This window comes from Caloenas nicobarica, chromosome 2 (genome assembly GCF_036013445.1).
Source record: "Caloenas nicobarica isolate bCalNic1 chromosome 2, bCalNic1.hap1, whole genome shotgun sequence".
NCBI lineage: Eukaryota > Metazoa > Chordata > Aves > Columbiformes > Columbidae > Caloenas > Caloenas nicobarica.
In genome coordinates this window covers 121,775,728-121,847,816 of record NC_088246.1, presented here as the reverse complement: position 1 = coordinate 121,847,816, position 72,089 = coordinate 121,775,728, and the positions used below count along the sequence as shown (strand labels likewise).

General features: G+C 38.3%; 1 protein-coding gene and 1 non-coding gene across 2 annotated transcripts; both read right to left on the bottom strand.

Moving 5' to 3' along the window:
- Positions 1-16,586: 16,586 nt before the first annotated feature.
- On the bottom strand, positions 16,587-19,868 carry PPDPFL (pancreatic progenitor cell differentiation and proliferation factor like). Its single transcript, XM_065629526.1, has 5 exons — positions 19,794-19,868; positions 19,585-19,677; positions 18,564-18,653; positions 18,373-18,472; positions 16,587-17,955 (listed from the first exon to the last, which is right to left on the bottom strand). The coding sequence occupies exons 2-5, from the start codon at positions 19,637-19,639 to the stop codon at positions 17,943-17,945; spliced, it is 258 nt and encodes an 85-aa protein (XP_065485598.1). The 5' UTR covers positions 19,640-19,677; positions 19,794-19,868; the 3' UTR covers positions 16,587-17,942.
- An 8,129-nt stretch (positions 19,869-27,997) lies between these two features.
- On the bottom strand, positions 27,998-28,088 carry TRNAI-UAU (transfer RNA isoleucine (anticodon UAU)). The gene is given in 2 exon segments: positions 27,998-28,033; positions 28,051-28,088. It is a non-coding gene; the product is annotated as a tRNA-Ile (tRNA).
- Between the last annotated feature and the right edge of the window lie 44,001 nt (positions 28,089-72,089).

The following is a 72,089-nucleotide window of genomic DNA, read 5'->3' as shown; positions in this document are numbered from 1 at the left end:
CAACCCAGTTTATAATATGTACCAAATGCCTCTGCCTACTCTTAAAGATTCAGTTTTAAACCACCCAGGACTCACTAGCAGCACAAGAAGTTTCTGAATAAACTTAATTTCCTTGACATTACACAGGCTGAGCACAGCTTTGCCTGTGGGGTATGAAACTGCTATTGAGGTCAGCCAAAATTCCGTACTCTTACTACAGATCAAGACTGAATGTCAAAGTGTCTAGTGCTAAATTATATCTTTTTCTACATGGGTACAAAAGGAGCAAAGCATAGGAACACTTCATGTAGCATCTATCGAGAACAGGTGTGTGGACTCTCTAAAATAAAAAGCCAAAAAAAGTTCAAATTTCTGACCATGTGAAAATGTCCATACTTCAAATATATTCCTTCAAAGTGTAAACAGTAGCCGTAATTCCCACTGATAGTTTAGTTGGCAATGCCTGTCATCTATCAGATAAATTAAAGATGACTTCTTCTGCTCTGTGCCCTGGCCCTCACGAGTCTCACAACAATTCTGTCTGCCTGTGAACAGAGAGACACAGGCAGATTATGAGAGAGGTAAGTTTCCTGTGGATTGGATGGATCCATTTTCTACCTTAAGCTCTAGAGTTCTGAGCTTTCATGATACGAATCTACATGGATGGGTGAAGACAAGTTAAGGTAAACTCAGTTCCTAATAGCTAATACTCCAGAGCTCCCAAAGCTCATTTAAAGAGCTAAGCATTTCTTCCCTACAGTTCATTATAGCATGTGAACACTCTGCAGAAACGATTTCTCACTCCTTTATAGAAGGAGATGTTATTGACACTACTTTTATTTAACCTTCAATAGCACCTTAATTGTGCCTTTCAGTTGCAAACAGAGACCACAAGAGAGATGTCTTTGAAGGAACTGATATAGAATTTTTAGGCAGACCTCCAATTTGTCAAATCAATGACCAGCATGTATTTTAAGATGTGTGGTTTTAAGTATTCAGAGCTGAAAATGTGGACCTATGATTTATAGCTATCTCACAATGGCTATATTTGAAATTAGGGTAAATAATATCCTGGAAAAAAAGTGAAATACTTTGTGACAGGACCTAAATTTGGCCAAAGCCTTGAGAGGAATCTGTCTGCTATTTTTCTTAAGGAGAACATGTCAAAAGGAACACAAGATAGAATAGCTTTCTAAGCACCGCAAGTTACTGATCTTTGTGCAGATCAAAATAAAATGCTTTGGGAACACATGCATCCTTCATAACCAGTGGGGCCTGGCGAGTCGCTTCAAACTTAGTCTCAGTCCAGCAGGTTCCAGTGGCATTAGAGGCTGTGGGAAATAACATCCCCAGAGGCTCCGTAATGTGCTCCTGGTTGTAGCTTCCTTTCCACGTCCCCTCCCTTTCTTCCCACCCAACAGCCTCGAAGTTCACACGTATACCCTCTGGCACACACACTGAGGTGTCTTTCCCATAGCTAATTCATCCACCTGTAGAGGTACTGCGATATATATATAAAATCAATAATAGTGATTACTTCTTCTGGAGAGAAGACTCCTAATAAAGTGACATGCATAAACATCATAGTGTATTTAAATTTCCTTTAATTCAGTAAATTTCCCGTCTCAGTAATGATCTCACCAAGTTAAATTAAGTCAACAGTCCTATTTTATTTAATCCTCACAAGCTCTTTCTGTGTGTGTCAATGAGATGTTTCTTTTCAGAAAGATTAATGAATATTGCACAGTGATTGTGTATACACAAAGTATGGTAGAGCAAAACTGTTCTAATTAAGTGATGATTATTGTTTCAGAAGTTTCCGAAGGCGATAAATGGTGTCAAGCATGCACAGCTGATCACAATTAGTTTAAAATCTTGTTTGTTGCCTTAATTTGTGAGTTCACTCGGAGACAAGGGACTTTAAAGCCAATATTATGGAACAGCTTCGAAACATTATAAATTGATGGATTTTAATGTTTCAGAGGAGATGGCCTTCAAGACTTATAAAGAGTCAGTTAACTCCTTTTACATATTTCTAATATGCGTGTAGGTAATTTTAGGTGCTGCATGAATAACAAAGCCTTGGCAGGATCTGAGAATGTGATTTTCTGTTCAATTTTTTAAATTCTTGTACAATGCTCTATAAGCAATGTTTTTTGATACTTCTAATAAATGTCACTATATTAAAGCCTGTGGAAAATCAACTTGTTTCAGTTCGTTTGTGTATAATAATTACTTTTAGCTTGAGCTGGTGCTAGTAGTCTCTGACAAAAAAACAGATGGTGAAGACCTTCAGATTTAGAGATTTCATTCAGGGCTGTATACAATACTGAAGCGTGGACTCTGGACAAGGAGTCTGATGCAAAATTTAAATGATGGTCAGAATTGTCTTAAAAATATACTTCGTCAGCTCTTATCTGAGTACACACAGCTTCTCACCTGAGATAGCAAGTCAAGGTGAGAAAAAAGCAAAATCATTTAATTAAAAACCTAATTTGAAGCTAGATTGAAATATATTAAAGGAGTTTTTTCTTTTGCTATCAGTAATGACTCTAATTCCAATTAACATTAGAGGAAAAAAAAACACAATAGCAACTTATAAATGAATCATAAGGTCTGATCCTTCATGTCTTTTTCTGGTAAAGTTGTCAGGATTAGTTGTGTGAGTGCTAATAAATGGTAGGTATGAGCTTCCTTACATATGGGGGAAAAAAAAAAATCAAAACTTATTTCTAGGAGCAGAAGTGCATTAGATTCCCATAAAATGATGAGCTATTTCTGGCTCCACATCCTGAACACAAGAAAGTCACCAATCAAAGACAGACCCGTTTGCTTTCTTCTTAAACTGGTTTTTTTTTTTTCCAAGGAGCTGAGAGGAAGAGACATTTTAGAAATGTATCTGTTTCTCTTTAGGAACAACAGAAAACTTTTTGAAAAGCTTTCAAAAATAGAAAATCAAAGAAAGAGAGAAGGGAGACTAAAACAAAGTTAATTTCTCTTACTGAAGTGATCATAATTTTGTTGAAATATTTGAGTTGTCTTTTGAAAGGGAACTGGGAGAAGAGATGAAAGAAAAGGCAAGTTGTGTTTGTCTGGTCTAAAGTATTTTTTTTAGTCTGAACGAGGGAGCCTAATTAAAGATAAGAAGTGTTAATATTAGACCTGAGAATCCTAACCATTGAAAATTTGATGAGAATGGGTTTTCACAAACAGAAAAAAATGTTTAATCTCAGATTTTTCTAAAGTAAAAAAAGTTTTCTCGCTATTTGGACATATAAAAATAGCTTCCACTCCATGTTACTTCATGTAGTTTTTCAAATGAGAGCTCTCATACACTTTTCAAGGAGTCCTAAAAAGTCTAGCTTAAAAAAAAAATAAGTTATTATCAATATTAGAAAAGTTCAGTTTTACAGCAGGTATCATACCCAGTGCTTAACCAGAAGGATTGTTCTTTGCATCTATAGACAGTTCAAAAATCCTCTGATTCCAAGTATTTGACAGCAGATCTAAAGTATGTCTAATACTCTTCAGTCATGCATGAGAGCAAGGGCTGGTAATGTTACTTTTCACAGGCAGAGCAAAGGTCTACACTTCTTCAAGCTTTTGGGGTCTAGCTTCACTCTCTTTTTCAGAAGTAGCTTCAGATCTAAGACAAGCTACCATGGACTAGTATTAGTCAGATTCATAGTTACTGGAAGTTTAGTGAGGCAAAATCAGAATTTTTGAAGTAAGCTCTAATTTTGAGATAATCAGTCAAGAATTTAATCTCAGGAGGCATAATAGAACTACAAGTTCTGAAATTTACAGTATTCTGATAAAACACTACTATATTCAAAACCACTACAACTATTTCTAATAAAACAGTACAGCTTTTTACTGTTTATGGAAATGGAGATGGGGGCAATGACAGTAGATTAGCCTACATAAAAAAATTAATGTGATTTCTGCTTTGGATCTGGGTCAGACATGGCCCATGTCTACACTAACATCAAGCCACATCCTTGAAGACAGCTGTTCTACATCTGCCACATTTGTAACTCTAATTCTTGATTAAGTGCTGATGTAGCCCTGAGAAGCTGCTTTGCAGTTTAAGAGCAGTTGATATGCTCTCATATTCACCGGGTTCGAGCAATTTAAGCCTTCTCAGCTTAAAAAGAAAACTATACACATAATAATCACTGTTCCTGTCCACAGTTAATTCCTTTTTACTGGAGACAGCTGGGTTGCATAAACTAGTTATGTGGAAGTTGGTTGCCTCCTTGGTTGTCTCCCTGCCAGGGCTGTTTTCCCCACCTTACTAATGTTGTCATCTTTAATTGTTTCATATGCAAGCAAGCTATTAACTTCCAGCAGCAATCTCTGAATTAGTATAAATGTTTGTATTTATTATGTCAGTTGTTGCACATTTTTAATTGAGCTGGCTTATCTCTTTCTATTCCTGCTCTTGATATCGTCTAAATTTTTAAAAATTTTTAATTTTTTAAATTTTTTTTTCCAAATTAATTTTTTTTTTTTCATAGGTCAGATCTGGCCAAAGTCACCAGCTGAAATAGATACTTAAATGCGGGTGGTATAGGTGATTCTGTATACAAAGTCTCATGCTCTGATTGAGAAGACAGAGATGAACCACCTGGCGAACAACCAACCACAAGAAGAAATCATGAACCAACAGCTACTCCTGATGGACAAAACAACTCATTTCTGGTCAGTACTGGGAACTTTCCCCTAGTTTGATGACCCCAGACCCATTTCCAGAAAAGTCTTCTTAATTAGCATGAAGAGCAAGCAGAGCGAGGAGACAAACCACCCTCTCCTATCTCACATGTAAATGAACTGGGTTATAAAATGACCTCAGGCGTGACATGAGCTGGTGGCATGTGTATGCTGCGCAACATGACCAAAGCCTTCAATGCATCCACCCCTCTCCAGAGGACATCACGGTACCAATTAACCTGTGAGGTGGTGATAACTTACTCTCTCTCTCTAATATCTAAGTCTACCATATCTACCTCATTTTTCTTCTCTCTCTCTTTTTCCTGAATGTATAAAAGTAGGTTCTGCTGCCAAAGTCTTGTTAAGTTTTGCATTATAGTTACCAACTGTTGCCAAGCCATTGTTTTTAGTCAGTTTTTGTTGTCAAAGTATTGCTAAGTTTTATGATAATAGTTACAGATTTTTGCCAAGTCACTAATCACTGTAATTTGTAATTCCACTGAGTGCTTTTAGCAAATTCATGATTGAATTGGACCTCTCAAGTGATGGTCTGTCGTCACTTTGTGTTACAGCACAGAGTACCCAGAGTTAACTCATACCTGATCTCACCTGGTGGGACAGGATGCACAACGCATTCAGAGTTAACTCATTCCTAATCTCACCAGGTGGGATGGGACAGGGTAGGGGAAGAAGTAACTCTTTATTCCAGTTTTTCTGACTAAAAGAGTCTTGCTTTAACATCGCAGCTCTTTTTAGTTGAACAAAATTGAGACTAGTCTGGCATACACCAGTTTGAATCTCAGCATAGGGATACTGTTCTCCTCTTTTTAAATTTTTTTTCCCCACTAACATCAAGGAACATGGACTTATGTTATGGACCATGGGTTCAATGCTCTATCAGGCTGGTATTCAAAATTTTGGTCTGAAAATTGCACTCTTGTACAGGCATGAGCACATAAATTATTGGGAAATATGGACTAAATTAGGTATCTGTGTATAGATTTTGAACAGTGAAAGAGCAATAAAAACTATGATTTATAAACTGTATGCTGCATAAACTTGAATAAATTGGACAGATATCGTCTAATCTGGACAAATTCAAATGGCTGTCTGAAAATCATGTTATTCAGTTCATCAAGACAAGTGAGGGCATGACATGGTGTATTAGAAGGGGGGTGGTTAGTAGGTCGAGAGAGGTTCTCCTTCCCCTCTACTCTGCCCTGGTGAGACCTCATCTGGAATATTGTGTCCAGTTCTGGGCCCCTCAGTTCAAGAAGGACAGGGAACTGCTGGAAAGAGTCCAGCACAGGGCCACAAAGATGATGAAGGGAGTGGAGCATCTCCCTTATGAGGAAAGGCTGAGGGAGCTGGGTCTCTTTAGCTTGGAGAAGAGGAGACTGAGGGGTGACCTCATCAATGTTTATAAATATATAAAGGGTGGGTGTCACGAGGATGGAGCCAGGCTCTTCTCGGTGACAACCAACAGTAAGACAAGGGGTAATGGGTTCAAGCTGGAACACAAGAGGTTCCACTTAAATTTGAGAAGAAACTTCTTCTCAGTGAGGGTGACAGAACACTGGAACGGGCTGCCCAGGGAGGTTGTGGAGTCTCCTTCTCTGGAGACATTCAAACCCCGCCTGGACGCCTTCCTGTGTAACCTCATCTGGGTGTTCCTGCTCCGGCGGGGGGATTGGACTAGATGATCTTTCGAGGTCCCTTCCAATCCCTAACATACTGTGATTCTGTGATTCTGTGATTATCAGAAGTGTCATCTTCTGAAAAGGTGGTAAAACACTTTCAGTCATTAAAAGGTCATGTGGCTTTTTTCAACTGAAGCTATACAGAAATCACTTATTAAAACAAAATAATTCCAATTATATTTTTTTTTCCCCTATGCATTTCACAAACGTCCTTCTTATGCTAGGTTGGTACCTGGCATTAAGAGTATAAATGAGTGACCACAATCAACAAATGACAGGCTGTTTTGTTTGGTTTTCTGTTTGTTTAACAAAATCATATTTGGATAGCAATATCTCACATCTCTACTTTTCTCCCCTCTGGTCTATGCTGAAGAAGTGATTTTTTCAATTTAATGCCATAAAAAAGCCCCATACATCATTTATTCTAGGGTAAAATGTGCTTTAGAATTATTTTAGGGTAGGAGATGCCTGAACAATGGGAAATTATTTAAATTAGCTGCTGTCCTCACTTCCATTTATAAGACCTGCAGTATTTGAAATTGGCATGTTGGCTCCTCAGTGATGTGTTTTCACAAAATCTAGTCTTTCCTGCAGCATTTGTAAGCACACACACTCAGAAATCCTTGTAAGGAATGGCAAGGGCTCAGTAATACCCACTTCCACATTGTGTTAATTCTAATAAGAAAAGGGTGAGGTATTTATATGAAAAGATAAGAGTAATGACACATTATGCCACTAAAAAAAATACTTACATAAATACATGCCAACATACTATACCAAATAGTGTATCCTGGTCACAGCTGTTGCACTTAGTCATTTTGTAAGTTGATTCTCTTCCTCCTATGGAACAGCAATTGGACCCTGCAGGTGAAACTTTTGAGTCCTAGATCCACCAATTAAAGAAAATCCCATTATAAGAGACTTTTAGCAATGTTGAGCACCTTTACAACTTCATTGATTTTCAGTTTTGGTGAATTGTCCAAAATAAGATCACTGTATGTGAAGTAAGGCCATACTTGTCTATGGCAAATTATATGTTTAAGAATAAATGTATCTTTAAGCTACAGAAAATTTAATATCTGCTTTAATGTGTAAGGATACCAAGACAATTTGTCTGTCCCGAAATATACTTCATTACAGGGCCAACCTCTCGCAGTAGGCTAGAGATGAGGGCTTTGTTATTGTTATTACTATGACAATTATCATTATTTTAGTAGAAATAAGATTCAATATTGAGCAAAGAACAAGATAGCCACAAGAGAAAACTTTGATAACTGAGTCTTATTGTGTTGTAAGACACAGACTATTACCATCAGATAAAAGAACTAGACATCTTGAGCCAGCGAAGTTGATGAAAAGTGACTTTGACATAGACACCAGTTTTTATAAATGATGATCCAATGACTTAAGATCATTACTACTCCTGTGGGTAGCACTGCAGATTTTAATGCAGTGTTCAGTGCAAGTTTTATCAGATGGTCATGCAGAATATTGGGAACATCTCTGGACATGCTGTTTCTATCTGATTTACTGAGGGATCATTTAAATTATCTGCGGTTCCCACAGCCACAGGGCAGTCCAAGATAAACACAAAAGGGTGATGATATAATACATGCACAGCCCTGTTTGATCGACCATTGAAAAATAAAGCAACATGCCTTTCGTAGAAAAACAGCCTGCTTGAGTTCATGTCAATGATTCTGAATCCAGAGGGTCTGTGAGTTCATCTTCCATAACACAGGCCAGGAAACTTCACCTACTAAATAAGAAGAATAATTTTAATATACCACCTGATCAATAAAACAGAAGATATATTTTGTATATTTTCAACTGGCTTTGTAGCCTCTGTTAGCTAAACTGTGTCATCAGCTACCGTACGTAAAAGATAAACCACATGGAAAAATGTACAATGTAAAGTTTTATTTCAGATTGAAGCTCAGATCTAGTTAAACAATATTTAAAAGTTTGCAAAAGCATTATAATTAATATTAAAAAGTACTATTTTTAATATTATTACTGTTAGATTTTAACAATAAAAGAAATTTTAAAATATACAATGTATGACCATTCCTAAATGTAATTTTATATGCACACACAAAAACATGCATGAAATTGCATCTCTTTATAAAAATGAAGCAATCTGCTAGGAAAAAGAAAAATGCTTTGTAAGAATTCAGTAGATTCAGAGACAATTTTCCCTGCAGAAGTGCAAGCACCATTAAACATCATCCCTGATTATAAACTTTTTCTACTACGGGCCCCACTAATTAGGCAAAGTCATCATTAGTGGTGCTTTGGTCATTTGACATGAGACTGAAGACAGGGAACTAGGAAATGAAACAGATTGCTTTACGAAATACATGCAGCATTACCCATTTTATATGAAAGAAAAGTAAAGAAAAGATGCTAATACAGTTTTAAGTTTAGACAGCAAAGAATGTTAGGGTATGCAAGTAAGAGTTTCTACAGAAATGCTAAACTCTCTTGCATACAAATAATATAGTAATACTAATTTTGAAGGAAGGGTCTATAGTCCAATAAATATATACTATGCTGTTTAATGAGCATTATAAAATATATACGTGAATAAAATTTCTAAATCAGCTCCAGAGATATTATTTTTTGCATCTGGTAAGATATAACATTGTTGCTTTACCCTATATTATTATAGGTTTATCAATAATGTTTTACCTGTTATTGAAAGAAAAAGCTTGTACGTATTGATGTTTGTTAGGTTTTAATTCCAACTTCCAGACTCCATATGTCACAAATCACTGAAGTTAAGTATTCCCACTCCTTTCCAGCCAGAGTCTTGACTGGCAAAAGTAGAATAGTTCTAAAATGGAAAAAAAAAAAAATTTGATAACAAATGGTCACTTCGGAATTTTCAGAAAACTGCAGAACGAAGAAGCAAGCTAAAGTCAGAGGGTTTATATTCCACCTTCTCTGCTCCTGTCTTGCCCCTCTCAAACATTCCTGGCTTTCCATATCTTTAAATACTAACTGTAGATGTTGCAATCTGTTGATTTTTTTCATGTACAACTCACGAAACAACTCTGTACTGCCCCACAATTTGAGAATTGTTTACGTCCTAATCTAATGCTGTGTCAGAATACAAGACTAATTAGACAATGTTGAAGGAAATCTTGATAAGTCTCAAAAGAACATTCTCAAAAGAGAGATTTTGCTTATGCTTTTAGTGCTCAAATTGTGCCTACTCTTTGCAATGACCTAAAAACTCTGCTGTTCAATAAACACTGAAAGTGCAAAGAATTCTTTCCTTCCCTCCCGTGTGTCTTCACACACATTGCTGTAGGAGGCTCATAAAAGTGAAGCATCAGGGATGGGGGCCTTTATTTAGCTGAGGTATAATAATTTAATACAAGTGTAATGCACATAATATGTTGACTTGCAAATGGAATAACCTATGATCTTCAAATGCACACTTTCAATAAAACGGTATTTTAAGAATGCTTTTTAAAACTAATGCATTCAGACAATGTGTGCCATCTCTATTATCTATTCATGAATCTCCTTCTCTTTCATACACTTGAAATAAATGTTCAATTGACTTATCAACTAATTATAGCACAGTGCTAAGCAAGCCTCAGCACAGAAACTTCAGCTCCAGTGTCCTGGGTGACTTATATAATACTAGAGACACTTGGATTTCTTGGAAATAAGGAGCTACATGAGATGAGCTCCTCATTCTATATTTGTAGTATAGTATTTAATCAGCCAAATACAAGCAATGCTCTTTCTAGGTCACTCCTCCACACGAGAGAAATGGGAGTGAGGTTTATTAACTGAAATCTACGTTCAGCTGCACAGTCTTTTCAATACCAAAATGACACCATAAAAATATCTTTTATTTGTTCATGCTGAAAGTGCATCCTTTTCATCAGCTAAATGGATACCAAAGTAGCTGAAATCCTACTAAAAATATGTCCTTACATAAATTCTGCCACAAACCGCAAAGTCATTTTTCACATTGTAAATTATGTAAATAAAAATTAACTTCAGTTAATGAATTTGCATTATTTTAAACTAAATGTGTAAGAAAATCATAATAATATATGTAGCTAGGTTTCAGAGAGAAATTCTCAGGACCTAAAAACTAATATCACTCTCTCAGCATCCATTTGCCCAAGAATTTTCAGCTCATTAGATATTTCAGTTCCTATAGCTAAAGTGTTTGTCAGGTTAAAACCAAACCAAAACAAACCCCTAACACTTTTGCTGCAAAATGGTGGACAATCTCACTAGTTCTGCAATGAGAAATTTGACATGTTAGGTCCAGACCCTAAATGAGCCTACAGATTTTTCTCTCTGATAATCTGCAGTAGCCAGTGAGAGTTTGGCTTATTCACCCTCCCTACATTCTCTCAGCCTGCCTACTTGATGATTCTGGTCTGAGACATCACTGCTAGTGCTGTTTATTGAAAGGAAGGGAGAATTAAGCCCCCATATGCAACTTACTACAATGGTAAATGTTGCTTTCTCAGAGATTAGTAAAATCCTTCCTGTCTCTGATATTGGAGGTTAATGTTGAATCCAGCTTAATCCTCACACTACATCTCCTTGTAACAGTCATTATTATGGCCAGTCAAAATGTTTTGACATGTATGTTTTCTGTTCTTTCACTGAAATAGTACAGATTTTTAAAAAATTATGTTTGCCCCCAAATTCATAACTTTTGAATTAAATACACACTTGAGATATGTGCCAAAGAGTTTTTGCTTTCCTGCAGCCCATCACCATGTTCCACATAAAGACTTAATCCACTTTAATGTAACACGTGCATTATACCAGGGTGGATGGGGGGAGGAAAAAGAGATCAATTTCTGAGAAGACTAGTCCATAAAAGAGGTGTCAAACAAAATGCCCACTAGCCATCACAGGAACATATCTTGTCAATGTATTCCAGGAATGTTATTTTTCAGCCAAAAGGCCAAGGTTTTATTGAGGTGAAAGACTCCTCACTGTTTTACTGTTTTACTGTTTGGTCTTCCTGAGCTTCCAATATGGTCTAGATTATTTCCTGACCACAGCAAAACACTTTGATTGTGGTGTTTGTTTGTTTTTAACCAGAGACAGAAAGATGTATGTCCTGAAGACAGGCCGATCCATTCTAAGATTAAAGGGACTGCTGTTTGCTCTGGCTGCCCTCTACATCTCGTTTCTGTATTATTCCTGTGTTTGTTTGGTTTGGTTTGGTGTTATTTTTGTCAAGGATTTTTGCCTTTTTTTTTTTTTTTAATTAGTGCTTAGAGCAACAGGTGTAGAGGAAAGTGAATGAGTATTGACATAAACTTAACCTCTGTTATTCTTTGAGCCATAGCAACATATACCATACATACAAATACATACATATACATACATATAATTAAGATTTTAAGTAGGTGTGAATGACTGTCACAACTGTTTACTTCATGACCTTTTGGTTTTTTCACTTCAAATGTAGCATCAGTTAATTTACATTTATTTATTATGAGAAGCACTTTTGATCTCAGTGGATTTCAGCATTAGGTGACATTGAAGAAGAATTACCTTTGGTTTAAGTAAATCTCAAATGACTTTCCTGTTTGAGGGCTGAACAATATGCTATGAGCATAAGCAAGTTACATATATGAAGGATATAGTATTTGACTGATATTGTACAGAAAAAGGCCTGTTCTCAGTTGAGGAATGTTTTGACCAATAAATCGTAGTCTTACTCTTCACAAGTCTTCCCATAAAATAAATGCTGTGGATGTTTTAATGTACAAAAAGAAGTGAAAAGAAACTCATTTTCAGAATTAGTCATAAAGCCCTCATATGATATTATAATGCCTAGCAGTTGATGCCTTTCAAGATTAATGTCCAATACTATGTTGTAAAAATGCAGAACAAAAATCAGTCCTTACATGAGAAAGTTACAGTCTACACACATTTATCTCAGAAAATCTGAGCTGACCTGCTTAGTCACTGGAGCTCTGTTTTAATGGCATGTAGGTGTTTAAAGAGTGTTTACACCAAAAGCTGCCCCCTCCAGACAGCACTGCTGTTACATTCCCAGTATGGTGAGAGGTAAACAGAGAGCAAACTTGTCCCCCACTAAACACATTAAGCAATAATGGCATAAGATTAATGTAAGACAATAATTATGACAACCACAAAAATAAGTAGTGAAAGTAACAATCTGTTTGCTTAATGTATTTCAGATCGTCATTCTTTCGCAATGAAATTAGAAAGAAATACAAAGCAACTAATGCTTCATGTAGAAAAACATGTTTCTGGAAAGCACTGAACAAGAAAAAGGAGGGGGTTTTGGTGGAATGTTTTGGGGTTTTTTCCCCAAATTGATCATGTATTTTGCAGGCAGGCATTTCATTGTGACAGAATGTGAAGGGATTACTACGTACAACATATATTTACCTTGACTTTTACATTCAAGACTTTACTCAATCTGCTACTGCCAATGGAGAAATCGTCTAGCCACTAACACATCCTGTTTGTGTGATTCAATAGTTATTCTAGATTTCACCTGAACTTAAATATATGATGGGTCTGAGCTGGAGTCATGACAGTATTAAATTAACCTGGTTAAAATATCATGGGAAAATACCTATTCAAAGGAACTAATATAATTGTGTATTTAACCCTAGTATTATCCTTTCTGTTCTGGACTATTATGAGACAGTGAAACTTGCAATTTAGAGGTTCTTAGAATGATAGATTATATCTAAAATGTGTTTATTGTAAGAATCTATTATAGGTTCCAAATCTCTATTCAAAATTTAAAGTGTATTTTTTGGGATGAAGCAGCTACTCTGTATATAATGTGACAACAAAATTAAACACACAAAAAAAAATGCACAGTACATGTCATCAAGGAGAGGATTGAAAATTATTTTAAAATAAAATTTTAAAAAACTTGAATTTATGTGTCATTTCATACAAGTAGTTAGTTGTAATGGGTAGAACTCTTCAAACATATTAATATTTGAGATGTTAAGGAGTCTACTCATTAAATTCCATTTTCAAGTGAATTGAGCCAAAGGGTGTAGTTTAGGGTCCAAGATTTCAAACTGGCCAACATTTTTATGCCATCTCAAAATGACACCATCACGTTTTTTCTTCACATTTGGCTTACTTAGTAGTTTGTATGTCCTCACCTAATCTGAAATAAGAAAAGTACAGAGTGGGAAACATACTCTAACAGCCTGGCTTTTAGCTTTCACTCACAGAAGCAAAAAGCATATTTCCAGCTGCTTCTACCTATTGATTCACTCCTATTGTGCTGAAATTCTTCCTGAAGTCGGTATAGCTGGGGATTAAAGAAAATGATACTATCTCTTCAGAAATTACTGTGAAAAGAGAAGGTGGAATCAGCACTTTTTTGCTTGTTATTTGAGCCATGCATTCCTGACTAACCCCTGAACTCCTGTTCACAGAGAAATTCAAGTTGGCAGCAATGGGGAAGATTTTTAAAGGTGAATGTGATCAGCCATTGAAAATTTTACTAGGATGTTTTATAGACTCTCCATCACTAACTACTTCAAAGTAAGGATGAGATGGTTTTTCACTTGTCGCAAAATGAGCAACAGGGAAACAAACAAACAAACAAACCCAAACAAACAAACCCAAACAAAACCAAACAAACCACAACCTGAATAACATCTTTTTCAAAAATTATTCCCAATACCGATGCATTTGTCCTGGACATCCTTGCCTCAGCATGCCCAGGAGATGATCCCAGTAGTGTGACTGACATCTAGCCAGTGCTGTCAGTCCTCTTCTGTTATGATAAAGGCTGTACCTTGGTGCATTTCACAAAATGACAAAACATTTTTATCTTGCACTCAATACTGCTACCTCAGCTAAACAAGTAAGGTGAGACTATGGGTGCTGTTTTATGGGCATAAGTGAAATTTCATTTTACTGAAGCAAAAGTTGGCGAAGTTTTAAGGAGATGTAATCACTGACACAGCTAAGAAAAGCAACCGCTCTTTGAGTGTACCAGCCCTTTCTTATCCAGTTATGAGTTGATGTAATAAAAATATTATATCTCTCTCCAAAACATGTCTTGTCATTGTGGCTACAAGCACTTTTATAATTCTATTTGCAAGCAAAAAATCAATACGGTGTCTCTGAACATACCACTGAGTATTGTAACTGGGAGCTGAATCTTCTCTTTTGGCATAGGCTTGGGAAACTGTGATTTCTTTCTCCACTTTCTGAGAGAGATAGAAGTGGAAGAAAAAAAAAATGCTTTTCCTCTGACTTCCACCCAATATACTGATTTGACTCTCTTCCCTACTAGTGACAGCTTCTTTGTATTACAAAGACCTATCATCCAGTGATTACATACAGTTTATTTCACATCTGATACTGCCAGAACAGCTTAAAATGACATATGACAGAGTGCATGACAAGAGAAATATGACAGAATCCCTCTGTCACCGAGGAGTCAGCCAGGACAATGAACATGATTATGGTCAAAATTTCACAGTCACCAGCTGTGAATGCAATAATCCGAGAAATGTTTTGCAAACAACATTAATCCTGGTACAAATAGCTGAATGAACTCTGCTTGGGTTTTCCTTTACAGAAGAGCTGAGAAGTGACAATAAGACAGAGTCTGCTTTCAAAAAGCATGCTTAGCTAAGATAATGGAGAGGAGGAAAAAAAAAAAAAAAAAGATTTGCACATATTTTGAAATATCAGAATGTTGTAATGTCACAAACAGAAATGACTCTTCCAAAGAAGTTACAAAGGAATGCTAAAGCAGATTGGTTATGGGAGTCTTAATCACCGCATGTATTAGGAAAAAAAATTATTTATTCCAGGTAACTCAAATTGAGTTTGATTTTGCAGTTTGATTTGCCGTTCATTCTCATCCTGAAAACCTCTTTTTTTAAGTGGGTCCATTTATCACGTTTACTTCTGCAGAAAAGACTAGTATACTAAAAAACCCCCTTGTTTCATAGCAAAAGCTATAGTCCTTACAGTTAATCCTTACTCTTGTCCAGCCACTATACATAGTACATATGTACACACACACATTTTCTCCTGTTTTTTTCCCTAATTCTAAGCTGCATTCAAGCTATACAAGTATAGTTTACCCTCCATATTTCTTTCACCTTTTCTTTAAATCATCTAATTTTTGGTTTTTTCCCCTAAAAACAAGTTAATTATATTGACATTTAATTCAAGAAAAGTGACATTTTCTTATTACCATGATAGAACAAAATGCAGCCCTTTTATAGCAAGTATTCTCTTACAAGTTTGTCATAGCAGCATTAGATGTTACTTAAGAGAGTTGATCCATTGCACAGTAACCATGCTTTGAAGAACTGGTACAGATAACTATAATCTGGCACTGGTGCTGCTCCAACACTGAGCTGACCACAGTAAGAGATGATGGGGATGGCAAAGGCACCTCTCCAGAAAAGTTTTCCGTCATCATAACACTGTTACAAAAAGTAGTTCATAGAGCTTAAGCAGATGAAAGGAAACAATATGCAGTCCACCTCCTCTTGTTCTTCCAGACTTCCCACCATAAAAACCAAACAAACTACCAAACACATACACAAAGGTAGGTTTTTTTGTGGGTCTTACCAGCATGTTCTGCAGCCCACTTTCTGACTGTATAAGAATGGAAGCAGCTTAAGCACAGAGCTCAACATGGAAGCTTGTTACCACAATTTTACAGTGTTTCTGAAACCTGTATTTCTCATGTATAGCAAGGGCTACATAATTTCTTTCCTCTATGGCTTCAAGCATCTTCAAAGAAAGTCTCAATTGCCTTCATTCAGCAAGCTGTCTGAGCCTTTTTCCCCCTCCTTCACACCATGATGTTACAGAGAAAGGTGTTAGGGTCTTACATTGCTCCATTCCTTTTTAACCTGACATCAAACTTTAAGCGACACACACACTTCTCTGGTAAATTTAAATTTTACTAATTCTTCACCATTTAAAAAACAAAAACAAAAACACACACACAAACACACACCACACAAAACAAAACACAACCAAAACCCACACACACAAAAATCCCACCACAACACACCACACACCCAAAACCACCCATCAACCTCACCACAATCAACACCAAAGACCAGTTTATTAGAGGCCAAAAATAAGTCAGACCAAATACTGATTAAATCTTTATTAATAAAAAAATCTTAGTATAAAAAATAGAATAGTTCATTCTGTACACTTAGAGAAAAAAAAAGAAACATGAAACTACACAACAGCAGTAAAGAAAGACACAAGTCAGTTTAAAACTCCTGAAATTATCTTTTCAGAATTGCGGTTTTTGCTGTTGTCTTGTGCCATGTATTTGTCTCCACCAAAACTGTAAGCTTCCTGAAGCAGCCACTTTGGTGTTCTATACATAACCATGACAACCATTTACCTATAATGAAAAATGTTCACTATATTAACATTTACTATTGTTAGTTCACCCAGTGATGGACAAATGTTAGGTAGGTTTAGTGACAGTACATCAAAAAGTTGCATAGGTAATTTACAGAAATGATATCATCCAGCCAAATACTTGTTATTTTCTATGACCTCTGATGCACTTTAGTCATATTCAGTAGAATATACAATCTGATGTACTGCTTTGCAATGCTGAAAATCAAATGAAGCTACGATACAGTGTCTTTCAAGAGCATGAATCAGAAGGGTAGATTTGGTTAATAACATTAACGTGATTACTTTGAACACTTTGTCAGACCTAGTGCACAACTAAACTGGCAGACAGCAGGGAATATTGACAGGATTAGTCACTTCAGAACAAGTAGTACTTTAAGCTACAGCAAAGCAGGTGAGAGTAATCTAAAACAGAGCTAGGAGGATCAGCTCTGATTAAGGTCAATGCTCACTAGGATTACTGGTTTCTTGTCTCTCTTCTATTCTGTCTCCAGATACCAACATGCAAACATATGAATGAGAGTTGTACCTGGGTATTTGAGATGGGGATTTACACACCCTGCTCAAAGAGACCAAACTGATTACTGTTTCTTTGTATAACTGGGCTTTCTAAAAGTAAAGCTATTAATATTATCATCTTGTAAATTTACTCCATGTAACTGGTACACAAATACTTGATGAAAAACTTGCACCACAGAGCAGTCCTACTCTGGACTGTATGCTTGAACCTTGTTGACATCAGTGTGACTGCATATAGAGCTGATATCTTAAAGGTAAAACTTAACACTATTGCCTAGTGCAAAGTCATTCAATGCACACACTTCTCCTTTTACTGTCATTTTTCACTAGCTATCCAAGTATGTCATCAGGATATTTAATCCAAGGAACTTCCTTAGAGAGGCATCTCAAATTATAGCAACTCTAATGAACAAGGAAGGCCACAGACATGTCCATTAAGCAATATCACTTAAGCTACTGACAAATATTTTGAAAATATGGTTTTCCACCCTTCTAGAGGTTTTGTTTTCTTCTTGCAGCAGAACCCAGACACTAGGAAGATCCCAAGCCTCTTGGAAAGAGAAGTCTGTATGTAGTATCTCAGTCAGTAAAGCCAGCATGCTGTCATATTCAACTGTTGGTACTGCAGAAATATATTAAAAAAAAGTCATGTTTATATTTTCCTCAAAGATATTTATCTGCCTAAGTATTTTTGAACACATTCATATCAACTTTAACATAACGTAAAATGGGTAAACTGCATAAATGGGTGCACAAAAGCTGTAGGAAGAGGATTAAATAAATATCACCATAAATGTAGAACAGTTATAGACACTAGTACTTGCTTAATGTCAAGTAGCATATGCATTTATTTATTAAAATGAAAACATGGGAAGCTTCTATAGCCCTACTCTTCTTACGGCACCTTTTATTTAAGTCAACAAAATAACATGGCACTCCCCAGACTGTTTTCACTAACTACAGCTTATTTACTAATGCTTTTACTAAAAGGAAGATGGAAGGAGTAAGTTATCCCCTTCATTTAAAAAACAGGACTCACTTGCTTGCTGATAGCGTTTTTCTGCCAACATTTGATGGAGATGGTTCACAATGGAAAAAGCTTTTTATCCACCAATATTTATCAACTAACTCAGGTAACTCTGCAAAAGGAGAAAAAACCCATGTCATTAGACACTGTCTGAAAAACAAACAGGCAAAACCCAAATACTGTTTGAAAGAAGGGAACAATACCATGAAATGCGTTGTCCTGGTCTGTAATGTTCACAGGATCCGAATAGCAGGAGGAGCTGGAAGAAACACTGGATTCAGAGTTATGTGTTGCTGTTCATGGAAAACAGAGACACACATAGTTTAAAAAAAAAAAAAAAAAGTTTCAAGAGAGTACACTATTTTCACGCCAAGAATTTGTTCAGACTTGCTGCTATCTTGGAGGAAGCAATCTAAAAGGTAAACTTACCTTGCTACAAGGTATAACTTTATAACTTATACATTATTCCACTACTGTTGCTTATATAAAAAGTTTATTTCTTAGTCTACTTACTCTTTAGTTAAAAGCATTCTGAGATCTGTTTGCATAACTTTCACTGAAATCAGTGACAAATCTTATGATCATGTACACATTGCTAACAAAGCAAATGAGTCTATTCTTGAATATTCCACTGCAAAATAACCTGATTGCTATGCTTTCCATTATGATACAACTAAATACTGTAATCACATTACAGTGTTCTTCCTGTATAAAGGGATCCTAATAGACCAGATGTAATCTCAAACCTGTGACTATTTCACATGTTTAGAAACAAAATCGCAAGTTGGTTTTGTGTTCTAAGCCTGCAAAGTAGATATGAAGTACAGCTAGAAACCAGAACTTTCTGGGCTAATGCTTTTTCTATGTCAGGTTTTAAAATATTATTTTAAAAAAACCAACACACAAACAACCAACCCCCCAACATATCCTTAATGAACAACTCTAAAAAAAAAAAAAAAGTAGATTAATAACCAGAAGTAGATGTTCATTAAAACTGAAGCTCCTTGCGATAACGCAAAACTCTCCAAGCAACTAAAAACTACCAGACAAAGACACCCTTTTGCCTCTATCTCATCCAGAAGTCACCTTAAACACTTTCTGACTTTTTCATGAGCGGTAACAATCCGGACATCGGCTCGGGGCCAGGGTGTGTATGCAGGGGTGCTCAGCCTCCCTTCTCCAGAGAAACCCCCCAGGCAAGTCCCGTCCCCCCCGAGCACTCACTTCTGTAGTACTGGTTCTTGGCCAGGAGGCAGCCGGCGGAGGGTACCGAGGCCATGGCAGCAGCGCGACGAGAACACCGCCTCTCGGAGGAGCCTGCGAGGGGAACGAGGCGTTTCACCGCGGGGAGCCGCGCCCGGCGGAGGAGAGCGGCCCGCGGCCCCCGACACCGTCGCAGCGGCTGCCCGGTCCCGGCCCAGCGGCTCACCTACCTCGCCCAGGAAAAGCAGACGTCCAGAGGAACAAACACGACCGCGCTTCTCCCCCGCAGCCAATACCTCCGGCCCCCCGGGCCGCCCCTATATGGGCCGCGGCGGCGGGCGGCCCGCCCCGGGGGCGGCGTGGCGGGACGGGACGGAGCCAGCCCCCGGCAAGCTGCCGCACAGCCCGGGGTGCCCCCCGGCTCCCGTCCTGGTCACCTGGGTACTTCATCCCGACTGTCATCTCTGAGCACTTTTCTGGAGTGCATTAAGTGGGGACTAAGAGCTGCTGAGTTAATTAATGATTCTCACCTCTGTGGGGAAGGAGTAAAGGGGGACGAAACAGGTACTTGTTTCAGTAGAGATTTTTATTTGATGGCAAATATCCATATTACTATACACATGCACTAGAGAAAGTGAAATCAAAGCACTGTTTTCCAGTCTCGCAGTAATAAGTGAAACCTGCGATCATCTAAAGTTTTGGTAAAGTTAGAACTAAGTGCCAGATAGAACACGTAAGTTTTTTCCTCCCATAAATAAATGCGCAGCTCTAAATTGCAATCCTATCTCATTGCAAAACTTGTCCTACAGTATGTTAATTCACCTTTCAGAGTTGCCAACAGAAAAACTAACAGTTTTGACTCTGAATCATTTCTGCTCCACAAGGAAATGCTTTTTCACAGGAGGAGTTGTGGGAAAGAACGTGGCCATGTGTGGCGTGTGATACCATTTTACTGCGACATATCTGACTACTTGAGTAGTGTATCCTATCTCAAACGATGCAAAACCAAGGCATGCTATTATCTTCAGTTAACAAATGGGAATTCTGAGACCCAAAAGAGCTAAGATAAAAAAATCCACCAAGCTTAGGTGTTTCATATGAAAGCAGTCTGGGACTTCGATTTTTTACATATTTAGCACTATGCCACACTTCATTTACCCACTTACAGCTCTCATTCACTTCAGATCCAAATTTAAGTACTCAGCACGTTGATAAATCAGATTCTCATTAGACATTGAAAAAACTGGTTAGTGGCCACCTATGATAAATGTAAGTAACTCGCATAGCGTCAATTACGAACTCAGGGGCAAGGTTATAATTTAGCTTTCAAGACAGCATTCAATTGCCTTAACCAATGACCTGTTCTTTTCTCCCTGGAAGCCTTTGCTGCATTGCCTACTCACTTTTCCACTTCTATCACACACATGGAAGAAGTCCTACTAAATGCACTCTATAATCTCCTTAACTTCAGAAACTCAGTTCATTTCCATGCTTTCTGGCAAAAGAGGCAGGGGCCCTATGAAATAAATAGTACATAACCCCCAATTTTATAAAAAGGCATTTACAGAAGGAACATTTTCAGCCTTTTGACTATTATTGCGACCTTAACAAGTGTTGATTTAACATTTGTGTATGCATAACTATAAAATGGACTAAACATTGAATTATATGTCATCCCATGAATCATGGATACTTATCAAAAGTATAACTTGAATTTAAAAATTAAATCAATATGACCAATTAAATGAATGAATCTCCCACCTAATCATGCCAGGATTACTCGATATAACCCTCTTTTAGATATTAGAAGTAAAAAAATCTCAGTCACAACAACAAAAACAAAAGAACAGTTTATATTGAGCTTCACCTTGAAGCTGACCTGTTAATTATTCACTAGACAAGGTATATCTACTAAACTTAGCTACTCTTTCAGTTCTTGGAATATCTGTGAGCATGATGACAACATTTTTGAGCACACATTTTGGGTGTTTTCTTCCATGCACTTTTGTGATTTTTACTTTTCCTTGTTACTTAACCTTGTGGAAGAGTAATGTGGCACGGGAAATTTTACAGTGTTTCTTCATGGCTGTGTCAATTTAATGATTGTATGGTTACTCTGACATTAATGTTTAGACAGATGTGAACAACTTCAATGAAAGTATCTTTCCACGTGCATATGCAGAAAGGTACATTTTTGGCATGCGAGGGTAGAATATTCCCTTCTCCCAAGCTTCTGGAAGAGCAGATTTTGCACGTTTTCTTTGCCCAGTCTTATTGCCTATCCGCAATTAATATTTCAATCAAATTTTGTACAGAAAGTATAAATCACTCTCATCTGAAGGGAATTGTGTCTTTATTTGACAGGATGACTCTCTGTGAGAAGACTGAACTTCCTTGGGTAGTATTTTGTAATGGATGTGTTAACATTTTCAGCAAAATTTCAGAATTTTTTCCTTCATGCATCTTTCAGTACCTCTAAGTATTCACTGTCTCAACAAATTATTTTGCATACTTGTACTGTCAAATTTTTAAAAGGAGTCTGTAAAAAGAGGCTTGCATTAAAGGAATTAAGTAGCTCCACTATGTAAAGTAACAAACCTTCTCTATGCAAAAATCAGTTCTCAAAACCTGCTTGGTTTGTTAGCTACTTCCAAGGACTGGTGCCATCACTTACTCTTTTCATTTATCTGCTCTACTCTTCAAATATTGAGCAATTAATGAAGAATTAAATGTCAGTGTGCGAGGTGGCAGGAGAATGGAAATTTATGTTGTATGTAGCCTGCGAAAGAGGCACAGGGCCATAGACCTGCTGGGGACAGCCTGAGCACAGAAAGGACAGAAAAAGCCTTTCTCTTTACTGATGCAATGTGTGGCAGCACTGAAAATCATCAGCTTTCTAGCAATCACCACTCCCAGTAGTGAAGTGATTGCTTACTGGTAGTTCTGGCACTTGTTCTTGTTCTTGTTCTTGTTATTATTATTACTATTACTATTACTATTACTATTACTATTACTTACTATTATTACTATTTTTTAAATCCTTACTACAAATATGAATGGAATACATGAAAAAAGATATTTAATGATGATGAATATATTTTATTTTTGTTCCTGATAATTTAAGTTATCAGATGAGATGACACTGAAAGGTTACTGAACTCTAGACTCCATGCAGCACACTTCTGAATGATGCATAGTGCCTGAAGCATCAGCAAAAGTAGTGAAAAATTTTGACCTATAAACTGCACTTTTAAGATACTGGAAAAAACTACGCACATTGCTAAATTGTTGGTGCAACTTTATGCATTTACAGTTAAATATATCAAGTTTTCAAAAGCTGTTAGAAGTTTCTCTTCATTCAGTTCCATGTCCTGTGTAGCACTACACTCATAAGAAAACAAAGACATTTTAATGTGTGTCATTTTAGCTGTATTTAGCATTTTACCGAGACACATTTTTCTTTAAATTCAGATACAAGCTACATAAGCTTGATAAAATTCTTCCAGCAAGCTACACCTTTTACACCTTTCTAAGGCAGCATATGAATACTTGGCCTCTTTGTTATTTCACCTCTCAGGCATTCCAAAGAAGAAGCCTTGAAGTTCCAGTATGACCAACTATGTGGGTTATAAATTGTATTCTGACAAAATAGAATATGTAACTTAATGTAATGTAATTGAATAACGCAAAATTGAATCATAGGCATGTTTATATACCCCTTCAATATGTCCCTGGAGATTGATTGATCTATAGACATGAGAAGAATTAGCTTGCTATTCAATTTCCCAGCCAGTACAGAGATGCAAGGCCAAAATCATGCATGTTTTCGCATTCTTGTTTATTTTGGTTCAAATAAACATTTCATTGCATAGCATCCACTTTTTCTAGTTGCTGTAAACAGTACTGTTGCATTTTGATGAACACACACAGACTCCACTTTCATTCACTTCTGCATCTACTCTCTCTCTGTCCTTGCAAGTAGCATGGACTCAGCCTCACCAGATTGAATATAACCTGACACCTCTGCAGCTCTGCAAAGGCATCTTAGAAGGTGCTTATGCCTCACAGCGTGTAGCCAGCATTCCTTAGCACTGAGATATGACACCCTTGGCATCCTCATTTCTTGGCTAGTTGCCCTGTCACCGGGCCAGATGCTCAGAATGGAGCAGCATGAGGTGCAAAAGGAATCAAGGAGCTTGTGAACAAGAAGCACATACTCATAATTTTGCAGCTGGAAAATTTCCCATTAACCTAGCAACAGAGCTGGTCCAGGCTAGCATCCACATCACAGAGCAGAACTTTTTCAAATTTAAGAAGTCAAAGACAGTACACTTGTGCAGCTGGGTTAGAACTGACTGTGAGGACAGGTTATACCATGAAAGTGTGTAGGAGCCCTACACAGTGAGTTGGTTATACCCCGTAGTCAGGTGAACTGTGGTCTCTCTGATGGGGTTGTCACTCTCATCTCCCATGCCCCCGCACCACCTCCTGAACCCCAGTGCTAATGTTATACTGAGTACAGTGAGGGTGGTTAGGATGCTGGAGAAGTGTCTGCCTACCTGGTCATGTCAGTAGAACCTACAGCCCAGCCCACAGAACTGTCCTGAAGGTGACAAATGACCTGCCTGAAATTTTTCATACATGAGCTTCTGTGAAGGAATCGAACTTTAAGGCATACTCTGCTGCAGGAGCTTATTCTGCTGCAGTGAGTGGGAGTTCACACCTAGGAACAAGAAACATGACAGTTGCCTGAGCTCTACCTAAGTCACAAATGTCCTCTGATTTAGTGAAAGGCATCTTATCAGGAGGACCAAGGAGCCCCATGTAGATGGCTCATTATTCTATCATCTTGTTCTCCTTCACAGCACTTTTATCTCCTCCAAAGCCACTATATAGTAAGTACACACAGCATGTTCTTGTATGTCTCAATCTGCTCCATTGCAATAAACACATCCGCATGTCATTATGTGTCTCATATACCTGCTCTATTTTATACAGGGACCCCTGGAGAAACCTGAAAAGTCTTAATTCACTCACAAATCAGACCAGGCTGCAGAGAGGCACAGGGGAGGAACACTGACAGTGTAGGACTTCTCACACAACAACAACAGGCCAGATCCTCAGTTCACTATGCTTGTTACTTCTTTCTCCCACACTTTAACCAGTTGGCCTCAGAAGTACAAACATCATTAGGACTGACCAGGGACTCTGCCATTTTTTCTAGACTCCCACACACTTAATAGTTTGTCTCTACTAGTAATTTAAATGTTTGGGACCATTTTTTGGCCCTGAAGAAAACTGGTATGCAATGGCCTATATCCACACTGTTTTATACTGCAAAATAATATGGTTACATCCAAAACAGTCTATGAAGAACTATGTTAAATCCCAAGCTGCCTAGGAATTTTTTGGGATGGAGCCAGGGAAAATCCTATGCCATTCCAGGACCTTTCTAACATTTTAAGAGTACAGACTAACATGTTCTGTTCCCTGATAAGGTTCCCTGGCATTAATTTAACAGTTATCTAATTTAATGTGATGTCACTGGTGGCTGGTGTAAGAGGTCCAGAGCCCAATAAGCCTGCAAACAAGTGAATCTCTCCTAGGCATCCATTTGCAAACTTACCATGTTTAACATTAGGATGTACGTGGCTAATTAGGGTTCAGTTATTTCATTTCTTTAGATTAGATCTTAATGAATCTAATGTGGTTACTGTTCCCACCTCCACAGATGCTGCTGGTGGGAAGTCTTTTACTCAGGCTGCTGCAAAGCTGCCTCTGCACCCCCAGTGCCAAATCTTCCAGCACAGCAAGAGCTGGCGCACAGTCACATTCAGACAACTAGAGAAGGCTTTCTGCCTGAAATATATAACATGTCAGCAAGGAAAAAGTAGGGAGTAGGCACTGCCAATCCCTTCCTCTGTGACAACCTGGGAGTAAAAAGGAGAGAAAAGGACTAGATAAGCAGCTTCTTTGGGGAGCTATTAGTCCCAGCCTCAGTCCTACTTGACACTGTTGCTGAGCCTCTAGGTATGACACATAGACGATGCACTTCAAGTAGCTTCCATGAAAAAAAACAAAGGTAGCCAAGCTGGGTACCTCTCAAGATAAAAATTCCCAGCATCTCAGGAGAATTTACTCCAACAACAAACTCATCTCACTGGCAATGAAGCCACAGTTGGCAGCATTTGGAACTGAGGAAAGAAGATGAGGGGCTTCTTCAGGTCCCCCTGTCTATGCATCCTTCTGTTTATGGCTGGGAACTCTTTTTGACACAATTTGTGCATTATTTGCTATTACACGTTGGTTTTGGCTATATACTGTGCATCTTATCTTCATGCTCTTGTTTTCTTACCTTGTTTTGCTTCTCTAAGTTTGCTTTTGGTGTTTGACCTGGTCTTCTGTTTTCCTGTTTGAATAAACATGTTTGAGCTGTTAAAGGTACATTGATCACTCTTTTTTTTCAAAGTAATTCTAGGGCTCCTAAAGCTTCATCTCTTTGCATGGCCACCTGCTGCAAGGCATTACAGCCGGCTCCCGTGGAGTTCAGGGTCCAAAACTAGAAGACAGCATAAAGAGCTGAGAGAGAAACTCCAAAAGGATGAGAAAGGCTTTCAGAAAAAGCAATGTAGTCACAGATAGACACTGTGTTTGTGAACTGAAAACTTTGCTTTAACAGTTAGAGGTATTCTGTTCAGGCATGCCAGACCCTGAGATCTGGAGGCCACAACTTTTGGTCAGACTAAAGGGAGAATGACCTTCTTTCTGCTCAAAACAGGAAAAATTTATGATTCCTCCCTGGTGAAACGTATTAGTGGGAGAAGGAGGAATTTATCCACCAATCTTGGTTTGACTAGTTCTTTCACTGGGGCACAGATGGCCATGATGGAAGATTCCTAATCATAGCTCTCAGCTTTCTTGCTAGTAAACCCAGAGTAACTGTAGAGGACAGGGCCTCTTCTTTCCAATGTGCTTCATGGTCCCAGGGGGTGCACGATGCAGATAGTTTGGGATTAGTAAGCATATTACCAAATTCTGCAATAAGAACACACAAACACCCCACCAAAGTATAATGTGGATGCAATAGGCTGGTCTATGTCAGGATCCACTGTTTGAATGCCACAAGCCTTGGAAACCTGAGGTCATATTCACTACTACTAAAGCAATATAGATTCAGGCTTAAAACAGTATAAGTACAGATTTACAAACCCTGAAATATGGAAGAGGAAATGAAAGAACGGCAAGTGGTCCTTTAATCCTTTAATCCAGAGTTTCTTTTACAATGTTATGTAATGAGTCTTAAAGAGAAGCTAATTAAATGAGACCACTTGATTTGAGATGTGTTGCTCCGGTCCTCTGCCTCTTACGGCAGGATCAACACTGACAGGTGCTTGTCTTCTTACTGTAACACTGACTCATATCAAATTTGATCTAGAAACAGAGAAATGGATGTTGAGACTTGTGTACTGCTGGTGGAGGGGATCTCCTTCAGGCAACTAGGAGGCCGACCACACTCTGCTGATGCTACAGGTAACTCTCCTCGGAGTGACTGGACTCTGTGCTTCCAGAAGACTCATAGAATCATAGAATCATAGAATGTCCTGAGTTGGAAGGGACCCACAAAGATCATCAAGTCCAACTCTTGTCCCTGCATATGACAAACCCACAATTATACCATGTGTCTGAGGGCATTGCTTAGTCTCTTCTTGAACACTGTCAGGCTTGGAGCCCTGACTACCTCCCTGGGGAGCCTGTTCCAGTGCTCCACCTCCCTCTGGGTGAAGAGGCTTTTCCTTATGTCCAATCTAAACCTCCCCGGCACATCTTCCTGCCATTCCCTCGGGTTCTGTCATTGGTGACCAGAGAGAAGAGATCACCACCCCCTCCTCCTCCCGTTGTGAGGAAGCTGTAGCTGCAATGAGGTCTCCCCTCAGTCTCCTCTTCTCCAGGCTCAACAAACCAAGTGACTTTAGCTGTTCCTCATACGGCTTCCCCTCCAAACCCTTCACCAACTTTGTAGCCCTCTTCTGGACACTCTCCAGTAGCTTTGTATCATTTTTATGCTGTGGTGCCCAGAGCTGCACGCAGTGCTCCAGGTGAGGCCGCACCAGTGCGGAGCAGAGCGGGACCATCACCTCCCTGCCCGGCTGGCCATGCTGTGCTGGATGCACCCAGGACACGGTTGCCCTCTTGGCTGCCAGGGACACTGTTGGCTCATGTTCAACTTGCCATTGACCAGAACCCCCAGATCCCTCTCCTTGGAGCTGCTCTCCAGCAACTCGTCCCCCAGTCTGTATGTACAGCCAGGGCTGCCATGTCCCAGGTGCAAAATCTGGCACTTGCCCTTGTTAAACTTCCTGCAGTTAAACCTGGCAGGCAGGGGGCAGCCGCGGTGGCAGGGGGCTGACACAGTGGCCAGAGCCCATAAAAGTCCTGCTCCAGGTGAGGCTCGAACTCACAACCTCGGCATTGCTCCATGTACTGTCCTATAAGTACCGTGCGCTGACCGATTGCGCCACTGGAGCTCCCAATAATAATAATAATAATCACTCAGTATTCATCAGAAAATATACAATTTCGACCTTGTTATCTCTTTTTCTGTTTGTTTCTTTTTGCATACCAACCATTTGCAGTAACATTATATAATAGAACCAGGGTATTATCCAAACACCTTATATTCTGAAATCTCCCTTGTGATATAGAAATATTATTTTTTACCTAGTTTAAAAAAATGCTTTTAAAACTTTAGACTTATTTGTGTACACCTATGAGGTTTTCTTCACTTAGCTTTATCTAAAACTTAACACAGACCCTACGTGACAAAAGACATATGATGCTGCAATTGAAACTGTGGTCTGTTCACAGTCCAGTGCAATGCAATGCTCTGCACTAACAATTCACAAATGTTGTGATGCAGACTTCTCAAAGGCTTTGCTGTAGAAGTGTATCCACTGCAACACAGACATCAGGCAGGTTGAAATCAGGGATAATGGTAGGTCTTAGCTCTGATTTTCTGCACATACATTTCATTCTTTCAGTTAGTGAAAACAAAATACTGACTGTCTCTTTAATAACACAGTTCCACTAGTATGGTTGATAATGGAAAGAAAATTGTTACTTGCAGATTGTCAGCTCAAGGAGTGATACATTTGTTGTTGTTGAGTAAAAGTTACCATTTACAATGATGATAATGATTATCATCTAATGATTACTTGTTGACATATAAAATGAGTCACTGTCATCAGGTCTTTCCACATGAAATAGATGTCCATGTAGTACTATAGATAAAATTCACCTGCGCAACTGATATTATGTGGATACATTTTGACAGCCTGAGCAAATGACTACAGAAAGGAGAAGATGCTATCTTTTCACGCCTAGTCCTAATTGCTCTAGGAATAAAAAATGTAAATAAAACCAAAACAAACACATAAGACAGAAAATTTACACTGTCAGCATCCATGTTACACTTACTCTGACTACAAAAAGAAGGCCCTCTGACACTTTTATATGGAAACTGAAATACACTTTTCAAATACTTATCTTTCTTTGGTACCTGCAATTACCTACAAGTTCCATTAAGTGCTTAAGGATCTTATTATCTTCCACGAATCAGCCATATAGTGGCTTGACCTACCCGGTGTTTGCAGAAGTGAAGCTCTGTGGAAGAGAGAAGAAACATGTAATCAAATCCTGCATTATCTATCTCCATCTCTGACAAATTCTGTAAATGCTCAGTAAATAAGAAGTGTCAAACCATAATAAATGATTGAGGCTTCATCCCTGCATCATTAGTGATGGTTTTGCTTCTGTTTTCGTAACCAACAAATATGCTCCGATTGCTTGTATGACCAAAGAAAAATGGGAGCAAAAGAAGCTGGAATAAATGCTGGATTAATTTCACATAACTTCTTCAGCACAAATTCAGAAAATAACATATTTGAACTTGGCAAAAGAATCTAGAAATACCTAGAACTGTGTTATGCAACCCCAAAAATGTCACCTCTGCTTGATTCATCTCACTTGTCTTCAGCTAGAGTTCCCAGCACCTTAGCTCCTCCAGATCAGCCAGGAGACAGGAACTTATAATTGCCTACAAGTGTTTATATTCACCCCTTCACCTTGGAGAAAATGAACTGTTGTCAGCAATTTAGGGTAGTTATCATTTCCCTGCGTAGAGTGAAATCCTGCAGCCACTTATCATAGGCTGTCCTCCCTTGTTAATGTGACAGCTACTGTCAGCCTGAGAGGGAGAACTGCTGCCACATGGTATTTGACCAAATCACTGTAAGCCACTTCAAGACTGCTGGAAAAGTACTGGCCTGCGGTTTGAGAAATAATTGGTAAAAAGAAAAGCTTGTCATTATACTTTCCTTTTTCTTATAGGACACCTATGGGGAAAGGTAGTTCTGCATATCTGAAAGAGCTTTGGTATTGGAGCTGGGACAAGCACAGTTAGGCAAGCTGCCAGAACAAAGTAGTTTTGCTCAGCATTGGCTTCAGCTCTCACACATCTGTTCTATAACTCACCAGCTTGGTAATGTTGGCCTTCAGAAGAATCAGTGCCTGGACAGAAATCAAGACAAGTATTTATAAATACCTCTGAGGATCCAGGTACAGGTACTTTTTGGTTTTTCAACAGACCTCTATCTCTGTATTCTCATCTGGGAGACCCAAGGACACCAAACACCTAATGTTAATTTTTTTAATGAATATTGTTGGAGATATTCATCCTTCAAAACTCCATCTATCTTTATTTTAACTCTTAAAACCTGTATCTTTATTATGAAGTACTGTGTTTTAACTAGCTTTTTGAAGAAAACATTCACGAATAACAGCAGTTCAAATTAAATTGTTTAAATCTTCAAGCACATTATTTTATGCACAGTTTGCAATATGCAGAATTTCAGTCAAATGCACACAAGACAGCTGTGCATCTGTCAGAACAGCACATAGAGCAGGGTTAGCTAGTTGGAGATAAAACCCAACAAGAATAAATCCTGTGCTCAGACACTCAAATTTATGTACTTAATTACTGTGATTTTGTCTGTATATCACAGATAACAGTTTCAGATTTTTTTTGTCTAAAAGTGCAGTACTTATAATAGAGACATAAAATACCATCTAAATCAAACAGCTTTTCTGAGTATGAAAGCAGTGATTGAGATACAGTTCATTGACCTGATTCATTTTAATTATAATACAGTCCAAAATTATACCCTTTTTTATTACACCATAATGACTTCTTCAATTTGCCAGAAGCACAAAAAATGAGCAAAAGTAAGATCAGAAAAATCTTATTGCAGATCTTCACAATTTTCTTACAAAATATGGTTACAAAATATTGTTCTATTAGTAAGTTGTATCAAAGTGGTTTTGAAATTGATAGGAACTTTGATAGTTTTGAAACAGATAGTCTTTGGTAATTTTTAAAGTACTGTTTCATTTCCATTTATTCATTTACTTAAGGTTTCTCTATTGAGTTGTTTAAACTCAAGCACTTAGTTTGTGTCAAACATTTCATTTGTGTTGTAGTCAAGAAACGATGAGCTAAGGGTGTAATTCAGTCCTGCCACCCTTCACTGGAGGCTGAAGGATTCCTACAAACACTGGAGCTCAAAAACAGGAGGTGGAACTACTGCAGGTGTCCACCAGAGGAGCAGGGACCACCAGGGTGGCCCTGGCAGCACCTCAGAAGTACAAGAGGGTCTGTGAAGCAGCTGTGTTCCCTATGAATGAAATCCTCTCCCTATGGTTTCCCTGATGTACTATTCCAGGTACTAAATGAAATCTGGCTCACCCTGTTCTCTGCACTGGCAACAGGCTCAGCCTGGAAAGGAGCATCCCTTGGCTGCCTTATGGCTCCAAATTCCATCTGCAAATTTGCAATGTCTTGCCAAAGGACTCTTAGAGTCATTTTTGTCATTTTGTGTTTGTAGGAGGAAAAAGGCGCAATCTTATCAGACACCTAAAAACCTTCACACTTTTTTACAGAAGTGAAGATATGAAAGAAAGTATTCAAACCTTAAGAAATCTGTAATAAAGCTTGGAAATGCACCGTTAGCCATTAGCTCTGGTCTTTTATACACACACACTCATTTGAGCTATGTGGAAACCTTGCCTGTAGATATTTACCTGGTCAGGTGTTTCTTCCATGGATCTGCAATGCCACAGGGCAAGCAAGCAGAATTAAGCCACGTCGACACTGTTCCCATGACCGCAATAAGGAGGCTCCAGGCTGCAGTGCCTTGTCTGTGTCTGCAGTTCCCTCAGTTTGCTTCAGGCACATTCCTGCTTTGTCGAAGATGAAGTTCTCAAGGATGTGACTACAATCATGCAAGCTCTTATATCTCCTTTCAAAGACATCTCTTACTCCAGCACAGACTACAGGGCCCATAGGAACACTGCCTGCTGCAGTCTTACATCTGCACTGTTCTGTACGCATTACAATAAGCTACAGCTTGTGAAGCTGACAAAAAACAACAGAGGCAGTAAAAAGCTCCAGGTATCACCAGATTCAAGGACAGTAAAGCCCATCACCCTGGATGGTTGCTGGAGGCCATTTGGCTACTGGTTCTCCTAGACCATGTTCTTCAAAAGTTGTGCCAGCACCAGCTGAATCTCTGCTGTTTTCTGATGCACTAAAAGCATGGCAGATGCCACCATCAAACTCAGTTTTGCCAAGTTTTAATAATTCTGGGTATGCATCATGAGCCCCTCCTGGTGATTTATATTCATGTGTTGTTGATTTCTGGATACAAAAAGTTACCTTCATGGGTCTGTCTCAGAAACTGCTCATTGCTGGAGACGCATCACATCTTTTTCTGTTTCCCTTTTCCCGGTCTAGAAAGTTATGGGCGTTTCTCATTGGAAGCTGTTTCTGCCAGACTCCTGTAGATCCATGGCACAGCAGTCTGGTGTTAGTAAATCTGTTGTGGCTGTGGATGTAACAAAAGGCTGCAGGCCACCACCACCTGCTCCTTTGGTGAAATTCTACACCACCCTGGTCACCTTTTCAGTATGCAGGGGAAATAGCACACTCAGCTATGCTAGGTAGGATGTCATGATGACATTTTCCCCTAGCCAGTGTTCCCTGGGCAAGGCCAGTGCTTAATACAATCACATGAGCTGAGAAAACACAGGCAATTCATGCACACAAGAGTGAGCCATGTGCACACCTACTACAGATTTCAGAATTACTGCACTTTCTTCTCAAAAAGAGAGAACACACTCATCCCAACGAAACTGGTATCTGTGATGTGTAGGTGCCCACCCACACAGTGCAGATAGTCGTATTCTCTTCTGCCAGCTGACTCCAGCTTTCATGGGGAGTTCAGCTGCATAAGTAAATCTGAATGCTGATTGAGGTGCTAGGGAACCTGATATGCCCTTTCTATGAAATGTACTTTCTGTGAAAATGCTGTCGCATTCACTGTGATTTAACAAGTATTTCAGAGTCTGTGCAATTAGCCGAAGTGGCTACAGAAGTAAAAATGCTCAGCTAGTTATTTCACAAATCCTCAGCACACACACAGGTTTATCGTACCTCATTGTGCAGCCTCATCAGGGCGCAGTTTCTAGTTCTTGTGTAACTCAGTTGGCCCTTCTTCTCAGCAGTCTTCAAAAACGCTTCTAATTCAGGAGCCTTAGGCACCTTAAGTGGGGAAGGTCCAGCTGGTGGATATTCAGATTTTGTGTGGGAATGCCTCCAAAGTTTTCTCCTCCAGTGGGCACTTTCAGTGCACCCTCAGGAGCATTTGACAGACTGTGTGACATGTAAAATTATGCTTTGTACTCTAGAATGCTGCAAGGAAAAGGATTGTATAAATATAAGCAGATGTCTGCCCAGTGGTATAGACCTCCCCCTGTTGTGAAGCTGAGTGTTGATAATACTGTAATTCAAACAAAATGAGGTAGAAATCCTTCAGACCAGTGGTTGAGAAGCTGTTGCTGTTCAAGAGACCATCTTATTGTGCTTGGTCACAGCCCACAGGGCTGTACCAACTTACATAGAGACTATCTGACATGCAGGGAAGGAGTCCCTTTCTCATTTCTAATACTCAGTTCAGTGCTTAACATGTCCACTTTGGGCATGTATTTGCTTTGCAACTTGAACATTTTGCAAGACAACTAAAAATGTAAAGTACTCAGTACAATAAATTGCTTTCTTAAGGTTTTCTTTTCAGATATTTCTCAGGCTTCCATCTGTTGATCTGCATTACCTCCCATTACCTTGATCCTCCATCTGGTGGCTAGACTTTCTGCTCGAACATTCTTCACACTCTCCAACTAATGCCAAGAGAAGAATTATAATTCCACCCAGATTTTCACCTGAATTTTCAAATCCTTTTTTCTTGATTTTTTGCTAGGCACTAGCCCATAGCTCTGGGGAATCTTTCAGGTTTGCTAGTAAAGCTTTCAAATTTGAAGATCACTAAAAAGTTTCATAAGATTTTAATCTGAATCCAAAAGCAAAAATCAAGGAGGAAATCATAGCCTAAAAATGAGCATTACATACTCTATTGTCTTTCTTGCTTTCAGGTCCACATACATAAAAAAGCAGGTGTACTTGTTTCAGTACAATCTATTTAATTCCTTGACCAAATCTTCAGCTGTAGCAGGCGACAACATTTTTTCAAGTTTTTTAATACAGTTTGACAGGTAAGACTATGAAAGCAGTAGTTCATTATTTTCTATTTATGAACCAAGCTGAGATTCTATAATATCCTGTCCTGATGTGATCTATTGTTGTAGTCTTATTTCCTGCCCCTGTTATCTGACTGCTGCTGGAAATTTTACCCATAGGTGCTGATGTGTTGCCTTTGAATACAATCATGTGTTGTTGCCTGTTCTCTCAGTTTGATTTATTTTGGGCGATAAATGGACATCTCGAGGCAGTCATCAGACTTTAATTTAAATGAACAGATCATATCTGAAAATCACAATTTTCCTAGAGCACTTCTGAAGAGCAGCCAGTAATTTCACATGTAGCCATACATTGTTGGCTGTTTATTGGTTCTCTGCAATATGCACTACAATGCTTTTTCTAGTACTTATGGCACTATTCATATATATTACTGTCAATGCTTCATAAGCTACGAGCAACAGGAAAAAAATGTATTTACCCACAGATACTGGGCAAAACACAGAAATGAAACACTATTATCTGTACATATCAAATAATAAGCTAAGTTGGTTTACATACTATTAAAACTAAAAAGTCCTTTATGAGTGCCTTTTTTACAATTTTTTTTTTTCTCAAAGCCTCTGGAGAGCCTCAAATTTGAGAAACTTTATACTTTCCCTTGCAAGGCTTTTTGACGTAGCTGCATATAGATGTTGTTCTACTGTTACATCGATGTAGAGTATTGGTGACAAGGGCTTCACTTCTGATTTATAAAACTGGAAAGTTCTATCTCTTTCCTTTCCTCATTGCTGTCTTTGCTTTCCCTTGCCTGCCTTTCAGCTCATAAAGCCCATACCAACTGAGATGGAGCCCTTCTTCTGGTGTTTTATAGTTTCATTGAATTTAAAGACTACTAAATAAACTCATCCAAGCTCCTGTACAACAGACGCCACAGAATATTGGCCCCCGCTGAGCCCAATAACTTGCATATGGCTGAAAAATATCTTTCAGGAAATGTTTTGTCTCACTTTGAATGCAGTGAAAGAGGGAGACTCTGCCACTTCCCTTGCCAACTTGCTGACATTTTCCTGCTCTCTCCATTTTCCATCTTATAGACAATTTTACCCAAAATGATATCTTTCCTTACTTTTGGCTACTGTTAATTGTTAAGCACATGTAGAGTTCTAGTAAAGGTGATGTACAAGAAAGGAGCTGGATCCCAAAAACCTTTTGTATTGTCACAATCACGTCAACTACAGTAGCAGCTGATATTAATGGAATTTACTTTAAGAAAAGAAAGTTTTCTGGCTGAGTTCTGATCCGTCAGAATAAGCATGGTCAGCTTTCATGAAAAACTTTCAAAGGGCCAGAAGCTCTTTGCTGTTTTCAAAGAAACACCACCAGAGCGCTCTTCCCTCCTCTGTAGGTAAGCCCAGTACCGCTGCAGGCTTTACACTCTGGGGAACACGAGGCTGCGCCATCCACTCCTCTGCTGGGACATGTAGGACTCCAAGGGGACAGGAAGGAGCTCGGGTTCTACATTTTTTCTCTAATGCTCAGCACAGCAAGGCATCTTTTGTGCCATTTGATTCATCTCAGAAAGGATATGTGTGAACTGAGGCAACGTTTCTGTGTGGCAATCCCTCTGTACCGCTGAAAGTCCTAGTTAGCTTTTACATGAGAAGTTTAAAACTTGCACATTCCTTATGAAGCTTTTAAGCCCTAAAAACTAGATGGTTTGAAATTTGATCCTTTGTACCTTACTGGTACAGTTTCTAGTACTGTGAGTTAAAAAGCAAGACTTTGTTGTAGTCCTCAAAAGTCAAAATCCCTTGCTAGGTCCACTCTATAGTAGCTGATGCTTCATATAGTCTTCTATTCAACCACTTACACACCATTTTTCTGGTAAACATATTTATTTTTCTTAGAGATGCAGGGGAAAATTCTAGCATTTTCTAGCACATTCAAGGGAAAATAAGTTTCTACAGCAAATCGGTTTTGAGTTCTTCTGTTTGCACATCATTCTGAAGAAAGCCCTGGAACACAGTGTCACCTGTCAAAATCCATGAAATTCTAGATCCACTAAATTCATTTAGAACTACATAAAGAATGGGAAAAAAACCAAACCAAAACAAAATCAATTGTATGACCTGCTGCCACAAGCAGATAGATCTTCAGAAAAAAGCATTCGTGGTCATGTCCTGCTTTGAAAAAATCAAGGGATGCTGTGGGGAAGTAATTTTCACTACTCGTGCTTACAAGTCTGGAAAGTGAAGTAAAAAGCATGGCGATGACAACAACTAAGTAGGGTATCTGTGCTGAGCCTCTTTGAGGAAGTAACTTTCAAATATATATGTGGAACAAAATACCTGTTGAAAGCATGTTAAAGTATTTTGTGGAAGTCTTGTAATAGCATACATATTTTCTGTAGTTTGGCCTGTAGTTCATATTTGCTCAGACTCTCACTGCAACACCTTCTGCCATTGCCTTATGTTATATGGGGTGACTGAAAAGCACATGATGTAATGATGAGAAAATCTGTTTGGAAGGTAGACTGATAATTTACCTAATTGAATATATCAAAATGTCCCTCTGCTAACATATTCTATCATGTTCATTTGAAGCCTCAGTTATGGTAGGCCAAATCATGTTTTAAATTTCTTATATTTCTTGTGGAAAATACTTTTCTTTGGAGCAAAACCTCAGACTCTGGTTCTGTTGTATCAACGACTGCTATTGTCAGTCACTGGCATTAATCCAGTGGAGAGAGACTGAACTGGTGAGAAAGTTCCAGAATATCACTCCGTCTTCCAAAAATGTGTTCAAAACAACATCATGTACTTTTCAGCTGTAACGTCTCTTGCCTCTCTTCCCAATATCAAACAAGAAAGATACAGAGGATTGTTGGAAGAAGCAGAGCAAACATGCACTAGAGCGCCTGATAGCACAACATGCCAAGTTACATACTGTGTGGGTAAAAGTCCACCGATACTCTAAGAAATAGGAAACAACACTAACTTTACCCTGAAATTCTTTCTTCAAAGGAAAACAAAGTTTCACTGTCTGCCTGCCTGGCCTTTGTGAATAATCGATACTTTGTACTCTTTAAGGAAAACTTGGCTTGAATATTAAACTAATAATGAGTGCACTTCCTGTAAACGATTGTAAATTCTTCTATAATTCACTGGCAGTGAATTCCACCACCGCATAGACTGAGCATCAGCTGGGCAGCTGGGCTCAGATCTGCCTCAAGCCTGGCTTTGCAAGGTGGGCAGGAGGAAAGGTAGGTCTTCCAGTGCTGTGAGACACACTCAGGACCAAAGGCCTGTCTTGGCAGGAGTGTCAGCCCAGCGTACAAGGCCAGCTCAGTGCCTAATTGAATACTTATCCATACCAGCAAAGCCTTCCAGTTCCAAACTGAGCTGTACTCAAGGTGATGGGAGACAGTTTGCAGCTCATATGCTGCTCATGCTCATGTGCAGTGGGAGAGCTCATCTGGTCCCTCTGCTAATACTGATGCTTTCTACACTCCAGACTAGTCCTGCCCATCTATCTCTCTGCCCCCTCTGAATTCCCATGAGTTAAACCCTGTGGGTATTTTTCAAGTGTGGTAATTTAGGCTGATCGGGGCAGTCAGGTCAAGCCCTAAAAGAAGATAATCCTGTTTCTGCTGAACTACGTTTGGGAGGAACACAGAAACAGGACTACTCTGGTTCATCCTACTTTATATTTCCACCTAAGGTATTCAGCTGCCTTGATATGTAATAGCTCAAAAGTAAGTTTCCTCCATAGAAATGTAATGCTGAAGTTGTCTTCAAAAGATCTGTGTCAGCAGCTCCTTGTTTCAAGTCTTCGTATTAAAAAACATTATGAATGTTATTTTATGCCTGTATGTTCAAGTCAGGCATTTTAGGGTGTTTAAAAATTAATACAAATTGAAAAGTCTTTGATACTGCAAACCTCAGCATTCTGGATTTCCTTTTTCACTCCTTTATACATGCTGCCAAAATATTTGTTAACCAGCTGCAACCTTTACCCTAGTTTCACTGGGTACTAAAATAGTCTGTTGTGCTGTAGACTTGTTTATTTGCTTTTAATTTGCTGTTCACGTATACTATAGAGTGTAGGAACCAAAAGACTATTGTGGGGCAAAGGTAACCTGTGGAATACAGCAAAAACAGCACGAGGAAAATGTTGAAAGTTTAAACCCACCTGCAAGCAACGTCCTCTGACATTTAGGCAAATCTGAGTTCAGATTTCTGAACTGAACACTCATGATCATGAGTCACATCTAAAGCATTTTCTATCCAATCCCTTTTCTATTCCCTATAAACTCTCCATACTCTGATTCAATGTATAAGCAAAGAATTTTAACATGTCTTAAGCTAAAATGCTTCAGGATCTCAACAGAGGTATGAGAAAATGAATTATTCTGATTTTGCCTTCTGTAATGCAGCTTGGAACAGTTTAAATCCTCCTGAAAATAGGCAAAACAAGCCAGAATAGTTGTCTTAGTATGCATTAATAATAAACAGGACAAATGCTATCTCAACTAAAATTCCACTGATCAGGCAAACTGAAAAAAGGCTTCAGGGCATAGTCCTGTAACTGTAATTTGCAATATGCAGCAGCCTTTGTCTTAGACTTTTATAAATATTAAAACACAGAATGTAATAAGTCATTGTAGACTTGACTAAAAGGAGTATTTACCCTCAAACAGACCATCAAGGTCACAGTCACAGTTTCAGAATTCAGGACTATTCCCTTATTCCACTGCCATGTCCCAAAAGACTGGTAAGAAAAGGAGCCATTGCAGACTGGACAAGGTTGCCAGAAGGTAATAATAACAGGCTGCATCAGGCCACAGAATAAATGATCTGTACCATCCTGGTTAGCCTGCAGATTGGGAAGGCATTGAGAATCAATGTATTGCAAATTCCTAATTACATTGTGCCTTCATGCAAGGCTCTTTGTCTTGGTGACTGAAAGCCATATTTTAGGCTTTTTTCTCTATTTTATGCTTTTTAATCTATTTTTCATAGAAAAACAAGATGGGATATGTCTCAAAAACACATCGTTTCAAGGATATGTATGTTCTGGGAGTCCTAGCAAGATGAAGAATCCCAAACCTCTGTGGATTTTAATGGCTTAACCAAGTTTGTTGATATTGGATTTAAACTTGAGAAAGAACACATCTCTGCTGCTAGAAACACCGGGAAAGTTCTGCCTTTAATTTATTTTCTATTGTACAGAAACTGTCTCATTTCCATCATCCCTACATGAATGTGTAAGTCTTATAAAAATGCAATATTGTAGAAACAGATTTTTCTCTTGTTGTGCTCTCTCTGTATTTAGGTATTCTTGCACGTACATTCCACCTTAACACTAAATGCTGGAAGGTCATATATGCATATGTACAACTTAATTTTTCATCGAAAAAGTGACATTTTAAAATTTCACCATAAGACTGAAAGCAGCATGTTGCCAGAAGAAAGAAAAATATTCTGCAGAAAGTGAAAAAAAGCCCACCTTTCTTCCCCAGCCTTATGCCCTGATGCCAAGCTTTCATCAGGAATGTTTTTCTTAGGTATAGACATGCCAATCTTCTATATTCATAAAATATGCACATTTTGATGGAAAAAAATCCTCTTTTTGACTGATAGAAGAATATAATTTGCAAAGGTTCAAAAGGTTATGTTTAAAGCATTGAGATGGACTGCTTACACAGAGAGGAGGTATGTTCTGTTATAATACAGAGTTATTTTTGGACTTGTTCAAGAACAGAAGTACAGAATCCATAGTTCAAACACACTATGCAATTAAGTGTTATTAAGTGCATGCCTCCCACACAGGCATTTCTCATCGGGCAGCTCATGCTCTGCCATGTCTCTGTCCTAGCGTGACTTACAGTCACCTCCCTAGATAGGTGGTCCTTTAGTACTAAAAAAAGACAGCGCTAGAGGGGGTTGAGTTTGTTCTGATTGCTTTCCGAGCTGGCCCACAGACTAGTAGGCTTGATAACCATGTGCTGTTAACATGATCCATCACATATAGCTCCCGAATTCCTGGTCGGAGGTCAGGGTAGAGTGAGTACAAAGTACCTGTGTGCATAGGTCATGTAGACATTGCTAGAAGCACCCACAGGGAAAGGTGGTGAGGAGTCACTAGCAACATTTAAATTAACACTTTAGCTTTCTGTTTAGTAACTTGTAATTACTGAATAGGCCCACCAACTTTGCTAAAATTGGGAAAAGAGTATGGCCCCTATCACAGTCTCCATATGTAGCGCACTCTTCTGAGAGTATTCTGCTCTTTCATAATACATACTTGCTGCAAAGAGAAAAGGAAAAAAACTTTTTTTTTTCTCTATCAGGCAACAACAGGAAAAGAAGCAAAGGCTTACACCGTGGCAAGAGATAAACTCTCTAATGGTGAGATTGTTGAGTAATGGAGTAGACTGCCTGGGGAGCTATAGTGTCTCACTAGGAGGTTTTTTTAACAGGATATAACATAGCCATCTGTCAGGGATGATTTATATATAGCTTATCCTGCCTTGGAGCAGGGGACAGACTAACTGACCTTCTCGGATCCCTTCCAGACCTGTTTTCCGTGATTCCCCATGCTAAAATGCTTCTGTAGATGTGAAGTGTGCTTTTACATACTGTATTTCCTTTTTATTCTAGGGGCACAACCCTTAACTCTTATAATTTATCTTTTTCCTGAAATTAGTTCTGTTTCATTAAGTGTAATGACAGTTTAATGCACATTTCTTCATTCTATGTATATAGTATTCTCATTCAACTGTAAGTCTGCAGTACTGGAATATAGTCACCCTTAGCTTTCCTTTTAATCTGTAGTTCAAAGCTCAGCCAGATTCCAGTGTCAGGACCCTGCCCAAATCTGTCAAAAGAGTAAAGGTGAAGGATAGAACTGATCATCTAACAGAGGTGATTGTTTACATGATGTCAGTTGAAGCTGGAAATGAAAGCCAAGCTGAAACGTCAGAAAAAGCTGTGGCAAAGCCAAATGGGAGAAAAGCAGTCCACGAGGTGTTTTCTGTGATGACATCTTTGGCAATGGGGAAAGATGACTCTGTTTTTCTTACCCACAACTGTGTAGGACTGAACCCAGTGATTCAGCAGGTCATCTTAAATCATTTGCCCTGACTGCACAGTGAGATAGGCAAAGGCAGACTATTTCAAACTAATAATTTCTAATGTTACCAGAGATATACTGAAAGCAAAAATAAACTCTCTATTAATATATAATGCCACAGGCAGTACTACCAGTCCATTACCTATCTCTGAGTCTTACCATCTTCAAAGATGGTCAGGAGATTTTCAATGGTATGTAATTATCTGTTGATTCTTTAATAATCCTATCTCAGCTTTTCTCTGTTGTTCACAATTTAGCTTGTGTTAGAAATGTAATGCATTCTCTTTTATGTTATGCAGTTCACTCTTAGAACATCTCATGCAAACAAAACCATTAAGAATCAGATTTTGCATGCTATTCAGATGCTGTTTTGTAAAGAGGATATCCTGGCAGATACTTGTGTGCAATTGAAATACTTCTAACTTGTTGACAAAGTAATTGATGACACCATAATGGAGTGTTTTCTGTTCAAAATCTCTTGTCACTGCCATGCACATAAATTATCTTCATATGCTTTGTATTAATAGACATAATCAAGTAAGACATCCTTCACCATAAGCCATTACTAACTGATTTCTTTTACAGGATACAGATGATCAATGAACTATATTTAGAAGAACAATGCTAGGAATATTATGTTAAGAGTAACTGTGACCCATTAACACTAGCTATTCATGAAACATCTAGAGTAGCTCTCCATAATATTTATGTTAAAATTAAAATAGGTGTATATGTATGTGTGTGTGTATGCTTAGAATTTAGGAAAGTCTTTCTGTGTTGGAGGGCTTCTAAAGGAGGGAACACAGTGCAGCTTTTGGGTTGCATAAGTCACACTTGGCAACCATGCACCTTCAAGTATCTCTGGACTTCAGGAAGCCACCTTTTCAAGGGATGTGTGAAGCCATGCCCTGATCTCTGATGGGGGTGGTGAGATACAAAGAGAGTTTGCCTGGTATCCTGGCCCAGAGTCACCATGTTGTTACTTCTCAGCTGCTCTGAGTTGGGTCCCGCCAGCAGCAAGGCATGTTGCGATAGGACAAGAGGTAATGGTTGTAAACTAGAAGAGGGGAGATTCAGGGTAGACATGAGGAAGAAATTTTTTACACTGAGGGTGGTGAAACACTGGCACAGTTTGCCTGGAGAGGTGGTAGATGCCCCATTCCTGGAGACATTCAAGGCCAGGCTGGACGGGGCTCTGAGCAACCTGATCTAGTTGAAGATGTCCCTGCTCATTGCAAGGGGTTGGACTGGATGACCTTCAAATGTCCCTTCCAACTCAAACCATCCTGTGATTCTGTGATAATTTTCTTTTTGAAAATACAGGAAAGTTATAAATTTCAGTCTATTTTGAAATACTCTCGCTTTAGCTTTTTTTCCCATGATCTCATTTGATTGGAATGAGACCTTTTCATTATGAACCAAACATTTTCTGGTCCTTGGAATACAGGGGAGCTACTGAGGTTGCGAACAATCTCCCCCATCACCTTTCTCCCACTTCAGACCAAAGAAAATTGGAGCCAGGGCACATTTATTAGTGCTTGTTCTTGCTCCTTCTTCTGCCTAAGTTTGTATCAGATCCTTAGTTCTCGTTCTCAAAGGCTCATAAAACTTGAAGTCAAGTGGGTGCAAAGAAAGAGACTATTTCATATGCATGACCTGTTAAAGAGAGCATGTCACTTAAGGTCAGCTGGCACCTGCAAGTAAAGCTATAGCAAGATCACAGGCTGCGTTTATATTTATAAATAAAACAGAACAGGGTCTCTTTTCTGGGAAGAGACATGGTGTGTCTTATAATCATATGGATATAGTATCTTCTTCCCAGAGCAAGCTGCTTCATTTGCACTGATATGTGGATAGAAACCCTGGTCTATGCCAGTGCCAGGGTCTATATCCCTCAACTGTAGTAACAGCAGCAACCGTGCTGATACCATTGTCCTTCATGGGAAGTTCTCCCTCAGGATCCATATCAATGTCATAGTAGGACACACACGTAAGGGATGGAAACCAAGCCTAACAGGCTTTACCGGCGTAAAGGAATTTCAAACCAACAGCATTAAAAAACAAAACTACAAACTTTTTCAGTCCGCAAGATCTGGTATGAGCTATATCTCTCCACTTACTTGTCCTTGTACAAACACAAAGGAAGACACAGGCATATTCCAAGGACTCAACAATTTACAACCAGGCAATTTTCTTAAAATTTGCTGTGAATGAGTGCCTCATCTTCAGGTAGGTACCACAGTTAATTTTCTTGACTGGACACTATCCAGAATGTATGGTACCTGAATTTCAACAGATACTTTCTGCTTTCTTTTATGATATTTTAACAAAAATAAATATTGCTGAGTATTTTTGTCACTATAACGGTTCCTGGATAATAAACTAATTAATCAAGATTTGTTATTGATTTACTGTTTAAAATAGGGAATCAAGACATTTAATTAACAGATGAATGAATGGCTTCATATTATCTACCTTGTATATCTACCTAACAGGTATAGGCTTTGATCTCCTAATGCACCCATTTGGGGAATCTGAGGCTGTGGGTCTTATAAAGGCACATTGCTGCCCTCTAAAGTATCAAGCCACACATATCCTAAAATTTAATGCCACACAAAGCCTTTCCTACATGGCAGAGTTCTTTCCTTTCCTGTCCCCACCGTGCCCCAGCCAGAATTTTACCAAATGCTGCCTATGTTTCAGGCAGAGTTGGCACAACAGTACCTCTCCATGGGGGCAGGGCCACCACCAGCAGATGCATACCAGACAAGAGTCTGCTGGCCCTGCGAGCATCCTTCTCTGCCGTCATCAGTCACTGTAAGGTCACTCTGTAATACTTCAGAGTTCCCTGTCCGTATTCATACTGCTTAGTATAATTAAAAATAATAATAATTATGCAATCTGCATTGTACTGCTGGTTCTGATCTTATGCTCTTTTCTCATGAGAAATTGCAGTTGAAATTTGCCAAGAGTTTGCATTTGTTATTATTATATGCTGACAGTAATGTAAAGATTTCCTGCACTTCAACATTTAAGTAAAAGAAATGAGCTATGTTCCCCTCTCATTTAATCACTTTGGCTCTGCAAGGTGTTTTTCCCTTTCAATTTCTATCAAGCTTTTTGACAAAATCAAAATATTTGGGGTAAAAAATTAATTTAAGCAGTGGAATCATTTCCATTATTTCAATCCGAGACTTGTACTGTACTCACCTGTTTTGAAATTAGGGTTATTTGCCTCCAAAGCATATATATTCAACACGTGGCAATGCAGTTGCACTCTTCTTAGTAGCATTAAGGAAATGCTCATCAACAACTCCTTTATCTTCAAGCTGAATATGTTATGCTTTTGTGTGCTTTTGTGTTTCTACTTTATTTCCCTGTAGCCACAATACCTTTTATAAACACCAGCAGAGCTCTAGAAATGGGCTGATTTACCTGCTCAGTTCTGAAAGGTGAGAGATTCTTCCCCAGGGTTGAGTGGAGAAAATCCAGTCATGAACAAAAGGGACAAAACATCCCAGGTCCCTGGGTATATGGTACAGTTATTCCCCCTTATGCTCCTTAAAAAAAAAAAAAAAAAAAAAAATCACCTTGAAAAGATTAAGGGTGACAAAGAGCAGTTGTTCTTTTTATGATGAACTAACCTCAACATAAAAAAAAAATATTATAAGAGTGAGTCTTGTGAGCAGAAAAGCACCATAATGTAGATATTAAGCTTGATGTCAGATGTAAGCTGCAGTAACCTCTATCCTAGGGTCATTCTGTCTGCATGTGTCACTTAGATGCTATATTAGTTTGCAATCATTCTGATATTTTAAAGACAGTTTGAGTTTTGATTGTATTTATGTTTTGAGTTTCTTTTTTTATTAAAAAATAAGATGCAATCACAAGCAAAGACGGCAGCTAGTATAGACCCCTGCACGCTGAAACAGTGGAGCTCTTTATAGTGCTGACTTATGCAATATGAGCCTGAAATTGAGAAATAGCAAATAGAACTGTTTAAATGTTTATTTTTACAGCACAGCTGTCTATTGCAAAATGTTGTTTGGTCAAAAAGCAAAATGTTCATTTTGAGTATGTTTCTCGTGGGAAATTATTAGACTTGTTCAAACTCTAAACACAATGTTTAGTATTGATTTTTATCTACAGTTCCATCTGAAATCTAAAATTCCGTGCCATCGATGGGAATGTGGAGTTAATGTCTTTACAGCAGGCATTACCAGAATTAAGCATTTGGACATAACTAGCAAGAAAAAAAAAAAAAGAAAAAAAAATTAGCATGATCATTTTGATATTTCCAAATCAAAATTTTCTGGAAAATTTATCTCCTTAGAGAAGTTAAAGTTTTATTATTTAGGATGAAAACAGTATAGAATGTCAGAATTTCCTAGAAGGTAAAATTTCAATTTCCAGCCAGCTCAGCAGCCACCCATTGTCCTTTGGAGCGCAAGTGCCCTGGCACCCTCACTCTCCAGAAAGAAGTCTCAAGAGAGACATGTAGCACTCTCATTAGCTATAATAACACTACTACGATGCTATTTTAATTACAGATTTTAATAGACAAAGAGACCATACACCTCCACAGCAGTGCAGCTTGCTTGAAAATATGTGTACAGAGACAAAACTTTTTTAAGTTATAAAGAGAAAGATTAAAGACAGTAGAAAAAAGCAGAAACCATTTCTTATAGCATAGAATCATTAAACTGCTTATACTACATACACCTTTATAAACTAGGTAAAATCCTTTCATTGGTATTTATGGCCAAGGTCTCTTTGAACTCATCTGGCATTTGCCAAAGCATGAAATCTTTTCCCTTATTTCAATTCAATATCTGTATTGATTCTGTATTATAGGCAATTCATCCTTTTTACACCACTACTTAACTTGCAAACAAGTTAAAAATTATTCCAAATCAGAAAATATAATCCAAGCTTCGGAAGAAACAAACAGATTGATTTAAAAACATAGATCAACTTCCTGACTCCCACTTCCACCTCCGAATCCTAAAGGGCAATCTTCGATTTTCTCAGCTTTTGGTTCTCTAATTTTCAAGTGAAGGAAATGAAACATTGTCTGGTCTCATTTATTTAATATTATCTTGACCTCCAAGCCAGGAAATGGATTTTCACACTTTTCTGGTTACCTAAAATGTACTGATAACCTTAGACTCTAGTTCCATTTACATGCCAATATTATGCATTTAGCAAAAGTTAGCAGTTGTCGCCTGGTCAGAATATATTAGATAGCAAGGAATTTCCAGTTCACAGCTCATAAAACATGAAGTAATAATAAATGTAAGGAGTCCACACACACATACACATGTTACTCAACAGCCACACAAGTAAAATAAAAACAAGCACTGTTGCAGGTTGCAATGAGTCCCTCAAGGATCTATATGCAATTATACTTAAGAATGTCATGATTCAGGATCTCTATTTTCTCCAAGTGCTGCTGTAGTTTCTCTGAGTGTGTAGCGTTGAATAAAAGGACCTGTGCCACCCTTCACCACTCCAGGTGGAGTTTTGCAGCTCCCTTGCTGTAGTTTGGACCCCAGCGCACATCACACCAAGCAGAAACCCTCAGTAAGCCTGATGGGTTTTGAAAACTTCTAGCTTTCCTTTAGAAAGCAGCAGCAGTATGATTTAATGTCAGGAGAAAGAAGTGCTGCAAAAGCAAAGGATTTTGCAATACACCAATAAATGCACTTCTCTTTTAACTAAGGCTTAGAAAGCCATTCCTTATCTCATTCAATACCAGGGATGAAAATGGAGTTACTGGTCTACACACAGGCAACCTTGTTCTTACCTTTCTTCTGTTTACAAGCTGCCATGCTTGCTTACTCTAATTCTTTGTCTTTTCCTGTACCTCTAGAAAAATCTGTGGTTTATCAATTTGTCCCCAGAACACTATGTTTTCTTATGTATTCTTCTAGGCAAATGCAGTGTGTTTTATTCTTAATTAGAGGCACATGGATCTATGTTACGCTCCTAAAAAAATACAGGCATGTTTCAAATGTTCATACTGCTATGCTTTAGAGCCAGTTTGTTTAGGTACCTTGGGCTGTGCAAAGATGATCTGTAAGCAGTATACTTAAAAGTACAAAGCAGTGATTTACAGAAGCTGGCTAGGATTTTACAAGCTGCTGGGCCAGGCATTAGTGTGTTCTCCACCCCAATAAGATATTCAAAAAGAGTTTGCTGGTGAGGAGAGGATCAGTCAGGAGGGGAATAGCTGTCTTCTATGGCTCCCTGGAAGAAAGCTGCTGACTCCCACTGAGTTGCTGTCATCTACCACTTCCATCAATATCGACACACCAATGGCATGGACAGTTGGACAGATCCTCATCACTCTCTTCTTCCCTTTAAGATTTTACACCTGAGGGGCCAATATTTTTCTTTTTGAATTATTAACCTCATCATGATCCATGTCTCAAAAAAATCTTATTTTATATACTTGACAGACTTTCTCACAGCTTTGTCTCAACTTAGCAACTTTCTCAGAAGCATGATACAAGGCTGTGTAGCCACGACATATCAGAGGTGGGCCATGGATGCTTGAAACATTGACAGCTGAAGCTCTCCCCCTCCAGTTTGTTACAGAGAGGGCTACAGGCAGAGGATGTTATATTAAGGGAGAATCATCATCATAGCACAAATCTAGATATAGCTGTCTTCAACTCTACCTCTAGAAATAGTAAAAGGTCACTACTACTGATGCAAAACAAGGTGCCACCCATACTTTTGAACCATATTTTTATCATAGCAACCAGGATCCTCTCTGAGATCTGTGTTATGATCAATGTATCAACCTAAAATCAGGCTCCACAGCCATTAGTTAACTCATAAGCCATAAAATTATATGTTTTGATTAAAAAGTGATATCCATCATCGTTTGGTTAATGGTAGAGTCTTCTAATTTCATTCCTGCAATAGAATAATGATGAGCAATTTACTGCTTTTGAATACACATGACAATAGCATAGGCATATATTTATTGTGCTCATTACCATCTTGGAAACCTAATCAACTCCTATATGAGCAAAGTACAAAAGTTTATAACGCCATTATTAAACAATACTGAAACAAATGGGTATGATAGATGTAGGGCATAAAAATATCCTTACTTGACCATATCTGGCCTCGTGCCCAGAAAGCTGAGGACAGTGAGTGTTACCAAGGTGTCATTGTGGTCAAAACTTGTCATGCTAAAGAAATAACTACTTTCTCTTGGCACGGATTTTTCATGCAGATCACCTGCCTTCTTTTATTGCTGAACCTGCACTGCCCTGTGTACCTGTCACACCAAGAAGCAGCAAGATGCTCGGCTACCTCCAGTAACACTTTTAGGAAACCTTCTGTTGGTTTCTTCTGATTGCCTTTCTAGGTGTCCTGGATAAAAGCCTTTTCTGTTACTAAGGGGAACTAGAAAACACAAAATAGAGAGAATGAACAAGTGCTAAAATAGCTGCTTTGAGAAAAATGTGACTTGGTCTTCCTGTGGTGGGTGATTCACACAAAGCACATTTGGGGCTTCTCTGGACAAAAGACATGCTGAAAAAACGCAGACAGATTTCCACTTCACATACTATGTGTCCATACCCCTGAAACACAGCTAGTTATTCCACTCTCCCACAGGAAAAAATAGCATTAATTTAGAATGCATTATCATGAGGCCTGAGATGCAGCTGAAAAGAATTATCATATCAAACTAACAGAGAAAATGCATCAATGAGTATAAGGTTAGAGGAATGTAAAGAACCTTATATTTCCTGTTCTGATTTCTTCTATAATATGATCCTAAAAACTTAGCCTGATTATATCTGCATTAAGTCTAATAACTTTTGTATGAAAATATTACCTCATAAGTATAAACTAGATAAGGCGTTTACCTGCATATCCTTTTCTGCAGCTCAGATTTTTTATCAGATTTATTGTCCACTGGTTCTTGAGAGGAACAATTTGGGGCCTTTGAATAGTACTTTAATTTTGAGAAAATGCAGAATGGCTTTCAATTCCTGAACTATTACTCATGCTATCTATTAGATACCAGTAAAGGCAAAAATAACTGTATTAGTGTTGATTCACAGCCTTTGACATCAAGAAGGCTTGTCTGGTAAGTCTACGACCTTAAGCACTGTTGAGGTGACAGCATTTTGCATCATGTCTCCAGATCAGCCAAAACTTTCGCGGTGCTAACAATGTGCAATACTTATGGTTTTGTCAAGAATTCAGAATGTTTCTTTTAGATGAAAAAATGTCACAGACGCATTGAAAAAAAATGCTCTTTCTGAAATGAAGGTAGAAAGGAAATTTTAATCTTCTCTGGCAAAAACTAAGGGGGATGAATTCTAGGAAATGCCGCATACCCTTTGCTTTGTTTACACAGAGACTAAAGGACATGACATACCCTACTCTGGTTTTGTACCAGTTTAATCTGAAGGGTCATTAAAAATATGCTGATAATTAGAAATTTTGGAAAGAATCTGATCTGGCAATATCTCCAAACAGTTAAACTCCAGTACCACTCTGTTGATTCCATTAAGTTACCTCTGATTTTCCCTTAACACGAAGCATGGAATAATTGATGTCTTCTATTAAATGGCATGTTTCATTTTTAATGAAGAGAGGCTGCTTGCTGCTTGAGGATAACAACCAGATTTATCCCCCATGCTATTCCACTGAAGTCAGCAGATAAAATGGAGTAGGGTATGGCAATCCTGTATCTTTGTAAAACTGGTTTAATTTTTAGAAGTGAAGCTAAATTCAGACCTATTGCACTGCTTTTATATTACCGAATTATATTTTTCTTCCCTCATATTTTGTACATTGCTTGCCTTCTTAAATTAGATATATTTGTTTATATGATGGGTAAGACAAAGCATCCCTCTATGGAGAGTCCTGTAGACTGCTTAGACATTGTGAAAAGCTGCTAACGCAAATATGTAAGAGAGCCACACACGCTTCTAGAAAACCTGAGACAATTACGGTTAAGTGTTCCTTCCCATTCCTGCTCATGTGCATCCAGCCTGTTGTGTTTGCTTGTGTTTGTCTCACTCTTGCATTTCTCCTGAGACACCACAGTCACACACACACGGCAAGTAGGAGGAACCATCAATGGCATTTTCCTCATCATCTAAATAGAATTTTGATGTTTTTGCAGATAAGAAAGGATAATGAACCTAATGCACTACCATGGTATTCACTATATTTTGTATTCTAATTATCATGAGTACTGGGACACGTTTGACATGGAACAAATAAAAAAATAATAATAATAAAAAATAATTTAAAAAAACCCAACACACACACACACACACACACAAACAACAACAAAAAAAAAAAACACAAAAACAACCAACCAACCACCCAAAGAAGTGTTGTGGGGGTTTTGTGTTATTTTCAGAGTAGTATCTTTATCTATTAAAAAGATTGGCCTCATAACACCAGACCTGACTGTGTATGTAAACAGTAGGAGAGTTCAGCATCAAGGTAACATACTGCTAAGCCACCAAAACTTTTGAACTTTCTTACAAGACTGCAGAAAAAAAGAACAGCACAGAAACATGCTTGCAAGGTTTAAGTTACCACAATGTGACCACATTGTATGTAGTATATATTTGTAATGATTGCTATGATACCACACCTAAAAGTCCTCACAATTCCATTTGTGCAGGGGCAAAGGCCATTTTTTGAAGCAGAATTTTATATTATGTTACAGAAAATTCATGTTATATTGTTATAGAAGTTTCAGGTTAGTTCTCAGTTTCACTTTTTTCCTTAAATTGGCTTTAGATTGAAAACTACTGTATTCTCTCACAGTGAGAAATATAACAGCACCTGAGTTACTGTTTGGCTATAGCAGCATAACCAAGAGCATACTTTGTTCACCGGCTATGACTCACAGGTTTCAATTAGCAAAATGCTAAACTTCAGTTAGGATTCTGGCAAGATCTCACCTTCTAAAAGCACTAGGTGATAAGGACTTTCTTCTGAATCAATGCGAAGCACAGAAAAAAGGCTCTTTGTGCCTAACTTTAAAATGTTGATCAGTTTGGTGTAAGCCTATAACTTACCTGTGATCACACCCTATCTCAGAATTTTCTCTCTACTCTGTTGTTTCAGAGAGAAAGGGAATCAGATATGATATCCATTTCCTGCAGATGCCATAGAATTATAGAATCATGGAAAGGTTTTGGTTGGAAGGGACCTTAAAGATCATCTAGTTCCAACCCCCTTGCCATGGACATGGACACCTTCTGCTAGACCAGGTTGCTCAAAGCCCCATTGAAAATGGCCTAGAACATTTCCAGCAATGGGGCATCCACAGCTTCTCTGGGCAGCCTGTTCCAGTGCCTCACCACCCTCATGGTGAAGAATTTCTTCCTTATATCTAATCTAAATCTACCCTCTTTCAGTTTAAAGCCACTGCTCCTTGTCCTATCACTACAAGCCCCTGTAAAAAAACCCTCTCCAGCTTTCTTGTAGGTCCCCTTTAGGTACTGAAAGGCTTCTATGAGGTCTCTCCAGAGCCAGAAGTTTTGCTCTACAAGCAAATCTAAAAATTCCTGCTACTTATGGATATTCAGCCTGTGGGATGAGACTAGAAGGACTCAAAAACATTAAAAGTGTACAGTACTGCTTTCCCATTAGGTTATTTATTTATTTATTTATTTATTTTACTGGAAGAGTTGGTAGGGTATTTCCATCCTTAGAGATACTTAAAACCACAATACAAGTTCCTTAGAAACCTGATCTATATGGACCTGCTTTGAGCAGAATACTGGACTACATAACCTCCAGAGGCCCCATCAAATCTAAATAATTCTGTGATCCTTTATTTTGCTTTACAGATTAAGTGCTATCGGTCTGTTCTGCTTGCCAGTGTAGACATCCCTGTAGTCTTCAAGGACTTCACTGTGTGCTGGCAGAAGCTATATACTTTATCACAAGAATGATCTTGTATAAATTATAAGTAGAGCAAAAATTTTACATTCAGCAAATTATCAAGGTGGTGTAAAGGTCAGAACTGATGAAACAGAGAAATTTGAGAAGGCAAGACAAGAGTGTATCACAGAAATTGTAAGGGACAGCAGTATGTTCCAGTAAACTTGTTATGAAATTAGCATGCAAATTTTCCTGGATTTATGCCAAAATGGAATTAATCAAAATTTTTAAAGTCTGTCTTTTCTCACCTTAAACCAAATCAGTTTGTAAATACTACTTATATCCGTCATAATTATAGATCAAAATCTACCTTTAGAACAGTGAATAGTATCTTGTTTAGTTAATTTCTAAAATACATACTTTAAATCACAACAATATTCAATATACTTGAACCTGTTCATTCATTTTTTTTGTTGTGCCTTCACTGAATGCATTATACAGGGTGTTTCAAAAAGATGGACCCAATTTCAAGCAGTATATTTCACAATGGCAACGTGTTACAATTACACAAAAATTTACAAATGGCATTAAGAGAGCTATCTAACAGTAATCATTTGCAACTCTATGCCCTGCCCTTGCAAGTGGTGGGAGTTTCATTCAGGGGTGGTTTGTGGTTGCAGAGATATCGTGGTTTCAAACTGAGTCCATCTTTTTGAAACACCCTGTACTTGATGTCCTATGACTCTACATTTATCTCACATACAGTATAAATATATTTATTTGAGAATCATCTATTTTGTTATTAATTTGAAACATAGAGCACAGTACTTACGAGGAGCAGCTGAGGGAGCTGGGGCTGTTTAGCCTGGAGAAAAGGAGGCTGAGGGGAGACCTTATTGCTGTCTACAACTACCTGAAAGGAGGTTGTAGCATGGAGGGGGTTGGTCTCTTTCCCCAAGTAGCAAGTGACAGGATGAGAGAAATTGAACCCAAGTTGTTCCAGGGGTTGGATATTAGGAACAATTTCTTCACCAAAAGTGTTGTCAAGCATTGGAACAGATTACTCAGGGAAGTAATTGAGTCATCATCCCCAGAGGTATTTAAAAGACATGTAGATGTGGCACTTAGAGACATGGTTGGATTCGGTGGTGTTAGGTTAATGGTCGGACTTGATGATCTTAAGGATCTTTTCTAACTTAAATGATTCTATGATCCTATATTGGTGCATTTGACTGATAGGTTTTGAAAACCTCTTTAACATAAACCATCTCAAATATTCCTGGAAATTTCAAGGAAAACAAAAAAATTTATCATAATTACTTATTTCATTGATTATTTATTGAGAGTATTTAAACTTTTTGAGGTATGGAAATGTAATAGCTCCTGTCCTGAGGAACTGGAAGTTCTTTAAAACCAAATTTGGTAATAATTTGATTTGGAAACTTAGGGTGATTTCAACATACTAATGTCAAGCAAGTCTCCCTGCAACAGTTAAATAAAATACAAGAGCAGGTTAATGAATCTTTGATGTGCAATTGTGAGATTACACAAAAGATCCAGCTAGCCAATAATGTCCATACTGAACTCCCATGTTACAAAGATGCTCAGCTGAAGTCTAGTATATTATATCTAGTAGATTCAGCCCAGCTTCTCTGTGCATAAATGCTCACTCAGGGAGACTGAGCTTCAGACACCTAAATTTACAGGAAAAAAATTGAGGACAAGGAAAGTACCATCAGACTGTTTCCATGATGAAAGTGATATGTAATGTATGATTTCCTTATGCTGCTCATTATTTTTCAACTGAAAAGATTGCAGTTCATTTTGAATTCCCTAACATATTTTCCTTTGTGAGGTCCTTTCCTTTGTAAAATTTACCTTTGTAAAAATCTTCAAAATGTGAACCAAATCTATTCATAATATCCAGTGCCAAAGCATATTTAAATTTGAAGCGAGTCTGTATACTCCCTTTTCTCCCGTAAGGCAAGAAAAGTTCTTTGCTGCAATTTGTGGCAGATGCACTCCCCCCACCCCACTCCCCAAAGCAACACAAACTTCTAGGCTGATGGACCACTATGGTCATGCACACACCTCTTGTTTGACAGACAGGGCCCTAAACCAATGAGATGCCTCGGTTGAGGGAAGTTTCTGGACCACTACCATAAATTATCACAGTTCATATTCAACTAGGGTACAAGTGGAGCCAGCTGGTGGCCCTATTGAGTTGGGTTTTTTTGGAGTAGTGGGTTTGCAGTTGAAGACTCTCCTCCTTAGACTGGGATATCATCTAAGAAATGTTCCTTGAGGCTTCAGACACCTTGCCAAACTGGTGGGTAATCTGGGTACCCTTGAGAGTCCTCACTTTGCGGAAGATGCACATTTTGAACCATCATTTTAGAGTTCTGGGTTTTGATCCTTGAGTTTGAATTGGCTGTGCACTAATTGAATTGCTAGCCAGTATCTGCACCTGTATTTTATAACGTTGTCAGAGTGCTGAATATTTTCAGACAAGCCCTGTTTCTAGTTGGTTTTCTGTTAAACATTTCTGTTACAGAATGTAAGTTGCTGGGGGAGGGGAGAGTGCGTCTGCCACAAATACTTAGTTGTTACTATGGATGGGATAACTACATAAAGCAGCAGCATTTGAAAAATATTTGCTGCCTGATATATCACCTCATAATAAATATTGCCTGAGCAATATTTTCTTCAGCACTTACTTACTGTAACTTCTATTTTCATCATAACTTTGTGAAGCACTGAAAGTTCACGAAGCACAACAACCTTTTTCCCCTTACCAACCAAAAATTACTAAAAACATGCCAAAGGCAACTGCTTTTCAACTTCCTTCCAGTTTCTCATTATCATTCCCCTTCTTGTCTGCTCTTTCACTTGAATGCACAGATCAGAGACTTGCTCCAAGGCTTACTTCGTAGGTAACAGGCACTTGTTCATTTTAATGACTGTCTCTTTCTCAACATGAATACAAGAAAGGCTTTACTCTTTTATTTAAATAATGGTCCAAGCACTATGAAAATAAGTCTCATGTGAAGTATTTCATGCTGGGCATGCAATGAACTTGAGAATAGCAATTGTTTTCAGTCCTGCCCATGGTTTCTATTGGAATATGTGCTAATCAGGGAACACATGATCATCTAGTGAAAAGGTGAAACTGGAAATCCAGAAGTGCTAGGTCTGAATGAGGCCACACCTAACATTTTTTGACATCTCTCATAAAACTGGAGCTTCCTGGGCCTGTAGCGAAATCAATGCCTCAGTGACATCAACATCCCTGTCAGTTTTACTTTGAGTAGTTTTTCCAGATTCTTAGGGCTCTGAGGCCATCCCAACCTTCATAGTCTTTCATCTGTGACAGAACCTCCTGGCTCAGTTATCAAGACCCAGAGCTTCAGTTTTGTCTCATCGGATCGTGTCGCATCAAAGATCAACTTTAGACTTCTGTTGCATCCACAGTGCATCTATAGCACTCCTACTGTTTTCGATTTATATTAATATTTGTCTTAGCCCGTATTTGTATCAGGCAGTAGACTTAAGGAAAAAAGAGACTTAGTTTTAAAGCTCACCCCTGCATAGGATCTGTAGTGACGCTAAATGCTTTCTTAACAGCACTGAGAACATGGAAAATGCCACTGAATGTTATTGGGATATTGTTAAGCTAGCAATGACCTTTCACGGATAAGTATCAAACTAGTGCAGTGTTCTGGTAGCTGAATCACTGTTCAAGATTTGGGATCTAATCGCAAAAAGATGGAAGTAAAATAAGCCTGGGCTTCTGCCCTGGATTAACTACAAGAAGCCAAATGTGCTCCTTGTTTTCATCCAAGAAAGTGTTGCAGCTCTGACTAGCTGGCAGTTTCATTTACCACAGGTATGACCAAGGATCTAGCCAGGACTTCCATGTTTTCTGTTGTTACAAAAGCGGATTTTGACATATCCCTTGACCTGGTTTTGCACGCTGAGATCTGCCCTAAGGCTTCTGTCATCGAAGTACTGGTGCCAGTGATCTGTGCCAGGTTCTCGCTGCCAGAGCCAAAACCTGCATCTGAGAGACTGGGTCCCCACTCTGTCCTCAGCAGGGCATACAGACCTGGCTTACACCCTCCCTTGGGGCTTGGCTTTCTTGGCAACCCAGGAACAATAATAAAAAATACAGCCAAAGATTCACAGTTGTTCTAGACATTCTCCTGAAGGTCTCTTCTTTCCCCCACTGCCTTCTTCACTTTGCCTAGGGAGCTACTTAATTTTTTATTCTCCCTCACAAGACAGTTAGCAAGTAATATTTGAAACAATTCACTGGAAAAAAACCCCACAACTATTTGATAAAGGATTTGTAAGTAACACAACTGCTGATATATTAAGAAAAAGAGCAAAGGAAGTAGAATAGCTGGTTTGTATTTTGCCCAGTTTATAACCAAACAAGTTATCAAACAAGATTTTGAAAGCATCTAAAAGAAGAGGTATAGATGAGGTATAAATACAATTTTATTTTCACATCTTGCTCTGCAAATCTACAGGCTTCCCTATGCACTGGACAGATTAACTTGGCAACTGATCCTGCTTTTTAACACAGTATCGGAATACCTCAAATCATTCATCCCACCAAAAAAACAAAGTAAGCAAGTCCTCCTCCCATGACTTTTAAATGCACATTGTATGTGATTTTCTTCTTTTCTGTAAATCTTGAAAATATTATAAAGTCTTTTCTGGTACCACCTTCTTGAGACACAAATGATGGTCCTTCCAACTTCCAACCTAATGAAAAAGGGAAAATACATATACCACCTCTAAAATAGAAGTGCCAGCAATGTTAACTACCACATGTGCCTTGCTGCTCGGTCTTCATCTGCAAAATGTACCCTTTCCCTCTAGATGCAACTATTATGTGGAAACTTTGTTTATACTTTGTTTTTATGAAGAAGTTGATTAACGTAATATGGAATATATCCAGTCAACTGACTGGAGGAGGAAAATCTTTCTAACAAGTGACCACACCTGCTACTGAGGACCTTTTCCAACCTGCCACTGGGGCCAGAATCACACCACCAAATCTTGCAGTTATGGTCATAAAAATTTGGCTTTGCAGGCAGAGTGAGTAAGACAGTGACCTAAGTAGGAATGTTGCAGCTTTATTAACAGAAATTCTATTTTCAGCACCCATTGCACATCCTTCCGCTTTGCTGTAAACAACCCTGCATGGCAAGTTTAAGTTCATTACTAGTTTCATTTTGTATTCTTTATAGTTCAGGTACAAAGATTATCAAGAAATATAATGCATAGCCTTGTCTTTGCCATATCATTGCAGTTGTTTCTCTCAGCCTTAGCTTGTCCTAAAATCCTATAGCTTGCATTTCTCCTTCTCAAGGTATTAGGTTGGTGCAAAAGTTATAGCAGCTTTGGACCATGAATTTTAAATCATTATAACTAGGCTCAAACACATCTTTATTAATCAAAATAAGAACTATTGCAATCAACACATTTTTGCCAAAGAGAAATGTTTGTTTTCTCCTGTAGCGTAAAAATCTGTGCTTTGGGATTTGACAAACTCTTGGAAAGCATCTCCTGCATCCTGCTGGTTGTGGAAGCATTTCCCTGCAAAAAGTTGTTGAGATGCTTGAAGAAGTGGCAGTTGGCTGGTGAGAGGTCAGGTTAATATGGTGGATGAGGAAAAGCTTTGGAGCCCAGTTCATTCAACTTTTGAAGCATTGGTTGTGTGACGTGTTGTTGTGGAGAAGAATTGGGCCCTTTCTGTTGACCAATGCTGGCTGCAGGCATTGATGGTTTTGGTGCATCTCATTGATTTGCTGAGCATACTTCTCAGATGGAATGGTTTCACCAGGATTCAGAAAGCTGTAGCGGATCAGACTGGGAGCAGACCACCAAACGGTGACCAGGATGGTTTTTTTGGTGCAAGTTTGGCTTTGAGAAGTGTTTTGAACATTCTTCTCGGTCCAGCCACTGAGCTGGTCATCACTGGTTGTCGTATACAATCCACTTTTTGCCACACACCACAGTCCAATCAAGAAATGGTTCATTGTTGTTGCGTAGAAGAACAGAAGATGACACTTCAAAACAGTGATTTTGGTTTTGATTTTTTGGTCAGCTCATGAGGCACCCGCTTAGGTAGCTTTTTCACTTTTCTAATTTGCTTCAAATGCCGAATGACCATAGAGTAGTTGACATTGAGTTCTTCGGCAACTTCTCATGTAGTAATAAGTCAGTAGCAAAAAAAAAATGAGCAAACAAACAAACAAAACCCACATAAAGCAAGAAAAGTACATTAAAATGATGTATAACACAACCACATTCATTTAAGAATGTATTCCAATGTCAAACAGTGCATTTCAACAATGCAAAAACTGCAATCCTATTGCACCAACCTAATATTTTCAGAGGCCTAGAGTCAGCCAGAAGAGAAGAGACACCAAATACGAAGCAAATTACAGGCTATTTTAATCTCATTCCTCTGATGGCTAAAATATAATGCTTGCAGAACTGACATCATTGTTTGATGTTATAGAACTATCCCTTTATTCGCACTGATCTTTTGTTTTTTATTTGCAGTGAGTTTGAGAAGTTTGTATGGTGTGTACTTGGACAAAACTATCAGTTTGCATGTACACTCAAATGTTAATAGATTCACTACTGGAAGATCCTGCAGCTGGCATGTTTAGCAGGCACTTATTGCGATTTCTTTCTGTTAACCCTTCTAAATAGACTTCATTAACCTGGCAGAGCTAATACATAAGATTCTGTCTTTTTAAATCCATTCCATTATTATTTCAACACATTTGTTTTGCCACATGTGTGAAACAGGGTCTGGGATTTCCCAAGGCTGAACCAGGGGAGAGCTGTTAGAGCTGATCCAGCTGCCTCACGTCTGCAGGGGTGGAATATGGTCATCGGTTACTGGAGAAGCTTGGAAAGAAAGAGACATGTGGAAGGCAGTCATGTGCATGCCCAGAAGCTGGCAGGGTGCACAAATGGAAATCAGGTTGCTTATATTGCCTTCTAGCCTCCCCTTTTCATGTGTTTTTCTCTGGAGTTTCATTTCTCCTTCTTCCTTCCTGATTTCCATTTTTTCCATTTCTCTGGTCTGGACCCTTTATTTACTAGGTTTATATTCATTTTTGATGTTGAAAAAAATGCTGTATAATCTCTTTAAGTCTGTCTTCTCAGCATTTCTCATTTTCCTTGCAGTCACAATAGAAAATACCTCACTCTTTGTTTTTTCAAGGTAGGGTTTGTTAAAGATATTTTTCTTAACACACACCATTCAGTAATGTAGAAATGCAAGCATTTCAAACCTGAAAGGCAAGTAAAGCAAATATATGGCCTCTGGAAATCTCAGTCACTGCTTGCATTTTAATGTTTTGCAATCTGCAATATCACAGTATTTTTCAAAGATTTGTGTAATTAAGGTGACCTTTTCACTTCTCAGGAAAAAACTCTAAATAATTAATTATCTGTCTGGTACTAACGTCAATAAACATAGTCATCATTTCGACAGCATTGTGAAAAAGCAACACATTTAGGTCTCACGAACTTTGCTGAAACTGACCTTCTTTGGATTTACAATGCTCTCTTGTGGCCAGATCAGGCATCTACAATACTATAAACTGCTACCCTAAGAATATCCTACGGTCACTCTCAAATTGCCACAAAATGCTACAGACGACAAAATCTTCCGAAACAGATGTTTTAGAGACATATGTTCTCTTTGCTTTTTCACTAGGCAAGTTACCTAAATTTTCCATTTACCAAAAACATCCTCCAAATACTTAACTGTTTGAAAACCATGGAGGGGAGGAAAGGAGAGTGTGAAGTTTGCTCTTATTGATGAAAGAATAATTTAATACGACCTTTTTGTTTAATCAGTGTTAATTTTTAGCCTGGATTTTTCAAGTCTATCACTCATAGGTTTTCAGATGCATCACCAAGTCTCCTTGAGTGCATGCTGGCTCAATGTTAAAAAACAAATGCACCTAGAATTGAGAAAAATGCTTCATTCTGCCAGTGTGTGCTCAGCCCAGATTTCCCTCTGTGCTCCTGCATTTCAAATGGGCACCGAGCAAGGTTTCCAGACATTGCCTTCTGCCGGAAGGTGGGATATAGGACTGCAAGCAAGGTGGCCACCACAGGGCTGTGGGCAGGCCTGTGCCACAGAGCCACACTCTGGTGACACTCATGTCCTCATGATGTACCACAACAGGGTTGGGGTCCATCCTGCAGCAGAACCTGCCCTCATCCCCTCCACAGCCCCATCGTGCCCTTCCCACCCCTCCCCTCTCTCCCAGTCTCCTGAGTGGGAGCTGCCCCATTAACTGTCTAGTTAAACTCAGATGCAGAGAAGAATCGGCAAAAAGTTGCCAATAAGCTCAAGAATACACTAACATGGAATGAATTGGTGGGAAATATCTTCTGTATTTTATTCTCCGTTGGGGCAATAGATTAAGAAAGAAAATGCCTAGGTCTGCAAGGGGTTGGTAGCTCAACAGAAGGCTTCACTTCCATCTAATTAAACATACACTATAAAATCTCCCATATTTACATAATAATAGCAAGGATGCCTCAGGTTCTCACAATCTTCCACATTCATTGATTCACAGGCATTCATGGAAAGAAGCAAAATATTGTTGGCGATTTTCAAATATTCTTTTGATCAATAAAAACATTCAACTGAAAAGGCATATCTTAAGAAGAATCTCTCAATTAAGCTACAGCGTTTTTATATTTACCAGATCTAACCTCATCCATAAGAAAAAACATAAGGAAGCAAGGAATGAAGCAAACACAGAATGAAGAGGTAGAAAAAATTGAACTTAAATCCTAGCTATTATTAATTAGCATCTCTCACTGATTTAGGCATTTTGCTTTACAAAAACATGCAATTTTATTTCATTTCTTTTATTAGTAGTGTAAAAATAGTTGCTCAAGGGAAACATAAGGTGGAATATATCAAGTGTAATAGATAAGCCTGTTTCATATACAGTTTTCAAAGAGAAAATTTGACGATAAGAACCCTTTTTGTGATGGTCTTCTCCTCCTGGTAAATTTGGATTGTCTTTCATATATTTCAGAGTTCATAAATAACCTTAACATTCTTCCTCTGTCTTACTGCACAGGTAATTTTAGCATCATTGTTGGACAGTTGGTGAATAATTGCTTTGTAAAATAAAGAAACAGAAAACTAATCTGTAATGAGATTTTTATTTTTACAGACACTAGTCAAATTACTGAATGTAAATGAGAGAATGAGACTTAAAATTCTTCCTTGAGATTATTATCTCTTTGGGGTGCCAAACTCCTGCTTTTAAAGAGCAGATATACTTGTTTCAAAGACACTGCAACCTTTTATCAGCTTGCATGAGTAAAAAATATACTACAGGGTCTTAAGAACATAAAAATATTTTCTTTAATGATTTACTGGTTAGCATTTTATAGCATCATTGGAAATATTGCCTTTTATATTACTGCTAAATATGCTCACATGTACTAGTTCACTTTAGAGATCTTTGTGCTGAAATTTGAAGACCTAATCCTTGGCTTTATATATGAGACTATGCACATAAAAACCAGCACGTGGATGGATGAAGCAGTTTAATATTTTTTTTTCTCTTAATCCCCTTAAATTATTCTTCGTGCTTCTTGCAAGTAATAATTCCTTTTTATCTCAAAGAAACAAGGCTTATGCAACCATCTTTTATGTATACATAGCATATGTGACTTTTCACATGTCCTGTAACTTTTTCTTGTAGTATACACCATTAAATTTGATAAAAAGGAGTCCTAATGTACTGAGTTCTAAAATGTAAAGAAAAAAAAAGGCAGCCAGTTGGAGGAGGACAGCTTTCTTAGTGCCTTCAATGAGAGAACATAGTCTGGTCTTGGCTCTCAAAAAACATCCAAAAATTGATTGCTAAGATGGATGCTATGAAATTTTCAGCTATGGAAATTCTGTAGTTGGAACTCACTGCTTATTTAACATGAGCAAGGGAAGCAAAGGAAGTGAATCTAAAAACCAGCCTTCACCACTTCTGTTTTCCATGGTGCTGCTTGTTTTTACATGGGGGCATTCCAGCAGTAAACAACTGATGACATTGAAACCCATCTGTCAGCTTATAGTTTCCTTTATTTTGATTTTGTTTAAATTTTAAATACATAAATTTAAAATGTGTGTGTGTTATTCTACCATCTCCAAACAGAAAAACTGTTGAAAAACAGGAAAACAAAAGCATTCCAGTGTCACGACGGGTTTTGGCTTTGTATGTTCACTTCAAGATGAAAGATGCTTTTTAATTGTCAAATTATCTTCATTTTATTTGGCATATAACTCTCATTATGTATCTTTAATTTGCATGAATATGTGTTTGGTTCTACCATATCTATGACCATTCATACGCCAACTTTTGGAACAGAGCAGTGAATTAATGCAGAGCAAGACTGATTTTTAAGAGAAGCCTTACAAAAAACCTTGATTTTATGGTATAAGCATATTGAAATGTCAGTATTACATTAGTCGAGCCACAAAAAAGACTATACTGCTAACTTTTAAACTCAAGTTTTTTAATACAGTGGTGTGTTGCGTAGGATTTTGGTGTGGGTCAGCAGCTGCTCCTGTCACATGCTGAAACAGCTGTGAGCTTTAACACAGAATCATCTTTTTGCCAGTAGCCTTGCAGAGGGGCTGTTTGAGGTATTTTTGATCTAGTTGGCTTAATAAAATGCAATCACATTTCTGCACACTTTGCAATTCCTCTTGGTTTTATTCTTTGCTGTTCTTTTGGTTCATTGTTAAAATGTTAAATGACAGGGTAGCTTTCAAAGAGCACTTTATTAAATGCAGGAACATCTCAACACTGGTATCAATATGAAATAGCTGTAAGAAGCTCTTCAGCATTTCAAACAAAAAGATTTCAGAAATAAGCAGTTTGGATTTCTGGGCTAGAAGACCAATAAAATCTAGTTGGTTGGGGGTTTTTTTCCGGAAAGGGAAGGCAGCCAAAATGAAATACATTAAATCGCAATGTAAGAAATCCTGAAGAAACAAAGCCCAAGGGTCAGCGCAGTCTTCTGCATCGAGTACACTATTTTGCACACAGAATAGTTGATGGTTCTGTTGCCATGAAGGCTGGTCCCTCCCTTAATTGAAAAAGTTCTGTAAAATATTATAAAATTCACAGAATACTCTTAGGAACATGGAAGGAAAGTCTTAGGTTCCATGATATGTGACTACAATATGTACCTTAACCAAGTCTAACTGGCCCTTTGATTACAACCCTTTTAGAGCCCCTGGCATGAGAGGCAACAGACAGCAAGTGCCACTTTACTTGCCACCATTACCAACAAAATTGGAGTCTCAAAAATATATTGCATCTATTCTCAAAGGCACAAATTGACAAAGCCCTTTCCTGTGAGTCCTACGTCCCTCTCTCATATGAAATAAGTGAATCACTCTTAAAACAGAAAGAGCATCTGAGTGTTATATTGCATTTCCTCAATCTTATCCAGAGGTATACCGATGGAGCTCGCAAAATGTGGCAGCAAACCTAAATTTCAGTGTATCACAATAGAAGCTTAGAAAAATACTTGAAAGAGTACAAAAATAGTTAAGCAATAAATTATTATTTCTAGCAACTTAAAGTATGAGAAGTTATACTATAGTATACCATACCATACTATAGTTGTAGTACACCTATGCACATCATCCAACCTTTTTCCTTCAGAACTTTGGATAATATTGCAGTGATAATATAAAATGATGCATGCTTCTATTTTATATCTACGCTTATTTATATTAGCAGAAGTTACACCTGTTTTTTCTCAAAGCAGAAAGTCAGATAGGCAGACAGTGAGCAAATGTAAATTTTAGTCGTCTCTCTACATTGTAAATTATAGCAAAACAGAATTAAACAGATTATGGATTTTAATCATATAAATGTTGTTGAGTGGCTTAGAGAGCTTTATTTCTTCATCATTTTTATAACAGAACATTTGTCTTCAGTTTTATATATGAATATGTGGTTTATGTGATTGATGTGTCTCTCTTTTTTGAATGCAGCTTAAAATGTGAAGAACCGATCTCACTGTCGCTTGAAAAGCAAAAGTATAAGGAATTCAAGGTGGCTGATGTTACAGACAGATAAGTAAATAATGCACTCTCTCTTAAAAATTGCACATTTGTTTTGGATCTCTTCAATGCCTTGCTCTAGTATGAAAGGTTTCCAAACAGAAAATTACTTTTCTATAGTGAATACATGGAAAGTATGACAATGTGAATGAAAAAGCAAAGCACATTACTTTCTATATGTCGATGGTAATGGATGAAATATTTTATGAGTCATAAGATTAAGTGATTTTCCAAAGCTTAGGTAGACATTGCAGGGTATCAGAATCACAAGATAGTTATATGATGGTAGATACAGTCATATCTCACTTTCATAATACTAAATATAAGATTCCAATCCTTTAACAGGAAAAAGATTAGTTGCAATGGTGTACTCTTTGTTTCAGGGTCTTTTTGCTAATGAGACTCCATTTTCAGAAAATAAACTTTTCCTTACTTTTTTTTTTCTTCTTAGTCATACAAGATAGACACGTGTGTCTTTGTTGGCATTTTTAGAGAGTTATTTTGATGATTCTCAGAGCTTAGAATGAGGAAGTCACAAAAGAACCACCAGTCCTAGACAGAGTTTGGCTGTATTTTTTGAGATTTGTCCAATACATCACTCTGCTACAGCAGCTTGGATCTTTCCCTTCTTTTATTACACTCTCAGCTCTGATAAAAGGCTGAATTTCCCAAGTTTGATGACTTGTTGCAGTTGCACAAACATTAAATGGCTTCCATGCCTGAGTACCCTGAGACAGCAAAATTCATTTCATGTAACTTAAAAGCTGAGAGACACAATTAATATGAAGTCAAATGATGAACAATGTAATATGTTATACATTTTTTAAATTTTAAAATTCCAAATATAATGGCTACTAACAAAGGTCCCATTGCAAAAATCATATACAAACATAAGTTTACCATATATTAAGTATACTAATGGAAGAGAAACTTATGGGTCTGTTTAATTTGTTTATGTTCTTCTTTCTAACTCTTTCTGAAGACAGAAATTAGAAGGTCACTTTTCCAAACATAGTTATTTTATTGCAATGTCCATTTTGTACTTTCGTCTGGTAGTGTACATGTATGGAATTTTTTACATTACAACTGAAATTACTCATTTTAGTGCCATGAGACATCAGCCTCCTTACATTTCTTTGCCCGTTCTTTCCTTTTCGTTTACACTTTGTTATTACTCCCTTTCACACCCTTCTACTTTGCTCATTTTCAATCATTGTCTTCTTATTCCAGCCTGTCTCCTTCATTTTTCTGTATGTATTATTTCTTTTGATATTGTGTCCCCTATCTTGTTAAATTCTATTTTCCTCTAATTTCATTTGCATTCTCTCCGATGTTGTTTTGCACACCTAGTACATTTGTATTTTTACATTCTGTTTCACCCAATCATTTCCAGAGTCTATTTTTCAGTTCCTTTCAGATTCTCATTTTTTCAGTTTCACTCTCAACGTATATTTTGTGGGGAGGCAGAAGGCAATACCTTTTTGTGTGAGGGTATTTTAACCATTTAAAAAGTTATTTTTTGCCATTTAGCTAGTCTCTACCTTGGATTTTAAGTCAAAATATCAAGATTTTCGTGTAAATTTCAATTTTAATTAGAATCTACAGTGTAACTTAGAAATTGCTGGATTTAGTATTTACTTTAGTAGTAGACTTCAACAGGTAAACATTATGCAAATGGGTGAAAATACATCAGTAGTTTTTAACAGGAAAGAGTAGCATAGGATGTGTGTGCATATGCAGAGTTTGCTACATAGCTTTTCTTTTGACAAGATGATATAACCATTTCTTCTCATAAACTGTGTATTAACTTTCTTAAGAAAAGACCAGCATTTGAGAAGGAAATTGAGCATAGGGATTTCTGCTACTTAGAGATGTTACGTGCTTCTCCTTGAATTCCATTTGTTTTCTCTTAGGCTCCATCTTGTCTGTGCACATCAATGCAAAGCTGTAGGTGTTATGTCCTGATCTCCATTAAATCTTTTCCTCTTAATGATTAATGTTCACATGGCAAGATTAAAGGAAGGATTTCTGAGATGTCAGTGAAGCCTTTTCTTTTGGCATAGAGCTGTTATTTCTTCTCACTATTGAATAATATAATAAGTAATACATCATACATAACGCTTTATACCAATTTAGGTGAATGCCTTCTTCGTAACACTTTCAAACATAGATGAGCAATGAGAAACCACATAACACACATATTTGTAAGGCAGAATTGAAAGGGAACTGATCTAAAGATGATTTAATGAAAAATTATGGAGTGAATTGTCTAACTACGAAGAAAGCAATAGAAGGTGCTTCTCCCTTCTGGTCTCCCTCCACCCCCTCCACACACACTTTTCTTGGATTTAGGCTGTCTGTCTTGCCAGTATTCCTCCCAATGTGTCAGTGTCACAGATTATGAGTGATAGAAGTTGTGTACTTTGCCACGGCCAGATGTAGCTGGAGGTACTTTCTTCCTCTTCTTCAGCAAAGGATTGGCCTTCAGATGGAAATGCCAACATGAGGATCATGAGCACCCAAACAAATATCCACACGTAAACACCTCTAATAGGCAGTTTACACCACAATGTATTTGTATTTTACAATAGCACAGGAAGGCGTGGTTGTTTGCTTTTGGTGTGCTTGATTCTGCTTGGCTACCAATTCTGTAGGCCTTCAGTTTAACTTTCAAGGAGCTCTGCAAAGTGACTGTAAGTTATTTTCTGAGATAGACGTGATTTGGTTCAGTGCTGCCTAGCAGACCACGTTTTCACGTCGTGATGACAACATGGGATTTATTGAGCATGTCTGTATAACTTTTCCTTTTGTACTCATGTTATGCTTCCAGAAAGGATCTAGGAAGTTTTGAGTGTGGTGACTTCTTTAGTCCTGGATTTCTGTACTTTGATGACATTATATAGAGAAACTATAATTTTATGATAAGGAGATCAGTTCTAAAGTTGCAGCTTGATTCCACCAAAAGTGTTTTAACTAAGCCCATTTCAGTCCATGCTGAAATTGCCAGTACCTCATTTTTTAGCGAAGTACTGATTCTAGTCCCAGGATTTGCATTTAGAGAGGACGGAGGGACCATAAATTTGCATCTGACTCTGTGAGTCCTGATTACATGACTCATCCAAGTTACTTCATTTCTGGAAACTGTACAATCTTTCATTGAAAGGAAGATGAGAGGCTGTTTTCTGTCTTTCACTGCTGTGATTCTGTCTTTGTAGACTCGTTAATAGTCCTAAAACTAATTTTCATCTATATGCAGCTAACAAATGCACCTAAATCAAGGTCATGCTTCAGAGCAGGACTGCTAATGAGCTCTGAGGGAAGTAGCATCCAGATAAGAATGTTGAATGCAATTTCTTACATATTTTCTGTGCTGGCCCGAGACAAGAATCTCTGTACATGACTAATGCATTTTCAAAAACAGTATTGGCCAAACAGATTCTTCTTTCCTTTTAAAAATAATATTTCAAGTGATCAAATGATGCCTATTACTGTGTCAGGCAGGAGGACACTGGCTGAAGGAAACTTATAAAGGAAACGCACTTGCTGCTCAAGGCATAAGAAGGACCAATACCTAAGCTTCAAAATACAAAAGGCAATGACTTGTCACATGTCAATCACCAGGAAAGTCCCATTGATAAGACAATGATAACAGATTATCCCATTCCTCACACTTAATGTTTTCCTACAGGTTTTCTTTGAGTTTCAAAAAACAGAAGAAAAAGAGCCCTCATACATTATGAGAAGGTGAGTTTAAATAAGTAAAGACCTTCAATAAATAAATCCTAGTTGCTTCTCTCTAACAAGGTACTTGGCTGGGAGTAAATGTGTTTTCTCTTGATTTTTGTTTGTCATGTCAACCTTAACATGGGGAAGAAGTCAGCTGTTACTGACCAGTGCCAACCTCTTCCATATCATAACCTGAGATCAGGGTTTCTTTGTGGAGCATGGAATGTATCAGCAGAAATGAAACACCATCAATGTCTCATTACGAGCTGTTGAAGAAGAGCGTGCAATACCAGAATATGGACTATGTTTGTCAGACAGAGCAAGAAAAGTTTGTATTATTACAACTTTATTACTCCAGCCCAGGGTTTCAGTCCTTGGTAGAGGGGTTGGTTATGCAGCATAAAAGCCAGGAAGATGCAATGGTGTAGGCCATGGAGCCAGTCAGTCAGTCCCTGAGGAGTTCATGTGTCAATGTAACATGGTAAAAATTTTCCTTTCCTGCTTAAAATGCCTTTTAAGGCCAGCCAATGAGCTTGAACAGCTCTTTCCTCTGATGAGTGCCCCAGTTTACCTCCAACCCAGCAGTCTTCAGGTACAGGCTGTAACTGAAGCCTTAAAACTGTCCCCGCAGCTGTTTTCTCAGGAGGAGAGGACAAATGCTGTTCTCTACTTGTGTTCCTCATAAACGAATGTCTGACAGGAAAATTCTGCAAGGAAACAACAGAAGCCACTTTCCTCAGATGCTTCTTCCTTACCCCCTCCACACACACAGACCCCCAAATGGATTTTGCAGAGGGAAGATGTGATCAAGGCAGCAGGAGGTAATAAGACACCGAGTGACAATATTTTTAGCTGAATCATGCCCTTAAACATTCAGCCTACACATTAATCATTGAGTGACATTAAGTATTCACTTCAAAATTGGATCTGACTAGTGCACTTAATTTACCTAGTGCACCAAGCAGCTGTTCAGCTTCTGTTGAATTTGAAAACAAATGTAATTAGTGCGTGTTCAGTGCTGCTTTCTCATTACATTGCCAGCCCATATCATTGGAACACTTAATTACTGCAGAAACAATGGCTTGACTTACCTGATACAGCACATTATTATTCATCATTGATTCATTTTTTTCTTCTTCGGTGGTAATTTTGTTAACAACCCTGACAGTACTTAAGAATGAATCCCCTTGATCTTTTGCATTTTTATGTCTTCTCAAATGTTACTCAAATTCTCCAGGTAGCTTACGTCTCTAGATTTTAACAAGACATGAAGCATAACGTCAGTTGACACTGCATGTAATTGGAGAAATAACTGGATTATGTGGTTCACAGCAAAATGTGCTATTCAGTCACTGACCATCTCAGCTGTCTTTATACTGGGGACTTTCCCCTTGCTCACAGACCAAAGACCTGCTGATGGCATCGCCTTCTTCAGTGATGGCTTAAAAATAGTGCTGAGAAAAGGAAAAATGATTGCATAATTAGTTTTGCTCTCAGTAAATGTCTTCCACTCCTACACAGTCTTCTTTTTTTTTTTTTATGGCTTCGAGTCTGGTTTTTTAGCTCCCCTGTGCCCCTCAATATTCCATCACTAAAATGAAGGTAGCTGACTACCTAGCCCTGCCTACCAGATGTTGTGGGCTCCTTTCAGATACAGCCTCTTTTCTCAAAAGGCATCTCTGTCTGGATGAGATGTGAGGACTCTACATTTATCGGTGACCTCCAGGCTGGTGAAGGACAAATTTTACAACATCTTCCAGTCCTGGATATTTCTGAGGTGCATGGGCAGATCAGCTGGGCTGGACTGGCACAGTAATACACAACACATCTCAGAAGTGCCAGATTTAGTAATTTAATGCACATGTTTGACATTATTTCCAGGCATATGCAAAATAGCCCTAAGCTGTCCTGCTGCATCCTTTTCCCATTACATTGCAGATATATCTGGCTAGTCTGGCAAGGGAAGGTCACGTAAGTCCTTAAGACTGGTTTTAGTAATTTGTACAGTGTTGCGCATTCATTAGTTATCTTTTTCATATATGAAAATTTGCAACCATTCCTGGAAGAAAAAAATGTAAAGAACCAAGGAAATGCATGAAAGAGGTGTATAACAGTTTAGTACAGACAAGCTATGGAAAATCCTTAGCAAAGACACTTGAATAAAAAGGATCTTTTAAAGAAGTGTGATGTTCAGGGAGAATCTGAAGGAATTGAAACACTAGTCCTAAAGCAACTCAGGAGGCAAATAGTCCTGTCAGCTACCACAGCACTATGCTGGCACTTAGAGGTCAGTAAAGCAGAATTGAAAGGACTTCTCTGCCATCAGAAAAAGACTCTATTCTTCAAAGACTTTGCATGATCTGAGAGGTCAATACCTGACATTTATTTGGTTTACTCCTTCTTTCTTTTCATTGATATTCTTCTCTCTTTTTGTCTGACTCCCCTACATGAAACTTTCTTACCATTATACATTTCACAAAGAATCCTCAACAAAAAGGCTGCATAAGCAACTAAGCAGCCCACAAATAATGAACCATAAAGTGACATCTGATCTGTACATAAAGCCCATGTGGTAGCTGCATAGATTGGCTTTTTACATGCTATACTACTCAGTTTGACTTTCAGTAGGCTTTAAAGCTGTTTCAGTATTAGCTCATTTTATTCATGTTTTGTTTGGTTGGTTTGTTGTTGTTTTGGAGGTTTGTGTGTTTTGTTTGTTGGTTTGGTTTTTTTTGTTTTAGACTGCCTTGGACCGCAAGGCTATTTTGGGGTACCTCAGTTCATCCCATAAAGGAAAAGTGATCAAGTGAGAAAAATCACTGTGTGGAATGTAGGTAATTTGGCAGTCACTACTGACAGGGTGTGCTGGTTTTGGCTGAGGTAGAGGTAGTTTTCTTCATAGTAGCTAATATGGAGCTGTATTTTGGATTTGTGGTGGAAACACTGCCAATAACACTGGGATGTTTTAGTTTTTGCTGAGCAGTACTTGCACAGCATCAGGGCCTTTTCTGCTTCTCACACTGCTCTGCCAGTGTGTAGACTGGGGGTGCACAAGAATTTGGGAGGGGACACAGCCTGGACAGCTGACCCCAACTGACCAAAGGGATGTTCCACACCATACGATGTCACGCTCAGTAATAAAACTAGGGGGAACGTTGGCAGGGATGTTGTTGCTTGGGGACTGGCTGGGTATCGTTTAGTTGCTGTTGAGCAATTGCTTTCATTTGCATCACTTGTCTTTCTTGGGTTTTAGTTCTTTATCTTCGTTATTTTCCTTTTCATTACGATTTATTATTGTTATTATTATTTCAGTTACTGAGCGGTTCTTATCTCAATCCACAAGTTTTCTTACTTTTACCCTTCTAATTCTCTTCCCTCCATCCTGCTGGGAGGGGGAGTGAGCAAGCGGTGGTGTAGTGCTTTCTTGCCAGGTGAGGTTAAACCAGGACACAGGGGCAAAGACCAAGTTAAAATAAAGGCAAAGTTACCTTTCACCTCCTCTAGAAGCAGCCTCTGCAGCCTGCCCGAGTCACTGAAAAAGCTTGAACTTCACGTCAAAGCAATCTACCCTGCATGGGAATAAATAAACTGGGGACTGGGCAATTTCAAAATACATAATTGCCTGAAATGAGCAGTTTCTAGTAGCTAACATAGCCAGTGTTATCATCTACATAAATAGACTAATATATTAAGAGTAATTACTGAGGAAACAAAATTGCAATAAAGGAAAAAAAAAGTGAAAAGCAATCTTCTTAAAGGCCCTGAAGGCCTCTGTTTTCTATATTCTGTTCATGAATGCTCTAAACTGTATTTTGCAATGCACATTTTCTCTGCTGGTCTTTAAGATTTCAGCAAGGAATTTCATAGTTATTTCAACTCATGAATTATGCAGTAACACATGACAGGAGCAATTCATTCATATCTCTGCTTCACCAAGAGGCAGAGAAATGAAAAACCTCAGCTTCAGCTTGAGATCTTTTTTTTTTGTCC

What these genes read in the sequence shown, in the direction of transcription:
- PPDPFL (XM_065629526.1), bottom strand. Translation starts at nt 19,639, where the DNA reads ATGGCCTCGGTACCCTCCGCCGGCTGCCTCCTGGCCAAGAACCAGTAC. An exon ending in CAAGAACCAGTACTACAGAA is followed by an intron (nt 18,654 to 19,584) that starts GTGAGTGCTCGG and finishes TTCCATGAACAG; the next exon opens with CAACACATAACTCTGAATCC. An exon ending in CCAGGACAACGCATTTCATG is followed by an intron (nt 18,473 to 18,563) that starts GTATTGTTCCCT and finishes CTCCTTTTGCAG; the next exon opens with AGTTACCTGAGTTAGTTGAT.